The 72,089-nt window shown below is 35.1% G+C and overlaps 1 pseudogene; it reads left to right on the top strand.

Moving 5' to 3' along the window:
- The first annotated feature begins 39,291 nt into the window (after positions 1–39,291).
- On the top strand, positions 39,292–44,652 carry LOC100017801 (SH3 domain-binding protein 2-like; annotated as a pseudogene).
- Positions 44,653–72,089: the final 27,437 nt, after the last annotated feature.

Below are 72,089 nucleotides of genomic sequence, written 5' to 3'. Positions count from 1 at the left end.
GGAAGATAGTGAAGGGCTGATTTTTTTTCACACATCGTCATCACATGAATTTTCCTCCTTGTAACATCCCGGTGAATTAGGCAAGCATTCCTGTGAATATTATTCCAATTTTCATAAAGGAGAACATGAAGTTCAGAGAAGTTATGACCTATTCCATGTCATATAGTTGGAAAATTAGTGAGGAATTGAAACCACATCTTCTAAACACAAGTATAATATTTTATCCAGCACATCAATCTGTGTAACTATATGTAATTATCTAGATTATTAGTAAATATCACATATGTAGATTTCAGAAGGATTTATTTTCCAGATTGTTAAGAGAGGGGTGGATATCAGCAAAATTGAAGAAAAATTCTGCAGATAGTATTAAAAAATATTATCACTGGAAACTGATTGATAATCCTCCTTTTTTTGTTACTATTTCTCTTTTTTTGTCTCCATAAAATATTTATGAGAATGGTCAATTCTTGATGAAATTATGAGAAAGGAATAGACAGGATTTGGGGGAAGATTTTCAATAGTAGATTTCCTTTACAGGCTTATAATTGACTGAAAGAATTTGAGAATACAAGATCATGCTGTGTTGTTTCATGATTACAAATATATATGTATACATATACAAATGCATATATATATATATATATATATAAAGAGAGAGAATAAAATGATGTATCTTAAAATGTTTTTTTTTTCCTAAAAGGTGCCTCATATATATGTTAGGTGAATGAATGATTCTTTCATAGTTGCAACTACTAAGATAATTTGGTTCACTAATCCTCTAAATTTTGTCTCCAATAAAGCAAAAAAATGTATAAATATATACATATGTATATACACATAAGTTCTTCAAAAGCATTTACAATTGTTATTCAAGATGTTCAGAATAAAATAAAAATTGAAGATGAAAGCCCTGTAGGTATTAGGACCCTTAGGAAGCACTTTTTAAAAATAGATATTGAACTGATTATATCATACACCAGATGAAATCCAAAGCCACTCAGAAGAATAAAAGCAATCCTAATCACTAATTCAGAAAACAGTCAAATGGATATCAAATTCCTACTATCCAAATGACACATTATTGAATAAAGAGCCCCTTTAAATTAGTTAAGTAGTACAAAAATGATTGACAAGTGCTTCAGATAACAGTAAGTGAGAAACACAATAGACTAGGAAGAGGGAAGAGATATTGATTTAATTTAGTTAAATGTATTACACTTTTCAATATTCCCAAGCCATTCCTTGAACTTCTCAAACACACATAGACAAAAACAAAAACAAACAAAATGCAATATTCTTCCAATCAGGTTGAAAACCTCATAGAATACTACAAATTCTCAAGAATACATGTGTGTATATGTATATCAATATTTATATGTCTCTTTATGTGTATAATGTACATATGTACATATGTGTGTATATATAGATATGATATGGCAAAGAAAATGTATAATTGTAAAAACAATCGGCAAGTCAAACAGGGAAGAGTTAAAAAGAAAGAGCAGAAATATTGCACTTTAAAGAATGTTGAAATCTAGAGGGATTTCTCCAACTTCCAGCTAGAGCATCCCTGATGAACTAAATGAAGATCAAAGGAAAGAATTGTATCAATCAGAAAGATGCATATGGATTTTGAAATGAATGAGATATGACAGTTGTAGAGGATAGGATCAAAGATTTAAGTATAGAGGTATATTGTGTATTATTTTGTACAAAATGATGAGAATTGGATGAATTAAAAAATTTGACACACAATGGTCATTTCACAAGTTTGAAGCTATCTGGAATATAGGTTGGAGTGTGGGTTGTCTGTTAGTAGTTTAGGCTAGCTAGGAATCCATTCTCATCATCCAGGTAGTCATTGGTAATGTTGCGAACTTTAGTGGTAGTAGTATAAAGAAAGAGAAAGTACAATAGATATCCATTATAAAGGAATATAATCACCTCCTTCTGCTTTATTTCTGGCTTCTCTTTATTCTTTATACTCTCAGTCATCTCATCAGCTACCATCATTTCAGATATTATTCTTATAAAGATGATTGCAATATCTATTTATATTATCCTCATGTGTCTCCAATGGTATAGGCCTATCTCATAGTGTTCCTATTTGATATGTGTGTCTAGTAAGGATTTCAAATCCAATAAATATATCACAAACAGAATTCATTATTAATTTCTTTAATCTTGCCTTATTTAGAACTTTCCTATCACTTTAAATTGCACTACCATTCTCTATAACTTCACTATCATCCTTGACAATTCAGTCTGGGCCCTCAATGACAACTAGTGATATATTTTTAACTTATAAAGTATTTCTCAAACATTTTTCTTTCCTTTCAGTCATGTGGCTACCAATGCATTTAAGGACTCTTTCTTTCCTGAACTACTGTAATAGCCTTATAATTGTTCCCATGACTCAAGTCCCTCATCATTCCAATAGTTTGTGGCCCAAATTATCTGATAATGTGACCTCTTCACTCTATTCAATGATCTTCTAAGCCTCTCTTTTGCCTCCAAGATCAAAAATAAAGTTCTGTCATTTAAATCTCTTAATAAGTTGGTCCCTTCCTATATTTCTAATCAGTTTACATTATTCTCATCTTCATGCACATTAGCATCTGGGAATACTGACTTACTTGCTGTTCATCATGCACTGAATTCCTTTATGCCTTTGCACTGGTCCCCACTTATCACACATTAAGTACTCACTATTCTCACACAGCATCTTAATTTTTCTGGCTACTTTCAATTAATGGTTCAAATCCAAGACTTCTGAAAGAGGATTTGTTATTCAAGTATACTTTTCAAATACTTGGTGTATATCATGTATATCCAGTTATTTGGATTTTATCTCCTCTGCTAGAAATTGAACTTAAGAACAGAATCTTGTTTGCATCATTTTTGAAACTTATTCTTACCTTTTTTTGATTAGGGTTTTTATAAGTAAGCCTAATTAAGTTTACGCTTACAAAAAAATGTTACCTGCATTTTGTATTATTTTGTTTGCAACATTAAGCCATATTGCATTTTCCTTTTTTGCATTTTCTTTCAATGAATGGACAAAAGATAAAGTTATTATTAGGATCCATAGCCAAATAAGATATACTCTACTCCAAAGCAAGACCATTTGACCTTATGTGGGCTGCGACTGTCACCAGCTGCATTGGAGCTCTTTTTTTATGATGGGCAACAATTCCAATGCATATGAAACTTTGCCACATCTTATACTTCATGAGGGTCATATGTTGACAAATAAGCCATTTGCTCAATTCCTGCGAGCCCTGTCTTCCTTAGAGTGTTTTCAGAAAGCAAATTTTGACTGATCATTGCAATGGGGAATTTAACATATCTCTTTAATAAATGAAAAAGTGGTCTGTCCAGAGATATAATCATTTATTAATAAAATGGAAGAGAGAAATAGAGAAGAAAAAAGAGAGACAGATTACCTCTAAGGTATCAGCTTAAATATAACTGATTTTTTTTTTATTTGGCTGCTAAGGTCCTGTCCCTGACACCAGCAACAGGTGACCATTGACAAAGAATCAAGATAAGCTGGCCCCTGGACAGCTTTGAGAACCAGTCAGCCCACATTTGGAAGCCTGAGAATGAGAGAGATATTGATAGAGGTAGAGGGCGCTCTCAGTTTTTCTAACTTAAGGTGAGATTATGTCCCAGATTTCAGCCCAGAGTGGTCACCTCCATGCTGTGCTCCATTCCTTGCCAAGTGCCTGCCCTGGTAGTTCATCTCTTTAAAAGTAGAAGTGAAGAGAGCCCCAGCACACCTTTTGCCTGGGTTTTAAAGCCTCTCCCAGTCCATTGGCTTTCACACCTCATGCTGTGTGGAGACATTGTGCTGGCTTTTCCCTCTTCAATAGGCATGCCCACAGTGACATTGACTCATCCACCCTAATTGCTGTCTGTCACACTATTGCCAAGGGAAGCCAGAGCTTATACTCTGTACTCAAAATCCCCCAAATAATTACCTTCACACATTTTAGCATATCACTTACATGGTGGTTTGTTCCTTCTAAGTGGGCAAAGGAGTGAATCATGGTTAAAGCCATACTGACCACAATGAATCATGGATAAAGTGCATCAGTTTCTTTGAAACCACAGGGCAGAAACTGTCCTAACAAGTGAACACTTCCTCAGTAACTAATCAGGATAAAAATAATTCCTGAAATCTTTACCTTACCTTACCTCCCTTCTTTCTTTGCTTGCTTGCTTTCTTCTTTTACTAGCTACCCTTACTTAGATGATTATCTACAACTGCTCTCTTACTATACTATTTTATAATAAATCTTGTTCCTTAGTCATGGTGTCAGTCTGAGCTGTCAATTCTTTTTATGAGATGCTCATTTTGCTAGTGCCTACAACAAATGCATCGATCAATGATTTTTAGTTCATTAGAAAACACTCAAATGTAATTAAACCCTCCAAGAAATGTATAATGTCTTTGAACTTTTATGAAACCTGGTCAGAGAATCCTAAAATCTATAGATATTTTATATGGAATGATTCTTTGGGGAGACTAATTTGTCTCCCAACAAATTAGAGGGGAAATTGTGAGAATTTAAAACCAATCTGTGCCCTCTCTCCTTTTTTAAAAATGAATTTTTCATATTGAAATTGAAAACCTTTAGTTAACTGGTTTTCTGTTTAGTCCCACCTTTTGATTGGATTAAGAACAAGGCTTGAGGCTTATCTGTATGAGTGGGGTACATCCATATTTGGAAAGATGACAGAAACCTAGAGATTCCCCAACACCATAAAGGATGTTTGCCTTTTTTCCCATGTGACTCCTGATGTCTGGAGGACTAGTCTCTGATTTGGAATGAAATCATTTGGCTAATCAGAGCTACCCAAAAAAGTGATGCCATGATGGGTCTAAGTCCATGATGGCAAACCTAAAGAACATATGCCAAAGTTGGCATGCAGAGATCCCTCTGTAGGGATGAGTGATATCTCTGCAGGACTCTATTAGAGCTGCTCACTTTCCACTCATCTGGTCTTACTCCCTCCCCTAAGCAGAATGCTCAGGCCACTCTGCTCCCTTTCTTTCTCCTCTGTCTGGGACTAGGGGCTTCAGTGGGGCAGGATGGGGAGGTCTCCTCTCCAGCCACTAGGCTCAGCCCCATCCCCTAAAAGAACTCCATTTTCATTCCTTCCTTCTTTCCCCTGCCAGCCACCAGTCTAGGGGGTGACCCCACACCCAAGGCTATCTGCTCTCCCTCTGTACCCCCCCACATGGGTCAAAGATCAATAGGCAGTCCTGCTCCCAGCATAAGTGGTGGAGTCATGGGTTCACCATAACCATTGTTATGCAAATATAAGCAGCTGAAAAAGCACTGAGTTGCATCTCTGAGATAGAGTTGAGCAGAAGTCACCTTGGGCTGCATTTGAATCAGACTTGACAAAGCCTAGCTCCCTATATTATAATAAGAAGTTGACTTCCAACCCAATTCTTCCTCTACCTTCCTGATCTTACTAGTCTTCCTTGGCAAACAAAGCCCAGTAGGGCTAGATGCAGTAGCAGGAGGCCACTTACCTCGGTGAGAGGAAAATTCTCTATCCCTATATATAAGAATTAGATTTTAGTGTTGGCAGTGTTTAGTGTTAAATATAAATTGTAATTCTTAGATAATTAATTAATGTTAGCATAAGTGATGATGATCTTAGTAGGCCTTTTGTGATTATTTTAGTATAAGTTTTAAAGTAAAATAACTGATTGAATGTAGTTGCTAGCATAAACCTCAGTTTTAAGCCTTAACCTTCAAAATTGATATGTCATGAATCCTCAGCAATCATGGTCTTGAACTCCTTATTGGGTCTTCATTAGCATAGAGGATTTTGCCTTTGTTAGAAGTCTGGTGACACCCTTTCACCTTTGTATAAATCCCTTATACATCATCAAGCTTTTGCCCCACTCTAAGGTCTGACACCTGCTCCTTGCCCAAGTTATCTTAGTATACATCATCCTTGACATCATCAGGCTTAGCAAGTAGGTTTCAGGTTCCCCCAAATCCCTTTTGTCTATCAAGTGATTTCTTCTACAAATGAGAAGAGTTTCCTGATTACTTCAACCAATTTACATCTCTGTATTTTTATCACTGTCTTGTGTTATTTCTAACTTGTTATATAAATTGTGATGTTCTTTGGGGTATATATGAATGTCTCTCATAGTGCTTGGGGTCTTTTGGTCTTGATCAGAAGCCCGACTTTATTAGGAGACCAGCTCTCTTCAAATAAACTTATTTCTTTATGGCTAGAAGACTTTGATTTGCATTCTTGGGGTTAGAAATTATGCAATATGCTCTGGGCAGGAGCTGGTTGGAAGCCCAGCCCTGTCAGGGAATGTGATGGGGGTGTAGGGGGTGGTTTGGAGGAAGGACTCAGTCTCTGGGGAGGGTCACTGAATACAGTTTGGGGGGGGGGCTGGGCATGGCACAGTATCTCTAAATGTTTGCAATCTTTACTCTATGTTTTAGTTTGAGGAAGGTCTCAGTCACTTCCTGGATGAGGAACTACAAGGAGGGGAGGTATAGTTATAGGATGATCTCACACTGAATTCAGGGAAGACCTTGCTAGGTAAGAAGGTTTGGGAAGGGAATGGCTAGCCATATTGTAGCTAATTATTTTTCTTCCTCTGACCTGCTGTTTTAATTTATTTAAAAATAATTATAAATTAAAATATAGTTTCTAGAGAATTTTAATCCCTCAGTGAGTAAGGCTTACAATTTTCAGGACATCTAATAATTCTTAAATTTTATTTCCTATATCTATTTTCCAGGTCATTGTTTTTCTTGTAAAGTATTTCCCATTTTTTTCATTCTTTTGTCTTTGCTATATTTATTCATTTTTAAAAAGTTTTATGGAGACACTAGCTTCTAATCTTTCAGTTCTAATTATTACAAAATTGTTATCCTTAGTGAAATTTTGTTCCTCTTTTATTCTATGTAGCCATTTCTGATTTTTAAGTGGTCCTATTTAATCAATTTTAGTGCCTTCTTTTCAATTTTTTTCTGCTTTTTAAAAAAAGTTATTTTCTTTAGTGAATTTTTACGCCTCTTTTTATGTTTGGACAATTTTGGTTTTATGTATATTTTCTTCATTGGGAGGATATTGAAATCTCTCATAAAAATCTGTTAATTCTATTGTCATTATTTTATTACAACAATCTCATTTCTTTTCCATTTTTTTAAATCTACAACTCATCTCTTTCTTGAAATCTTCCCAGAATTCTTGTTGAGTTTGTTTCCAATTAGCATTATTTTTCCTTTGAGACTTTGCTTATAATTTTCACAATGTTTTCTTCTGAGGTCTTGTCTTTGACTCTTAAGTGTTGCTATAGATTTTTTAAGGTCAATTTCTGTGTATGTTTAATCATTTTGTTGACTTTCAGCCTTATATTAAAGTTGAATTCTGCTCATTTGTAGATAGCAAGGTATTTTGCTAACCTTCAGGGTATCTTTCCCTGCTGTTTCTAGAACTAGTTGTTGGAGTCTAAAGGTTACTTATTAATGCAGAGTTTATTCTGTAAGCATTTGAGAAAATTTTAATTATTTACAACAATTTATTTAGTTAACAACAAAATTACAATAAAATGTCTTCAGTCTTATGATGTACTTAAATTGAAAATAGGCCATTATAATTGTTATTAATGATAAGAACTATAATGACCTATTTTCAAATTAAGTACATCATCAGAATAAAGACTTTTAGTTGTAATTTGGCATCAATGAGTTCATTTGAGCTTATTTATTACACATGTTAATGATATTTTTAACTTAAAAATTATTCCTCTTTAAACATTAAGAACACATAGAAAAGGAAACACTGAACTCTACCATAAGCATAACCAACTCCTTACTTTTTAAAAGTTAATAATTGAGGCCCATAGAAGGAAGGTGCTTCTTGAAGGTCATGCACCTCTAAAGTGAGAGAAATGGGAATCAAATAAGGGATTTCTGATTCTTAATCATTTATATATTCTACTATAATTTACTTCCTTCTCTTGTGTTAAAATAAGAACACAGAGTTCTGTCCTTTCTCTAGCTCAGTCTCTTATAAGCATGGCTCCCATCAGATGCTATTTCCTGTTTATGGCATTTCCTAATCCTTTCAACTATTAGGCTCTCTTTATCTACTTTACAAAATAACATAATACTTTTGTAGCTCCAGGGTACTTTATAAAATTTCCTCTCTAATATTTTACTGTAAAGACAAACTTGTTGAGTGAGGGGTAGCTGTAGCTACTCAGCAACCTTTTTTAAAGTTTGCAAAAATTTTAATAAATATTTTCTGAATTAAATGGAATTAAGACTGCATAGAGTGAAGATAATCATATTCTATAGGTTTTAGTTTACTATTTCCAGCATTTAGCATTGTGCATAGTAGTAGTAGATACTTACATAATATTAATGCACAATATTTTTAACAATATAAGTAAATTCAAGATAGCTTTAAAATATTTTTATATTGTCCTACAATGAATAAATTGGGCTCATGTTGGATTTTCCATGTGAGGTGCTTCAAAGACATTAAATAGAAATTAAAACAATAGCAAAACAAACACCATCACTTTTTAAAAATAATATTTAGAATATTATTCCATAGTTACATGTTCAAAAATTATTTTCATGTTATTTATATTTGTAATAGAGTAATCCTTTAATATCAAAACCATAATCATATCCCCATCAAATCACAAGATCAATTATATGTTTATGAAGAAACATAATGTTATTATGAGAACTTGCCCCCCAGCTCATACCCTAAGAACTAAAACTGACATGTCCTTATTTATGTGCTGCCATAAGGATATGTTATCTCAAGACCATATGTTCACTGACCTGACCTAGGTCACTGGCCAGACCATATGTTAAAAGGAAGTATCTGGGATTAAGATTGATATGTCTTCACTTTTGGTGACCCCCACCCCTAGTTCTTCTATATAAACCAGGCCCATACAATGCTCATGGTCTTCCGCCTCTTGTGGAGGCCCAAGCTATAGATTGAAAAAAGTACCTCTTGTGTATTGTATTACCGTGTGTATCTCCTTCTTGGAATCTGAACCACAACCAAACAGAACATTTATCTTTTACATTTCTGTTCCTATAGTTCTTTCTCTGGGTGTGGATAGCGTTCTTTTTTGTAAGTTCCTCTGGATTGTTCTGGATCATTGGATAGCTGCTAGTAGAAAAGTCTGTTACATTTGATTTTGTCACAATGTATCAGTTTCTGTGTCCAATGTTCTCCTGGTTCTGCTCATTTCACTCTGCATCAATTCCTGGAGGTTGTTCCAGTTCAAATGGAATTCCACCAGATCATTATTACTTTGAGCACAATAGTATCACATCACCATCAGATATCACCATTTTTCAGCCATTTACCAATCTATGGACACCCCCTCATTTTTTTATTTTTTGCCACCACAAAGAGCACAGTTATACATATTTTTTGCACAAATATTTTTCTAATTATCTTTTTGGGGTACAAACCCAGCAGTGGTATAGCTGGATCAAAGGGCAAGCATTCTTGTAAAGTCCTTTGCACATAATTCCAAATTGCCCTCCAGATTGGTTAGACCAATTCACACCTCCACCAGCAGTGCATTAGTGTCCCCATTTTGCCATATCACCTCTAACATTTATCACTTTCCTTTGTTGCCATGTTGGTCAATCTGCTAGTGTAAGATAGTACCTCAGTGTTGTTTTAATTTGCCTTTCTCTAATCAGGAAGGATTTATAACACTTTTTCATGTGCTTATTGATAGCTTTGATTTATTCATGTGAAAACTGCCTATTCATGTCCCTTGGCCACTTGTCAATTGGGGAATGACCTGATTTTATATAAATTTGACTTAGTTCCTTATATGTTTTGGAAATTAAACCTTTGCCAATGAGTTCTTATCCCAAAAACTAGGATCTTTGGGTTTATTAAACACTAGCTTGCTAAGGTCATTTACCCCTAGTCTATTTCATTGACCCACCATTCTGTCTCTGAGCTAGTACCATAGTGTTTTAATGATCACTTCTTTAGAGTGCAGTTTAAGAGCTTGTACTGCTAGGCCATCCTCCATATTTTTTTTTTCATCATTTCCCTTGATATTCTTGATCTTTTGTTCTTCCAGATGAACTTTGTTATAATTTTTCCTAATTATATTTTAAAAGTTTTTTTGGTAGTTTGATATGTATGGCACTGAATAAGTAGATTAATTTGAGTAGATTTATCATTTTTATTATATTAGCTCATCCTACCCAGGAGCAATTGATGTTTTTTTTTCCAGTTATTTAGATCTAGTTTTAATCGTATGAAGTATTTTGTAGTTGTGTTCATATAATTCCTGTGTTTGTCTTGGCAGCTAGATACTTTAATGTTTTATATTGTCTAGAGTGATTTTAAATGGAGTTTCTCTTTCTAACTACTATTGCTGAATTTTGTTGGAAATATGCAGAAATGCTGATAATTTATTTGGATTTATTTTGTATCCTACAACTTTGCGAAAGTTGTTAATTATTCCCACTAGCTTTTTAGTTGATTTTCTAGGATTCTTTAAGTAGACCATCATACCATCTGCAAAAAAAGGGTAGTTTTGTTTCTGCATTGCCTACTTCAATCCCTTCACATTCTTTTTCTTCTCTAATTGCTACTGCTTGTATTTCTAGTACAATATTAAATAATAAAGAAAATCATCACTTTGGAAAGGCAAAGAAAGGAAGACATTTAAATGAACTCTTTAGACATTTTTCCACCACTTTGATAGCCAATGGCATATACCTACATTTGTGTGAAAGTAAAAAAGTCCCCCCACCTAATCTAAGGTAGCTACAGAAAGTTATCTTAGATAAAAGAAATTTATCTTGGACTTCCAGGTAATCATGGCTGCAATCTAGACTCCACATGCTTCCTCTCCCCAGCACCAAACGAAATAGACTACATCAAAGGAGCATAAAATCACCTTTGGAGGAACAGAAGGACTCCCCAGTACCCCACAGAGGCGAAGGTACGTGGGGCTTGAACATTTCCACACTAAAATAAGAAGGAAAAGCTTGCACAGAAAAGTGAACTGAGCCACCCTTCCCCCACCCCACCTCCCTCACTAAACCAGAGTGAGCTACCTGAGCGCTCACCGGGACAGCGAGTGAGTGGGGAGCGTCTCTGTCTGGGGGGGGGGGCACTCCAGGGTCCTTGGGATCTGGGGACTGCCAGGAAAAAACGTCTCAGGGCGCTTTCACTGGAGAATCCAGCGGAGCTGTACTTGGGGCGGGCTGCGCTGAACACCAGGGCGGACCAGGCGCTGATTATCTGGGCGGAGCTGAACACCTGGGCAGTGTGCTGTGATCAGGGACCCAGCGCTCTAACAAACCTTGGAGGCTGGGAAGAACTAGTCTGAAGCAACCTAAATTCACAGAAAAACCACACATATAACCCAGATCCCAGACCAAAAAGGAAAGGGGAATAAAACCACCAAAGGGATGGCTCACATGGCCCAAAATCAAACCTCCAGGAAGAAAGGGAAAAAAGTGACTATTGAAAACTTTTATGGTGGAAGTACCCAAGGAAAAGAGGAGAATGAGGAAGAAATCCAAAAAAATTCAGAACACGCCTCCCAAAATGGAAACTATCAACAAGCTCTGGAAGATCTCAAACTGGAACTTATCCAAAAGATGGAAACCTGGAAAGAAAAATGGGAGAAGGAGATCAGCTGTCTGACAGATAAGAATGCTCAATTGGAAAAAGAACTCGAAGCATCCAATAGAAGGGCAGACAAGGCTGAAAAGCAAAACCAGTCCCTAATGACCAGAATTAAGCACCTTGAAGAAAGTGAGATGATAAAACAGCAAGAATCAATAAAGCAAACCCAAAAAATTAATGAATTAGAAGAAAACATAAAATATCTCACTGAGAAGGTCACGGACCTGGAAAACAGGGGGAGACGAGAAAATCTCCGAATTATCGGTCTCCCAGAAAAACCAGAGGTAAACAACAAATTGGATATTATTCTACAGGAGATTATAAAAGAAAATTGCCCTCACGTTCTGGAGCAAGGGGGCAAAATAGAAATAGAAAGGATTCATAGAACACCTTCTATACTAAATCCCCAAAAGACAACGCCTAGGAATGTAATTGCCAAATTCAAGAGCTTCCAAGTAAAGGAGAAAATCCTGCAAGAAGCCAAGAAGAAGAGTTTCAGATATAAGGGGGCTCCCATAAGGATCACACACGACTTAGCGGCTAACACACTAAGAGACCGCAAAGCATGGAACATGATATTTAGAAAGGCAAGAGAGCTGGGTCTCCAACCAAGAATCAACTACCCAGCAAAACTGACTATATACTTCCAGGGGAAAGTATGGGCATTCAACAAAATAGAAGATTTCCAAGCATTTGCTAAGAAAAGACCAGAGCTCTGTGGAAAGTTCGATATCCAAGCAAAGAAAGCAAGAGAAACATGAAAAGGTAAATATGAAAGAAAGGGAAAAGGAGATAAATCTTATCTTTTTCTTTAAGTCAAACTCTCTTCTATAAGGACTATATTTACATCAAATTATATATATCAATATGTGGGGAAAATGTTTTGTGTAACTCTCATAAATTGTATCATCATAAGAGTAGTTAGAAGAAACATGCATAGGGAAAGATTGGGGCATTAAGAAGATTTGGGGAAAGTTGGGGCAAAGAAAAGAAAAGGGAGGGGGGAACCGCGATAATACTAAGATTTACTTCAAGAAATAGGGGGGGGAATCAATAGAATAAACTTTCCCATATAAAGATACACATGGGAAGGGGAGGGGAAGAACTCTCATATGAGGAGAGGAAGAGAGTGTGAAGTGGAATTACTTAAAACTTACTCTCAGTGAAATCAAATCTGAGAGGGAAGAACATCTAGATCCAGTGGGATCCTGAATTCTATCTTATCTATTAGGGCAAGAAAGAAAGGAAACCCAAGGAGGGGGATGGGGGAAGGGGTACAAAAAGGGAGGGAAGGAGAGGGGGGAGGGGAAGAGAGCATAAAAAGGGAGGGGATAGAAAGGGAAGCATCTCAAGGGAGGGGACTAGGGGGACTGACCTAAAGTAAATCACTGGTTCAAAAGGAGAAAGCTAAAGAAGAAAGGTCAGAACTAGGGTAAGATATCAAAATGCCAGCAAATCCACAAATAACAATCATAACTTTGAACGTGAATGGGATGAACTCACCCATAAAACGTAGACAAATAGCAGATTGGATTAGAACCCAAAACCCCACAATGTGTTGTCTTCAAGAAACACATATGAGACGGGTTGACACTCACAAGGTTATAATTAAAGGTTAGAGTAAGACCTTTTGGGCCTCAACCGATAGAAAGAAGGCAGGAGTTGCAATCATGATATCTGACAAAGCCAAAGTACAAATAGACCTGATAAAAAGGGATAGGGAAGGTAAATATATTCTGCTAAAAGGAAGTATAGACAATGAGGAAATATCACTAATCAACATGTATGCACCAAATGGTATAGCATCCAAATTTTTAATAGAGAAACTAGGAGAATTGAAGGAGGAAATAGACAGTAAAACCATATTAGTGGGAGACTTGAACCAACCACTATCAAATTTAGATAAATCAAACCAAAAAATAAACAAGAAAGAGGTAAAAGAGGTGAATGAAATCTTAGAAAAATTAGAGTTAATAGACATATGGAGAAAAATAAATAGGGACAAAAAGGAATACACCTTCTTTTCAGCACCACATGGCACATTAACAAAAATAGGTCATACACTAGGTCATAGAAACATGGCACTCAAATGCAGAAAAGCAGAAATATTAACTGCAGCCTTTTCAGACCACAAGGCAATTAAAATATTGATCGGCAAGGGTACATGGAGACCCAAATCAAAAATTAATTGGAAATTAAATAACATGATACTCCAAAATTGGATAGTTAGAGAAGAAATCATAGAAACAATTAACAATTTTGTTGAAGAAAATGACAACGGCGAAACATCCTTTCAAACCTTATGGGATGCAGCCAAGGCAGTACTTAGAAGAAAATTCATATCCCTGAGTGCATATATTAACAAATTAGGGAGGACAGAGACCAAGGAATTGGAAATGCAAATCAAAAAACTTGAGAATGAACAAATTAAAAACCCCCAGAAGAAAACCATACTAGAGATCCTAAAAATTAAGGGAGAAATTAACAAAATAGAAAGTGACAGAACTATTGAGCTAATAAACAAGACTAGAAGTTGGTACTTTGAAAAAACAGACAAAATAGACAAAGTACTGGTTAATTTAATTAAAAAAAGGAAAGAAGAAAGGCAAATTAACAGCATCAAGGATGAGAAGGGGGATCACACCTCCAATGAAGAGGAAATTAAGGCAATCATTAAAAACTACTTTGCCCAACTATATGGCAATAAATATACCAACCTAGGTGATATGGATGAATATTTACAAAAATATAAATTGCCTAGACTAACAGAAGAAGAAATAGATTTCTTAAATAATCCCATATCAGAAAAAGAAATCCAACAGGCCATCAAAGAACTTCCTAAGAAAAAATCCTTAGGGCCTGACGGATTCACCAGCGAATTCTATCAAACATTCAGAGAACAGTTAATCCCAATACTATACAAACTATTTGACATAATAAGCAAAGAGGGAGTTCTACCAAACTCCTTTTATGACACAAGCATGGTACTGATTCCAAAACCAGGCAGGCCAAAAACAGAGAAAGAAAATTATAGACCAATCTCCCTAATGAATATAGATGCAAAAATCATAAATAGGATACTAGCAAAAAGACTCCAGCAAGTGATTAGAAGGGTCATCCACCATGATCAAGTAGGATTTATACCAGGGATGCAGGGCTGGTTCAACATTAGGAAAACTATCCACATAATTGACCACATCAACAAGCAAACCAACAAGAACCACATGATTATCTCAATAGATGCAGAAAAAGCCTTTGATAAAATACAACACCCATTCCTATTAAAAACACTAGAAAGCATAGGAATAGAAGGGTCATTCCTAAAAATAATAAACAGTATATATCTAAAACCATCAGCTAATATCATCTGCAATGGGGATAAACTAAATCCATCCCCATTAAGATCAGGAGTGAAACAAGGATGCCCATTATCACCTCTATTATTTGACATTGTATTAGAAACACTAGCAGTAGCAATTAGAGAAGAAAAAGAAATTGAAAGCATCAAAATAGGCAAGGAGGAGACCAAATTATCGCTCTTTGCAGATGACATGATGGTCTACTTAAAGAATCCTAGAGATTCAACCAAAAAGCTAATCGAAATAATCAACAACTTTAGTAAAGTTGCAGGATACAAAATAAACCCACATAAGTCATCAGCTTTTCTATATAATTCCGACACAGCTCAGCAGCAAGAACTAGAAAGAGAAATCCCATTCAAAATTACCCTAGATAAAATAAAATACTTAGGAATCTATCTCCCGAGACAAACACAGGATCTATATGAACACAACTACAAAACACTTTCCACCCAACTAAAACTAGACTTGAACAATTGGAAGAACATTAACTGCTCATGGGTAGGACGAGCCAATATAATAAAAATGACCATCCTACCCAAACTCATCTATCTATTTAGTGCCATACCAATGGAACTTCCAAAAAATGTTTTTTACTGATTTAGAAAAAACCATAACAAAGTTCATTTGGAAGAACAAAAGATCAAGGATATCCAGGGAAATAATGAAAAAAATACAAAGGAAGGGGGTCTTGCAGTCCCAGATCTCAGACTAGATTACAAAGCAGCGGTCATCAAAACAATTTGGTACTGGCTATCAGACAGAAAGGAGGATCAGTGGAATAGACTGGGGGCAAGCAACCTCAGCAAGACAGTATATGACAAACCCAAAGATCCCAGCTTTTGGGACAAAAATCCACTATTTCATTAAAACTGCTGGGAAAATTGGAGGACAGTGTGGGAAAGATTAGGCTTAGATCAACACCTCACACCCTACACCAAGATAAATTCAAAATGGGTGAATGACTTGAACATAAAGAAGGAAACTATAAGAAAATTAGGTGAACACAGAATAGTATACATGTCAGACCTTTGGGAAGGGAAATACTTCAAAATTAAGCAAGAATTAGAAAGAATTACAAAATGCAAAATAAATAATCTGGATTACATCAAATTGAAAAGTTTTTGTACAAACAAAACCAATGTAACTAAAATTAGAAGGGTAGCAACAAATTGGGAAACAATCTTCATAAAAACCTCTGACAAAGGTTTAATTACTCAAATTACAAAGAACTAAATCAATTGTACAAAAAATCAAGCCATTCTCCAATTGACAAATGGGCAAGGGACATGAACAGGCAGTTCTCAGCCAAAGAAATCAAAACTATTAATAAGCACATGAAAAAGTGCTCTACATCTCTTATAATCAGAGAGATGCAAATCAAAACAACTCTGAGGTATCACCTCACACCTAGCAGATTGGCTAACATGAGAGCTATGCAAAGTAATGAATGCTGGAGGGGATGTGGCAAAGTGGGGACATTAATTCATTGCTGTTGGAGTTGTGAATTGATCCAACCATTCTGGAGGGCAATTTGGAACTATGTCCAAAGGGCGATAAAAGATTGTTTGCCCTTTGATCCAGCCATAGCACTGCTGGGCTTGTACCCCAAAGAGATAATGGACAAAAAGACTTGTACAAGAATATTCATAGCTGCGCTCTTTGTGGTGTCCAAAAATTGGAAAATGAGGGGATGCCCATCAATTGGGGAATGGCTGAACAAATTGTGGTATATGTTGGTGATGGAATACTATTGTGCTCAAAGGAATAATAAAGTGGAGCAATTCCATGGAGACTGGAACAACCTCCACGAAGTGATGCAGAGCGAAAGGAGCAGAACCAGGAAAACATTGTACACAGAGACTGATACATTGTGGTACAATCGAAGGTGATAGACTTCTCCATTAGTATCAATGCAATTTCCCTGAACAATCTGCAGGGATCTAAAAAAAAATACTACCCACAAGCAGAGAATAAACTGTGGGAGTAAAAACACCGATGAAAAACAACTGCTTGACTACAGGGTTGGAGGAGATAAGACTGAGGAGAGACTCTAAATGAACACTATAATGCAAATTCCAACAACAGGGAAATGGGTTTGAGTCAAGAACACATGTGATAACCAGTGGAATCATGCGTCGGCTATGGGAGAGGGAAAGGCGGGGGGGTGGGGGGGGCAGGGGGGAGGGGAGGAAAAGAAAACAATCTTTGTTTCCAATGAACAATGTATGAAAATGACCAAATAAATAATCTTTAAATAAAAAAAAAAGAAATTTATCTTTATTAACTAGCTTGGCTCCAGAGTTCCATGTCCTCCCTAGGTCTAGGAAGACTAACAATTATATTTCAAAATCCACTTCCAAAAATCAAATTTCAAAAAATGGAGTTACTCTCTCCTTCTGATCAGCCACTTACTCTTTGATACATCCAGATACTTCTGCTCAGAGAACACTAATTACAAATGTATTTTTATTAAGACTTCTGATAAGCTTCCTCAGTTACTTATAGGTCTTCCACTAGTTCTAGGCTTCTTATGGGCTTCTTTCTCACCTGGGAAAGATTATCACATTCCAACCCCAGGTGGCTCCCATCAAGCTTTTAGCCTTAAAGAGCAACTCACTTCAGAGTAGACTGAGTGCTTTTAAGTGATTATCAAGTAAATTACAGGAAGAAAAAAAGGTCTAAGAAGAGTACACATTTGTGGTGAGGGATAGGCTACTGATCAGAGATACCATAGAGAAAAGAAAATTCCATCTCTAGTTCACCTTTTCTTCCCCATGTTTAGAAGAACAAAAACTGTTTATTGATAACTGTGTCCTTCCCCTCACACACATATGAAACTAAATAATTCCACAAAGTAGTATGTGAATGAATTCATTTTTTTAATTCCAATTTCATCACCTGAAGCAATGAATATAAATAATTTAGAGAAATATGAAATCATTTTCCTAAATTTATACAGGCTATAGCAGAACTAGGAAAACAATGTACAAAAAAGGGGAAAAAAACTATCATCTTATAAATGGAAAATAAGTCTCCACAAAGAAACCAATTGCTATAATTACATATATCAAATTAGTCCCTTAAGAAGACAGTAGAAAATATGTCTCCTTTTTTCTTTTAAAACCCTTATAGAATCACTACTATGTATTGGCTCCAAGGCAGAAGAGTGTGAAGGCTAGGCAATGGGGCTTAAGAGACTTGCCCAGAGTCACACAGCTAGGAAGTGTCTGAGGTCATATTGGAACCTAGAACTTCCCGTCTCTAGTCCTGGCTCTCAATTCACTGAGCCACGCAGCTGTCCCCAAAATGTATCTCCTCTTTAAAGGATCAGGAGAAGTCTGTGAAAGAATAAGATATCATATCCTGACAGATTTGAATGTTAGGATGCTTAAATTTGGTAAAATATTTTTTTTTCCTTTTTTATCTATTATTCTTTACTGAAATTGAGGGCTCACTGAATGATAGAGCAAGGGACAGATATGTAAAATTATTTCTCATGGAAAATTAAATAGTTATCTGTCTATCTATTTTTCTATCTATCTATCTATCTATCTATCTAAGACCCTTTCTTTCCATCTTAAAATCAATATTATACATTGGATCAAAGGCAAAAGAAGGATACTACATGAATTTAGTATAAATTTGTACTTCTATTTCCTTTTAGAAAGGAATGCTTTGAAATGTTTTTTTTTTTTGGTCTTAGCCCTACCCTTTGGTTGAGCATGAATTCATACTATGGGAGGATCTTAGAGGCCCCTGGATCCCTGAAGTTTAGGAAGATGCTTACTTCTTTGTCCCAAGTAACTCCTGTTGTCCAGAAGACTGGCCTTTGACCCAGACTGAGGTCAAATTTGACCAACCAGGGAGTCTCATAGGAGTGATGTGGCTGAAGTTATCAATTAGGGATCAAGGAAGCAGCAAACATCTTAATCTGAGGACTAAATCTGGGACAGCTCAAGTATGGTCTCTTGGCTAAGGACCAGGAGAAGTGAATATGATGAGTAGCATCTATATGATGATATGATGATATGATAATATGATGAATGAGATGAGTAGCAAACTTAAACAGTAAGGACTACACATTAGGGGTTAAGTGTCTTGCTCAGGGTTACACAGCAACCAAGTCTAAAACCAAGTCTAGGACCTCTCATCTCCAGGGTTGGCTTTCATTTCACTGAGCAACCTAGCACCCTCACAGCAATATAAATTTGTTAAATATAGCATTGGTACTTATGAAAAGAATGGTTTGAGAAGGAATTAAATATAAGTGAGAGGAGGATGTATAGAGGCAAATTATGAAGATTTTTTTCTCTGAGTCTAGTTATGAATAGTGGAAATTTTGATTGCATAAAGGAATCTTTAATGTCAAGTTAATGTTTTTCCTTGTTTCTTGAAATCTTTATGTGTATGGGAAAATGCATAGGAATGTTAATAGGTGGGAATAAGTAAATATAAAGAGAAAGTCTCAAAATGAGTGGTAAGGGTTGATTCTGGGAACATATTAGTATACTGGGGAAATGAAATAAGATTAAAAAGTTGAATAGTTGGCTATTTGAGAGTAGGAGGAATATATGTCTATTCTTAGAGGGTAAGAGAAAGAAAGATAAGATGGGAAATATGTTAAAGGAATTTTGAGGTAAAGCATGATGAATAAGTGAGAAATCATAGACCTTATTCCAAGCAAAGTATGAGAGAATTCTCTGATAAGATTTAGTGATGAGGGATAGACTAATTTGGGGGGCTTGTTGTAAGAAGAAAATATTTCTATCAGCAATTGTTCAGTGTTCAATGAAGTCAAAAAGGGATGAGTAAAATATTTTACTGCTTTGAATATACAGACAACTTAGATTGAAAAAAGTACATATAGATATCTTAAAATTATAGTGGGCATAGTCAGTATGATTATGTGATTAAGTTACAATGTCCTATATTTTAAGATACTTTCCAACTCCAGCTTCATTATAAATAAGGGGAAAGTTTGATCAAGCACCAACCCTGATATCAGATTTGACAAAGAACAGTGTATATATTCTTTTTTGAGTTATCTTATGGATATGCTAGTTTCTTGTCATCTTTTATTATAGCTGCAGAACTGGTGCCACTATATATTTAAACAATTTTCTTATTACTTCATCTTTGATTGTCTATAGAACCCCCATAATATTTGAAGTGATAACATCATGTTAGTAATACCATTCATGATCAGAGGTCTATGGGAAATAGAGGTTTCAAAGAAAACATGACTATTCACAGGTATAATATACTTGATGTTCTAAATCAAATTATTCCATTATCTCCTTAATAATGTAAGGTGCTTCTATGATATACTTCATACAGTTCAAATCTACTATTATCAAAATTACTCTTCCTCTTTCTTCCTTCTCCATCATGCATATCTAATCAATCATTGACAAACTTCTTTTCCCATAGATCATTTGATTCACTACTTTTGACCAAAAGGACCTTTCTTCTAGATGATAAGGTATCCCAGACTACTGTTTTCAAGGAATTTTCTTTTATGTTCCATAAAATGCTGAACAATAAGAAAGAACAGACTAATTGATTTTTGGAGTCAAGAAGACCATCCTTCAAATGTCACTTCAAACACACAGAAGCTAAATGATCTTGGGCTAATTTTATAAAGAAATTTATCATCTGTAAAATTAAAGCTTTGAATGTAATAGTATATAAGAGTCTCCAGCTATGAGTCAACCCTCTTTCAATCCTTGCTCCCCTCTCATAACTACCACATTCTGTCTGCTAGCATGAATTCTTTGCAATATCACCTTTTATCCTTTTCATGCTATTTACATGGAATAAGACATGAAGTTGTGTTTTCTTTTGTTTTTTTGTTAAGATGTCCTGGCCTCCAAATCGCTCCCTCTACTTTGCTTTTTATATTTCAAAATGTACTTTATTCATTTCATTAAATGTTTCCAAATTACATTATAATTACATGCATAATATTATCACATTTAAAACAAGTTGCATTCAAAATTCGATCCCTTGCAACCTCCTTGTTGAGAAGGCAAGTGATTTGATATCAAGTCCCCATTTGGCACCATGTAAAAATAATATTAGCCATGGTGCAAAAGAAAAGAAGCAAAAAGAAAAAAGAAAAAGAAAAAAAAAGAGTTTAAAAAGATGCTTCAAATCAACCTTAAGAGGAGTTCTTCTGTTCTCTCTTTGGAAGTGAATAGCATTTTCATCATAGGTCCTTTGGAATAGTCTTAGATCACTATCTTGATCAGACTTGGTAAGTACTTTGCTGTTGACAATGCAATACATTATTTGATACATACAATAATATAGTTACTGTGTACAATATTCTCCTGGTTTTACTCACTTCTCTTTGCATGAATTCATGAGTTCCCCCAGTATTTTCTGAAATCATCTTACTCATCATTTCTCATACCACAACATTATTCCATTACAATCATACCCTAAAATTTGTTCAGTCATTCCACAACTGATGGACAGTTCTTTGATTTTTTGAGTACCAGTTCTTTGTCACCAAAAAAGAACTACTATAAATATTTTTGTATTAATAAGTCTGTCTTTTCCCTTCTTTTATACAATTGAAAATCTGTTACCCTAAAATAAAAGAACTATATTTCCGGGAAGTCCACTGATTTTCTGTCATTACTCACTTCCTGTAGACAGAGGATATAATGCGAGGATGGGGAAAGTCCTGCTCTTCTTGGGCTTGCTGCCAGCTGTGATGGTGGTGTGTGAGGATTTTAAAAATGGCTAACCAGCCATGTGCACATGGTTTTTAATTTGTATCCTCTTTATTCCTTGATTTCTAATGATCTTTAAATAAACCTCTGTAAAATATAATATTTTTATATTAGAGATTAAATTTTGGAGAGACTAGTCTTCCATGAATCTCAAGGGGGGGGGGGGAATATGTAATTAAAAATCTGCTACCCTAAAAAAAAATACTGCATTTCCCAGAAGCCCACTGACTTCCTGTCATTACGTACTTCCTGTAGATAGGGGATATCAGGCAGGGATGTGGAAGATCCCAGCTTTTTACTTCCTTACCCAAACTTGGTGGTGGTAAGGTGGGTGTCTGAACTGGCTGATCAGCCATGGGCATGTGGTCTTTATTTTGTTTCTTCTTTATTCCTTAATTTCTAATGATCATTAATAAATCTCTTAAAATATAATATTTTTATTAGAGATTTCAACTTTTACATTGATGGAAACCACTAGTCAGAGAAGAACCTCTCAATGTTTTTAAAGATAGCCTATATAATTTTTTTTAAACCAAGTCTCTCCTGCCAAGGCTTTTTGCCCACCCCACTCACCCTCATAAACTCCAACTCTCTTTGGAGCTGCTACATTTTTCTTTTCCTACTTTTTGCCCGGTTGCTTGCTGTCCCTACTGGCTTGGCTATTTTTACCCGTGGGACTCTTGGCAAAGAGGAAATAAACCACTTCTCTCACCCAACTTCTTGAATCCTTTGTTTCTCATTCCTCCTTTGTTCCTCATTCCTCGCTGCTGACTCTGCCATTGCTGATACTGCCTGATATCTCCTGACCTTCTAGACCCAGATTGCTCACCAGGCCCCAGGCCCCAGCTTCCAAAAATTCTCCTCCTGATCTCCAGTTCCAATCCTAAATCAGCCTCCTCCAACCCAACCTGACCCTGACCACTGGTGCTGCCCCTGTGGGGCTGATTGCTGCATTAGAGAAGCTAAGAGTCCCTGTAGCCACTCCTCAGGGCAGATGGTAAGAAAATAAAAATAAAAATAAAAATAAAAAACACAGAAAAAAACCAACCCTGCATTTTAAGGAGAAGGAAGAGACTCTTTTAAACAGGAAACTGATTATAAGCATGGTATATTCTATGAAAGAGCAATGCATTACCTATTTCAAAAAGCTTCCAGCTTTAGGATATTTTTTTTTCTTTCTACCACTGATCCTTTCACTTATCTTGCCTACAATTCAGGGTATAAATTCATCCCCCTACAACCCTTTACCACTTGTGCCTGCCCAGTATTGAAGATTCATCCAGCTTGCAATTCCTCAAACCCATGTTCTCCCTCTATATGATAAATCCCACAGTTCTGACAAAAGGAATCTCAATGGGTTAAAAAAAAAAAAGGAACTTTAAAGAGACTGGAGGTGAAATTTTTGAACCTTTTCAGACTCCAGTGTTTTATAAAAGCCTCTGTATTTTATTGTATTTTGCTGATTTTTTTTGTTTAATACTTAATTATGTTGTTTTAAGTTCATATATTAATGTATTCGATACTGTTCTGTTACACTGAATCAGTTTAATATAATGTGTTTTAACTATTAGATATATTCTGTTATCTTTCCCCTTTGGCTACTGAATAAAATATTGTAAAATATTATAAAAGTCCATAAACAGTTTTTTTTTTCATTTTTCATTTGTTAGAGAATTTAATAAGCTAAGAATTTAATGGTGATTCTAAGGGGTCTTCAAAAATAATTTTGATAACTAGTAGTTAAACAAAGAAATGTTCCTACCAACATGTTTCTATGAATCAGGAAACTGGAAAAAGAGCTCCTAAAAAATCTCTTCAAGTTAATTTACTTCCACCAAAACAATTTAGATTTCTTGGTGATATTCTAGACCCAAATAAGTTTTACTTTGTTTAAAAGTATATTTGCCAAGGTTGAAAGATTTGCTATGTCTGTAAAACTTGTGACTAATATCCATCAGTTCATACTTGTTTTTTTTCATATAAGAACTTATATAAAATATGATAGTGGCTTTGTTTGCTATTATAATTAAATGATCTATTATAATTCTGGGGATATTGATATTTTTAAAAAGTCCATTACATGTGGTACTATTGTTCTTTATAAAAAACTGTTACTTTGTGAAAATCATTTGCATTGCACTCACAGTGGATAATGTCCAGGTATGAAGAGGAAATGGATGTCATTTTTGGTGAGAAAACTTGTATTCTATTTCTTAGCTGAGACAGTGTGTCAATGTTTATGTTATATGTTTTTATTTTTAACACATTTTATTATTGTTTTTATTTGCATGTGTAATATACTATTTCAGTTTTCTATTTTTTCTCTCCTTTTTGTATTTGAAGCACATGTCACCAGTATTGAGACGGTTTTTTTTAACTTTTTTAATTTTGCAGTAATATGTTTAAAATATATTTGCTATAATGTCAGTGCATATCCCAAAAGCCTCAGACTATAAAAATTATGCCATTGATTGTTTAAAAAATATTCATGGCATGTTGCTTAATGATTCTGTCTGATTCCAGGAGAAGGGAATACAAAAAAGAGCCATTGCACAGTGCCAAGACAGATAGTCTTGGCTACTGATTGGGTAAGTGCATAATTATATATATCACTTTAATTGGGCCCTGATTCAAGGACCTGTTATGTATTTATTTTTCCTTTACTTAGAATTTTTACACATAAGCCTTTGATAGTCTATATTTCATCCAGAACATACTTTTTTATTTGGATTTTTTGTGATTTTTTTTTAATTTCTCTTGTCAACTGATTCATATACCTCATAACTCAGCCATACATCCCTAAGTGATCTCTGTATTTTTCAACACCCTTTTCTGGGGGAATGTATAATTATTTGAAATTGCAAAGTTTTAATTCTTTTTGAGAGTAATTTTAGGTGAAGAAACTTGCTCCCTCTCAGAATCCAAAAAGTGAACTGTTTGGAGAAGGCACCATGAAGATGCCCCCACAGACCATACGCTGCACCAGAAGATCCAGAGTGAAATTTGGAATGTGACAATTTAAACTGTGTGGGGTTGAATGAATTTGTTTTGTATGTATACACTTATGATGAAGGGAACTGCCAGTAACTGGCTTTTTGTCAATGCACCTAGAAATCATTGGTTTTGTTCTCTTTTCCTCTTATCCTCAATTTATTGTAATTTCAAAGTTGGCCTAAGTTAAAAGACCCACTGGAGAGACTAGTGTTCCTTGGCTCTAAGGGGGGATGTATAATTGAAAATCTGTTACCCTAAAAAAAAAGAACTACATTTCCTGGGAGCCCACTGACTTCCTGTAATTACTTACTTCCTGTAGACAGAGGATATAATGCAAGGATGGGGAGAGTCTCACCTCTTCTTGGACTTGCTGCCAGTAGTAATGGTGGTGAATGGGGATTTAAAAAAGGACTAACCAGCCATGGACATGTGGTTTTTAATTTGTATCCTCTTTATTCTTTGATTTCTAATGATCTTTAATTAACCTCTGTAAAATATAATATTTTTATTATTAGAGATGCAAATAGATTCCTAAATATTTTGTATCTTCTAGAGTTATTTTAAATGGAATTTCTCTTTCTAACTCTTGCTGCTAAATTGTGTTAGAAATATATAGAAATGCTGATGACTTATGTTGATTTATTTTGTATGCTGAAACTTTAGTAAAGTTGTTAATTATTTCCACTAGCTTTTCAATTAATTCTTTAGAATTCTTCAAGTAGACCATCACATAATCTGCAAAAAGTAATAATTTAGTCTCCTGATTGGCTACTTTAATCCCTTCAATTTCTTTTTCTTCTCTAATTGCTACCACCAGTATTTCTAATACAATGTTATAGAATAGAGGTGATAATGGTGGTCCTGGCTTTATACCTGATCTTATTGGGAAGGCTCCTAATTTATCATCATTGTAAATGATACTTGCTAATGGTAAATGTATACTTTTTATTGTTTTTAGGAAAGGCCAATCTATTCCTTTACTTTCTAATATTTTTAATAGGAATGAGTGTTGTATTCTACATTCATTGAGATAATCATGTAATTTCTGTTGGTTTGGTGGTTGATATGGTCAATTATATGGATGATTTTCCTAATATTAAATTATTATTGCATTTTTCATGTAAATCCCACCTGATCATAGTGAATTATCCTCATGATAACTTGCTGTAGTCTTTTTACTAGCATTTTATATAAGATTTGTTAATTAAGGAGATTGGTCTATAGTTTCTCTCTATGTTTTTGTTCCATGTGGCTTTAGAATCAGTACCATATTTATGTCATAAGAGGAATTTGGTAAAACTCCTTTTTTACTTATTTTGTCAAATAGTTTGAATAGTATTGGGATTAATTTTTCTTTAAATGTGTGATAGAATTCACTTATAAATTCATCTGGACCTAATGATTTTTTCTTAGGGGATTCCTTGATAGCTTATTCAATTTCTTTTTCTGACATTGGATTGTTCTTTTGTTAATATAGGAAATTTATATTTTTGTAAATATTTACCCATTTCACCTAGGTTGTCATATTTATTACCATATAATTGGGCAAAATAGTTCTTAACAATAACCTTAATTTTCTCTTCATTAGAGAAGTATCCCTTTTCATCTTTGATACTGTTAATTTGATTTTCTTCTTTCTTTTTTTTAATATTAACCAGTACTTTATTTTAATTGTTTTTTTTAAGTACCACCACTTAGGCTTATTTATTGTTTCAATAGTTCTTTTACTTTCAATTTTATTAATTTCTTCTTTGATTTTTATGATTTCCATTTTAGTTTTTATTTGGTGATTTTTAATTTGTTCTCTTTTTAGTTTTTTAAGTTGCATTTCCAATGTCTTTGATTTGTTGATATAGGCACTCAGGGATATAAATTTTCACCTGAGTACTGCTTTGGCTGTGTCCCATAGATTTTGATGTTTTTTTTTTCCCTCATTGACATTTTCTTCAATGAAATCAGTAATAGTTTCTTTGATTTGTTATTTGACCCACTAGTTATGAAGAATTAGATTATTTAATTTCCAATTAATTTTAAATCTGCCTTTCCACAAGCCCTTATTGATTTTGATTTTTACTCCTTTATGGTCTGAAAAAATTGCATCTACTTTTCTACTTTCCTACACTTGCTTGTAATGTTTCTATGCCCTAGTACATGGTCAATTGTTGTATATGTGTCATATGCTGCTGAAATTAGGTATTTTGATTTTTGTCCCTATTTATTCTTATACAGATATTAGCTCTAAATTTCCTATTATTTCATTCACTTTCCTTACTTCTTTCTTATTTTTTGGTTTGATTCATGTAGTTCTGATAGAGGAAAGCATAAGATGCTTTCCACCATTATGTTTTTACTAGTATGGTTTTACTATCTATTTCCTTTTTAAGCTCCTTTAGTTTTTCCTTTATAATTCTGAATGCTGTCCTATTTGGTGTGTGTGTATATCTAGTCTAGTAGTTGTCTATCGGTAACCAAGGATGACTATTGTCTTTGTGCGTTTTTGTGCACAAAGACACTTGTGCATGAAGATTTAAGTGGAAAAGTCGATGCACAGAGACAGTCCCACTCTCTTGGCTTTGGAAGCCTGGTTCCAGTGACATGAAAAGTCATTACATCTGGAGACTTCCTCAGCTGCATTGGATGACCGTGTTGTCTTTTGTGCTCCAACACGCCCTAAGCACTCCAGAGTGCCTTGCTGTGTCGCTATCTCAGCCATTGAAACTTCTTGTTGGTTTCTTCCATCTGTCCAGCCGAAGCAGTCTTCACATGCTGGGTGAGCAAAGCCCTAGTTCACCAGGGGTCCACGACGACCCGATGGCTACCCTCACAAGATTTAGCCGGCCTGTCGAAGCCGTTGCCCAAGGTGGGGGCACTGCCGCATGCTAGCAGCTACTAGGAGCCACAAGTGAGAGCTGGGTGTCAAGTGAGAGCTGGGTGTCAGGTGAGGGTCAGAGGCTGGAGAGCTGCCCTAGAAGGGTATCTCTGGTGTATATATATATATATATATATATATATATATATATATATATATATATATATATATATATATATATATATATATATATATATGTGTGTGTGTGTGTGTGTGTGTGTATATGTATATGTGTATGTATATGTATATATAAAACTGATATTTCTTCATTATTTATATTGCCTTTCATCAAGATGTAATTACATTCCTTATCTCTTTTAATGAGAGGATGAGAGCTATTTTTGCTTTAGTTTTGTCTTAGACCATAATTACTACTCCTGCCTTCTTTGTTTCAGTTGTAGCCCAGTAAATTCTCCTACACTCTCTTACCTTTAACCTGTGTCTGTTTAACTGCATCAAGTGTGTTTTTTATAGACAACATATAGTAGGATCCTGGTTTTTGATTGATTCTGCAATCTGCTTCCTTTTTATTGGGGAGTTCATCCCATTCACATTCATTGTTATGATTACTATCTGGGTATTCCTCTCCATTTTGACCTCTCCTGCAACTTTTTGCTTTTGTTTTGCTTTTAGTCAGTCTCCCTCCTTTTTCCATATGTTATTCCCCTCCTCACTGCCTCTCCACTTATTTATTTTCCTCTTACTATAGTGCCTTTTAAATAACTCCCCAACTTCTCCCTCCATTATATTGCTCCCTACCCCACCAGCCTGTTTATTAACTTTTACTTCTCTACAGGGCACGATAAAATTCTCTGCTCCAATGGATCTGATTATTCTTCCTTCTCTGAGTCAATTTCAATTCACATAAATTTATGTATTACCTGTTGCCAATATCTTCCACCCTTCCATAATAATGGTCTTTCCCCTCCCCCTTCATCCATGTGCTTCTTTGTCGCTGTTCCCTCTAAGTATGTTTCTTTTAACTACTGTGATGATAATAATTTTAAGAGTTACCAATATCATCTTTTCTCATAGTAACATAAATCCTTTGAACTTATTGGGTCACTTAAAAAGTTATTTTTTTCTCTTTCTTAATTCCTTTTTGCTGATTCTTTTGAGTTCTGTGTTTGGATATCAAATTTTCTGTTTAAGTCAGGTCTTTTCTTTAGGAATGCTTGGAAGTCTTCTATTTTATTATATGACCATTCTTTCCCCTGCAAGAATATAGTCAATTTTGCTGGGTAATTGATTCTGGATTATAGACCCAGTTTCCTTGCTTTCCAGAATATCATATTCCATTCGTTCCTGTCATTCAGAGTGGATGCCGTCAGGTCCTGGTTATACTCACTGTAACTCAATGATATCTGAATGTTTTCTTTTTAGCAGCTTGTAGTATCTTTTCCTTGGTCTAGAATTTCTTTAATTTGTCTAAAACATTCCAAGACATTGTTGACTGGGAATTTAATGTAGTAGTTGATTTGTGGATTCTTTCAATCTCTACTTTATCTAAGTCAAAAATGTTGAGGATATTTTTTGGGTAATTTCCTGTAAAATGATGTCCAGGTTTTTTCTTTTGTCATGATTTTCTGGTAGTCCAATACTTCTTAAATTGTGTCTCCTGTACCTATTTTCCAGGTCTGTTGTTTTATCAATGAGGTGCTTTAATATTTTCCTTAGTTTTTTTCATTCTTTTGATTTCATTTTATAGACTCTTGCTGCTTTGTGAAGTCATTTGCTTCTAATTGTTTCAAATCTAATTTAGAGACTGAATTTCATCCTTGGATTTTTTATCATCCTTTTCCTTTTGGTCTGTTTTTCTTTGTTGGTCATCTTTCACTTTCTTTGCCTTATTTTCAAGCTGTCAATTCTGCTTTTAGAATACTATTTTCTTCTTTTAATTCCTCTGATTCCAGGTGACCTATTTTACTTTTAAATTTCTTTTCCCAGTTGTCTTTTGCCTCTTTTAATTGTTTTTTTTTTATTTGTGTATTGAATTCTTCCAAAATCTGTGTCCAATTAGCTGGAGTTCCTGAGATTTTGCTTCATGTTCCATAGTACTTCCCTCTTCTACTTGTTCTTTGTTCATTATCTAGAAAGAAACTGTTAATTGTAATTTCTTTTTTCTTCTTCTCTTGTTTACTCATGTTTTTTTTTTCTCTTTCCCCCTACTCCCATTATTTGCTATATTCTTGTTTTTCTCTTTATTATTCTCTCCTGAAGGGGCTCTTTTCTGCTCTGATGATTAACTGGACTAGGCTGCTAGAGCTAATCTGTTGAATTGAGACAAGATCTTTCCTAGCTTCCAGCAGAAGCAAAAGATGAAGATGAAGGTGTGGATGCTAAAGATAAATATCCTTGTCCTCCTCTGTACTCCTTTGTGACAGACTCCTCCCTGTCAGCTGCCAGGTCAGATCCCTGAGCTTCCCATGGTGGTACCAAGTTACTCGTTTGAGGTTGTAGTCTTCACCTTGGGATCCAAGTCAGCCAGATTCTTACTGTGGTTCTTAGTGCAGTAGGTGAGGGTGTAGTGTTAGATATTGAGCTTCCTTGACCTTTGAAGGCTTCTTATCTGTATTATTGATAGAGGGATTAAGCCAGCCTAGCTGATGTGCCCTGAGGAGAGGTTTAAGAAGGAGGAATGCTGACTGAAGGCTGCAATAAGGGTGCCCTCCTCTCTTTCCCTTCTCCTCCAGCTGGCTCCCTGCCAATTGTGGTCAGAGCCCTGAGCTTTGCATGGCTGTATTAGCAAGCACTCCTTACAGACTAGAGATCTTACCCCAAGATCAGGGCAACCATCTTAATCTCAGCACAGAATATGGAGGAAGGGTCTTGGGACCTTTCTTTTTTCTTTTCCTTAAAACTGAGGATTGAAACTTCTCTGCATACCTTTTAGATTGAATCGAGCAAGAGGGTCACCCAGCTCTGTCCTACTATTTGATTTCATTTTGTGTCCCCCTTTTTCACAGAGGACTCAACTTTCACTGTTTCACTGCCATCTTGACTCTGACTCCTTAAGTATTGAGTCTTTACTAGGGTTCTTTAAGCGGAATCTAGGTCATCTAAATCTTAGGAGCTGGGGGACCAGATGTGAGGAAAAGAAGCTGAGTGAAAGGTTTTCTTTAATCTGTTTAGTCCAGTCCAATTAGTATTTGTGAAGTGTTTGCTGTGTTCCAGGCACTGTACTGGGTCCTGGGATACAGAGATGAAAAGGCTCCTTTTTTTTTCCTAGATTTTTTGGGGGATTCAATCTAAAGATGATATTTCTGGATAAAAGGATATTCATGTTTAGAAGCCATCAGGTATAGTTCTAAATTATTTTCCAAAATGATTTTATCAATTTACAGTGCTACCAATAGTGCTTTACTGTCCTAATTCCTGGGTTTGTCCTGGCAGGTATACAAGTATTTCATGTTATCTATAGTTCATTTAAATGGAATTTCTATTTTCTATGTCTTGTTATTAAGGTATGTTGCTGACAAAGGAGAAATGCTTTTATGTATTATGAAGGGTTTTTTTATTATGTTGGTTTATTTTAGATGTAACTTTGCTGAAGTTGTTAATTATTTCAACTAGTTTTCTTTTTTTTTTTTCTCTAGGATCCTCTAAGTATACCAATCATAATATCTACAGAATGATACTTTTTTTCTTCATTGTCTATTCTAATTACTTTAATTTATTTTTCCTCTCTTTATTAAAATTAGAATTTCTAGTACAATATCCATTAAAATAGCAAAGATAATGGGCATCCTTGCTTCACCCTTGATATTATTGGGAAGGCTTCAAGTTTATTTCCATCATAGATCATGCTTGCTGATGGTTTAACATAGATACTATGTATCATTTTAAGAAAAGTTCAATTTGTTCCTACAATCTCCATGATTTTAATAATGGTTATTGCATTTGTTGAATGTTTTTTTCTCCATCCCTTTGATAATAATATTTCTTCTGATGGTTTTATTGTTTATATTGTCAATTACAATGATAGCTTTCTGGATATTGAACCATCCCTTCATTCCTGGGATAAATCAAACCTGGTCATAGTTTATGATCACTCTGATGTATTTCTATAAAATCTTTACTAGTATTTCATTTAATATTTTTGCATGAATATGCACTGGGGAAATTGGCCTATAGTTTTCTTTCTCTTTTTGCTATATCTGATTTAGGTATCAGTACCATTTTTGAATACAGAAACTTGATAGGAGTCTGCACTGCCCAGCATCAGGGGTGGGGCCTGTATAGTTAAGGCACTCATTAGTACCTTGAACTAATGGAAGGCCTCACTACTGACCAGCACCAGGTGTTAGTGTTTCACTGGTGGCTTGTACTAGGTAAAGGGCTTTAATGGTTCCCTATACTGTGTGTGGACCCTTGCTATTGGCTTATGATGGTTTGAGGCTACAGTGGTAAGGCTTACCACTATCTTCCTTGGTCTACCTGCTGCCAGCTGATCCTCCCTCTGTTGGAAACATTCTTCATTGCTCCAAAATTCATTCAGAGGAGTTGTTTGAAAGTTGTATGGTGAGGAATTTGGAGAGATTAGATTAATTCCTGCCTAACTGTATTGTCTTGGTTCTGGCAGTCCTTAATTTACTTATAACTCAATTTTTGAGCTTTGGTCTCCCTTCAATTAACTAATCCACCATCACCTAAAGGTCATGTAATGATAGATGCAATCAATAGCTAAATTAATAGTCAAATAACATTGGTTTAAATTCAGATTTCACCATTACTTCCTTCATTATTTTGACATTTCTTAAATTTTCTGTATCTCAATTTCTGTATAAAATGAAGGATTTGGACTAATTGATTTTTAGGATATCTTTAAAACTAAATGTTATAGCTATATGTTCCTTCCTTCTAAGTCTTAACCATATATTTCCCCAGCTAACACATATGCAGTTCTCAATCTCACCCTTCCCTATCTTATTACTTTCATTTCCTAATAAATCAAAAACCTGAATCACAGCTACATTATCCACTTCTATAGTACCAAATGCCAATGTTAAAGCACCAATTTCACAAAACAAAGGTATTTATCATTGCATGTCTGGGTTTAATACATTCTCATATTACTATCAATTGATATACCCCTATTTCATGGGGAAAACAACAGAAACTTCAACAAAACCTTTTATCCTTCTCCAAATGACTTTGAATTTCTTCTCACCTTTCACAAATCCACTAACCCAGGTCATGCCTCAATTAACCTTTGCCTACACCACAATAATAGCTTCCAATTAGTTTCTCTGCTTCTTTCCTGTCCCATTTCCAATGTTTCCTCCACATAGCTGCCAAACTATCTTAGTTATACTCAGGTCTGTCTGTTCATTTCAAAAATTTCTTTTCAGAAGTTTCCTGGTGCTCTTTTCTGCCTATTGAAGGAAATATGAAATCCTTAACCTGCCTTTTAACTCCATTATCAAATATTCCGCCTCTAGTTAAACCTGTTCTTCCCCACTTTTAAACAATTATTTCACTTTTGTTCCTGAGTCAAGAAGCTGGTATGGTTAATAAAGCAATGGATTTGGAATAAACCAGACATGTATTCAAATTCCAACTCATCACCTTACTATTTTGGTCATCCTGAAATATTGACTATCATAGCCTCAGTACTTCATGTGTAGAGTGTTGATGATCATAGCAACATTCACCTCTCAGAGTAGTCATGAGGATCATTGAAAAAACTTATGGTTATGCAAAACTTAAGGGATTATAGGAATTTTATTACTAATACATTATTATTGTTATTAATGAACTCCACAGGGTAGGCAAACAGGATTTCTAAATACTATATGAGTTTGTTCCTGCATCTGCTACTGTGCATGGAGAATCCATCTTTATAGTAGGCTCTACTTCTTCCTTAATAGTGACTTTCAGAATCCCTTTTCTCCCTTATCTAAGACACTACTTTTTCTGTGAAGTTCTACATTTACATCTCACGTGTAATTCCTTGCTCTATCCTTACTTTTCATCAGAATATAGTCATCTATGTTCATATGCTTTATTTCCAGTACCCTCCTGGGGAGCAAAGACTTTATTTTTTATTTTTGCCTTCTCAAACCTAAGTCCTAATCATTGTGTTGTTCAAAGAAATGATTAATAGAGCTTTTGTTGTTTTGTACTGAATTAAGCATTTTAATAATTTAAGCCTTTCCTGTTATTTTGGCTCTCCATTAAGCTTGGGTTCACCAGTGACAGCATGTTTGTATGTATGTGTGTGTGCATGCACATATGTTTGTGTTTCCAAAGCATGGGCAACCTGTGGGATGGATTTAGTTAGCAATGACTACAAAATGGGATAATTTAGTCCAATGCCTCATCCTTATAACTCAATAACAAATTCTTGACCTTTTTTAACCACAAAAATGAAACAAAACTTGTAGCCTTGGAGTTAACAATTCACATCAATGAATTTTAGTGAGAACCTCTGATGATATCCATCATAGAATACTTGATAGCATCAGGAGGTCTGAATTCTAATCCTAATTCTGCCCATGGATATTTGTGTGAATTGGAGTCAGTCACAGACCCTCTTAACATGTCATGTTCTTCCTATATAAAATGAAGTGTTTAGACAAGATGATTTCTAGAGCTGATCCCAGTTTTAATGTTTTAAAGAATGCAAGGACCAGTGAAGAGAAATATAATTCTGGTCCTAGTCGCACTAACAAAAGAAAATTAGTTGATGAATTGAAACTGTGAAAATCACTGGGGAGAAAGGATCACTTCATCCTCAAGTTTGTGACAGAGCAGAGTAATTCTGGGGATAGGCTGACATGCACTCAAAATTTGGAGAAAACACAGATTTCAAAGATTTTAGAAGAAAGATACATATATACCATTGGCTCCTAGGGATTATAATATTCCAATGTAAATCAACCAAGGATGGATGAGTAATACTCAAAGGTGAAAGTTTGAAGAGATAAAGAGATAAAAAGATAAAGAGATAAAAACATTTTTATTGAAGATATAATAATGAAATTTATCTATTAATATCAATTAATACCTACAAGGGATACATTATCCTCAGGTAGAGGTGAGGGGAGAGAGAGAGAGAGAGAGAAAGAGAGAGAGAGAGAAAGAGAGAGAGAGAGAGAGAGAGAGAGAGAGAGAGAGAGAGAGAGAGAGAGAGAGAGAGAGAGAGAGAGAGAGAGAGAGAGAATGAGAGAGAATAAGAAGAAACATAGGACAGGGAGAGACAGAGGAAGAGGCAAAGAGACAAATCCAGAGACAAATAATGAGACAGAGAGAGACAAAAATGAGAAACAAAGAGAGAAATAGAAGCAATATCAGTTAACAAAAACAAATCATATTCCTATTTATAGTGAAAGGGATGTCAAAATTCAAATGATGCTTGTAAGGGAATCAAAGGGGAATAAAGCATTTTTCTTTGCTATTTTAGCTATATTAGGGGAAAAGAAGCATCAAAGGAGGAATAGAACTTTCCTTGGTGTGTATCAGATGATAATAACTAGTAAGAGATGTGTAGAAGAACTAGTAATTTCTTATTCCGTTTCTATTTTCTCTGCAAAGTAAAATGACTTATGTCATAAAAATATTTATTATATGCAATGACCAACAGGGAGTTTGTTTTCTAGAAAAATTAGGAAAATATAAGAGCAAACTAGCAACTCTTGGTGAATTCATGCCATCTGATGAGTTAAGTTTTCCCTCAGGCCCTCAAAAGCAAGCCTAAAATATGAGATTGTGGAATGAATTGATGTATACAAAAGTAAAAGGGTCATTTAAAATGGGAGATATACCATGAGATTGTTGAAAACCAATTTTCTTGATTTTCAAACTAATAAGAAGTTTGAGTTTCCAAATTGCAAGCTGGTAAGCCTGACTTTGATTCCTGGGAAAATTCTAGGACAATCATTTAAGGAATGATTATCAAACATCTAGGATATTGAAAGGATCAATATGACTTCAAGTACTAAATTACATTCATTCCAAACAAAACTACTTGTGGTGGTAAGAGAATATATTCATTTATAAACACAAATAGGCAATGTATCATGCTCACATAGTTTCAAGCTTGTACAAAAATAATATGAAAAAATGTTAAAACGTCTTAAATGAGATGTTCTGCTCACCAATCTCCAAAAAAAAAAAGAACAACCTCTCCATTAATCTCCTAGCTATTGTGTCCAATGAAATCAAATCAACATTCTTTGTCATGATTGACAAAAATTTTCAAAGTTTAAGAAGTAGAAGATTTAGAGGATATATTTTAGCTTTATGAAAACAGTTTAATGGTTACTGTGTGGAAAAATAATATTTGATCCCTAATAGTGGGATTAGGAGCACTGTGTGATAAGTTTGAGAATTTTATTTTCAGCTTCTTAACAATTGTAACTATCAAAAAATGGACTAGTACTTTTAGTAGATCATAGTTAAAATACTAGAAGCTTTTCAATACTAGGCTGGTTTGCTGACTGTGAAGAATTCCCTAGTCAGAAAAGTATTTAATTTGATGATCTCTGAGGTTCTTTCAATTTTGGACATCTCTGATTCTACTTATTGACTTCCATTGACTTTACTACAAGAAATATTTATTGGGTTTTCAACAAATTGTTGTGTTTTATAGAATATTGTCATCTTTGCCTTTGTTCCTAGGAAGAAGTATGATATAGAACATTTGAACTTGAAGAAGTGGTCTAAATGGACCTTTCTCTGATCCTCTTTTCTCATGTTGGTAAACCATTAGTATGTGTGCCAGAGGGAGCTGCTCCCTTTCCCCTCTCCACGTGAGCTTGAGAACATTTCTCACATCACCCATCCCTCTGTCTAGCAGCCCAATGGGTGTGCTTCCTCCACTCCCTGGCTTAGATAACGCAGGGGGCTCACATGGGGGTGAGTGTTGGTCTCTAAAGGGTTCACTTTTCTCCAGTTCTCTCATTTGGCATATAAAGAAACCAAATAAATTGTGTATTTAGAAATGTACATGAAGTAGATGATAGATCCATAGAAGAAACACAGGGATTCTGAGTTCAAGAAATATTCTCATTGGGGAAAATGATATGATCCTTGAAAGTCTTTATAACTTAAATTATTTTCCCATTGGGAAATCATCTAATTGTCCCTATTTTATAAATATCTTTGCAATGGGTTTATACATCTTTTATACATTTATGTTCCCTTTTCTATCATAATTATGTATTTGTGTATCTTATATATTTTTAGTTGGATATCTCCTTAAGGATATGAACCATGTGTTATTTACTGGCATTGGAGGAATTTCAAAGATCACTTATTTCAAAATCCCATCTAACATATAAGTCAAGTGATTTAGAAAGGTTAAGTAACCTGCCCAATGTTTTATTGCTAATTATTGACAAATATAAGATACAAACATTATTATTCAATCTCTTATATTCCTTCCATTATATTCAATGGTTTTGGTTTATGAATTTGAATTATAAATGCAATTTGCCAGAGATTTATCCAATACAGTAATCACACACACGTGTGTGTGTGTGTGTATATATATATACACAAATGGAGAGATTTATATAAAGCAAGTGAACTGACCAAGGCCAATAGTTTAATCCAAGATAAGGGAAGAGAACAAGGTGTGGAAAATTATTTATTTAATGAATAATTGGTTTCAAGGTAATTTTTTTGTGCTTATATATTTGTTCCCTTTAAATAATGAGAATTATTTGACTCAGGAATTTCACAGCCTTCTCTTTGAATCTACCAATGGTGGTAGTTATTTTATTTTGTATCTGAAGATGTTGGCATGTAGGTATTCAGCTACTCAGGTGACTGACTCAAGCTCATCTCTATTATCACTTTGCAATGGTTCATAATGAGGTGATAATAGAGATACAGTGTTCTAAGACAGCTCACAGAACAATTAAAATCAATTTGCACAAATAAGAGGATGTTAATGTTAGAAGAGATTTTGAATTTCTTTCATCATTTCAAAAATAATAATAATAGTAGTAATAAAAATAATCAGCATTTATAAATTTTAAAGTAATTTGCATATATTAATTGAAACAAAAACAATTGTATAAGGTAAAAAATCAATTATATCTAATTTATACCTCAACAAATTAAGGCTGATAGTGGCTTCAAAGGGCAGCTAAGTGACACAGTATAGAATAAGAGACTAGAATTCAGAAAGAATCATCTTTCTGAGTTCAAATATATCATCAGACAATGACTAGCTATGTGACCCTGGGCAATTCATTTAACCTTATTTGCCTCAGTTCCTGAATTGTAAAATAAACTGGTGAGATAATCCAGCCAGAAAAGACACTAGTTGTGATTTAGCACAGGTAGCAGTGGAACAATAAGATCCAGTTTCACTAGGACTGGGCAGAAGCCAACTCCAAACAGTTGAATTGAATGTCTACAAAACTCCAATAAACTGTCCAATAAAGTCTGCATCTACTGGGCATTCAATATGAGACTGAGACAATTGAGCTGATCCTAGGCACAATACAAATGTAGAACAGTACTCTCCCCACCCTCCACACCCAAAGGAATAGAGGTAAACTTCAGCATTTTGATAAAAAGAAAGGGGGGGATGACTCAAAATGAACAAAAATAATGACAAAATCAACAACAACAAAAAGAAAGTCTGATGTTATAAAAAATATTTGAACAAGAGGGGTGACCAAAATACAAACTTGGAAATGGACAGAAAAAAAAATTAAAAAAAATAAGTCAACAGAAAATGTGAATGGATGTAAAGCCAGAAATGAACCCTTATAAGAACTCCAAGAAAATACAGAAAAATAAATAATTTTGAAAAAAAATTGAAGAAAAATTGGAAAAGAAAATTATAGAAAAATTAGCAATGTAGAACAAAAAATTTCTGAAGAAAACTGTTTCCTCAAAAACAAAAATGACACCTCAAATTGGAAAATAACTCTCTATGAAAGGAAGTATTAAACTCCAAAAAAGAAAAGGCTCCCTAAAAATTAGAATTTAACAAATGAAAGCTAACCATTTCATGAGATAGCAGGAAACAAACAAATAAAATATTCAAAAGAAAGAAAAAAAGGAAATAAAATTTGAAATTTCTCACTAGAAAAACAACTGATTTTGAAAAAACATTTAGGTTAAATAATCTAAGAATCATTGAATAGTCTGAAAACTATGATAAAATAATATGGATACCATATTGTAAGAAATGATTAGGCAAATTTGTTTTGATGTTATTGAAAAGGAGAAAATTAAAATTAAAAATTCACTGATTATCTACTGAAAGAAATCTCAAATTTAAAATTCCAGTTTTATAATAGCCAAATTCTGGAAATACTAGAGGTCACAGATCCCCATCCAGAGCTAGAGCCAGAGTTGGGGTAGAGGTAGCTTAGATACTTGGAGTCTGAGCCTCCCTGCTTACCCAGGCAAATTAGCTGCCTCGTGCAGTAGAGCACCACAAGGCTTAGGCCGCATGCTCACACCCATGTTCTACTCAAGAGGAACCGGCATCTCTGGGGCTTTGAGAACTCTCTTCTGACTGAACCACATTCCTACCACTGAGATGGAGATCAGATGGTATTATCCTTCCATCCAGGAGCCCCCAGCCTCACCCCTCAGGCAATATTACTGATTAATGCTTCACCTTATTTCATGTTGCCAACATTTATTTCCTAGCTCAATGGCTTTGGTGAAGCAGCATTGGCCTGTGTCAGTGAAGACCACTGGAGTGCAGAACCTCTGGAGGATGCCTGGGGGAGTGGTCAAGTCAGGATATCTTCATAAAAAAGGTGGCACCCAGGTGCAGTTGCTCAAACAGTCACTAGGGTTTGTGATTATGCATGAGATGTATTTATTACTTTAAGAGTAGCACTTCAGTTTCTCCCCAGGAGGCTTTCTCCCTGAGAGGCTACAATTGAGTAATGCGAGTAGCTGAAGGAAGAAACAACTTCAAAGAATGCCTTTGCCTTCAAAATTGTTCATGTTAGCAAGAAGCACCAAACCTGGTTCTTTTCAGCCTCTTCTGAAGATGAAAGAAAGAGTTGGATGACTCTGCTAAGGAAATACAACATTACCATGAGAAGAAAGAACCGTCATTAGATTTCAGTGACACAAGTTCTGACACAAATAGTTTCTATGGTTCTGTGGAATGTCCCATTGTATAATTGAAAATCTGTTACCCTAATATATAATTGAAAATCTGTTACCCTAAAAAAGAACTACATATCCTGAGAGCCCACTGACTTCTTGTCATTACATACTTCCTGTAGACAGAGGATAAAGGGAGTGGATGTTGAGTTTCCAGTGGTGATGGTGGTAAGGTGGAGATTTTGAAATGGCTAATCAGCCATGGGCACGTGGTTTTTATTTTGTATCCTCTTTATTCCTTGATTTTTAATGATCATTTAATAAACCTCCTTAAAATATATATATATATATATGTATATATATATATATATACATATATATATATATATTATTTGAGCTTTAATTTTAATTTTTACAGTTGGTGACCAGCAGGGATGAGAAAAACTCAATTTTTTTTTAAGATGGCCTAGATAATTGTTTTAAGCCACATTTCTCCTGTGAAGACTTTTTGCCCACCCCACCCACCTACCCACCCTCTCTTTGGAGCTCCTGCCTTTTTATTTCCCTGCTTTTTGCCCAGTTTCCCTCCCTACAGGCCTGGCTATTTTCAGTTTGAGAACTCTTGCCTATCTGCTTGAGTCCATGTTTATCAGTTCCTTGCTGCTGGCTCTGGCATTGCTAATACTGCTTCCTCCAGCCCCTGAACCCAATTGCTCATCTGGCCTGGCCCCAGCCTTGGCCCCCAGCCCCCAGAAATCCTCCTACTGATCTCTAACTCTGCTCCTAAAATCGGCCTCCAACTAGACCCCGACTCCTACCACTGTTGCTGATTGCTACCACTGAGAAGCTAGGAGTCAGGGTAGATGGTAAAAAATGGGGTGTTCTTTCCTTAGGCAACAATTCACCTCCACATGGCAGGAGACCTCAGGGAGGGAACAGGGAGAAGGAAGAGACTCTTCCAAACAGGAAGTTGAATACAAGCATGGCATATTCTATGAAAGAGCAGTGAATTACCTACTTCAAACAGCTTCCAACTTTAGGATATTTTTTTTCTTGAGTGCTCTGACCCTTTTAATTATCTTTCCTGAGATTCAAGGGAGAAATTCATCTCCCTACTGCAACCCTTTGCCAGTTTGGCCTGCCCAGTTTGAGATTCCTCAAACCCATGTTCTCCTTCACTATGGGAGATCCCAGGGAAGGAAATCTACAGACAGGAGGTTAAAATTTTAAGCCTATTCAGACTCCATTTTTTTTTTTCTGAAAGCCTCTATATCTTATGGTATTTTGCTGATTGTTCTGTTCTTAATTTTACTAGAATTGATAGAATCAGATCTTAATGTTATTGTTTTAACTTAATATATTAATGTATTCAATACTATTCTGTTACACTGAATCAGTTTAAATCTACTGTGTTCTAACTACTGTTATATTCTATTAGTGGTAGTCTCTCGGTGATCGAGAATGACTATAGTACCTTTCCCCAATAACTATACTGAACAAATATTATTGAATAAGCCCATTTAAAAACATCTTTTTTTTTTTCTCTTTTGGCTTTGTAAAATTGTCACATAGAGGATGGATGGACTTCATCAAAACTGGTTACAATTGTATAACAACCTTTGAAAATTTTAATGAGCTAAGAATTTAAATGATAATTCTAAGGGGTCTTCAGAAATAATATTAATTAACTAGTGGTTCATGAATGGATGAGGTTTTTTATATTTATATTTTAAGGAATGCTCTATTAAAGATATAGAAAGAAAGAAGTGTTCCTACCAAGGTGTGTTTATATGAATCAGGAAGCCAAGAAAAGAGCTCTTAAAAAACTTCTTAAAGTTAATTTACTTTCACTAGAACAATCTAGATTTCTTGGTGATGTTCTAGACTCAAATAAGTTTTACTTTGTTTAAAAATGTATTTGCCAAGGTTGAAAGATTTTCTATGTATGTAAAAATTGAGACAAATATCCATCAGTTCATAGGGTTTTTTATGTCATAAAACAACTTATGTGAAATGTGATAGTGGGTTTTTTGTTATAGTAATTAACTGGGCTATTGTGAATTTGGGGGACTTTGGTATTTCTTTGAATGTGTGTTATCTACTGTATTACTGTTTTATTCTCAAAATTGTTTGTACTCACACAGTGGTTAAGTTAAAAAGAAAATGAATCTCATTTTTTAGTGAGAAACCTTTATATTCTACCTTTCCTTAGCTGACAAAGTGGGTCAATGATTATAAGCTATATATATATATATACATATATATTTTTTTTATTTTTAAACTCTTTTATTATTGTTTTTGCTTGCATATGCAATATACTATTTCAGTTTTTTTTAATTTTTCTCTCTTTTTTGTGTTTGAAACACACATCACCAGTATTGAGAAGATTTTCTTTAACTTCTTTGATTTTGCACTAATAGAAGTTTAAAATACCTTTGCCCTAATATCAATGCATATCAAAAAGTTTTAGGCTATAAAAACAATGACATTGATTATTTTAAAAATTATGGAACTTTGCTTAGTGTCTGTCTGATTCCAGAACAAGAGAATACAAAAAGAGCCATTGCATGGTGTCAAAGAAGCACAAAGCTAAACTGCATAGTGTCAATCGAGCACAAGATCAAAGAGACCAACCAATCCCTATGGGATTGATGAAAATTTTGAGCCAAGACAAGAGGACTTGAAGTTGTTTGGGTTTCAAGGTTGTTGCTATTTAACATATGTTAAAGGCAGATCTTCCTTCTCCCACATTCTGCCAAGTATCTCAAATTTGGCTCTTCCCTGGCTCCTATAATCTAGTCCTCTTTCTGTTTTTTATGGTGTGGCAAACTTTCTATAGTCCTGGCTACTGATTGGGTAAATGCATAATTGCTTATATCATTTTAATTGGGTCCTGATTTAAGGAACTGTTATAGATTTATTTTTCCTTTACTTAGAATTTTTACACATATGACTTTGATAGTCTATATTTCATCCAGAAATTTTTTATTTGGATTTTTAAAATATTTTTTATTTCTCTTGCAAATTGATTTATAACTCAGCCATGCATCCCTAAGTGATCCCTGTGTTTTTTAATCACCCTCTTCAGGAGGGTATTTATTATTATTATTATTATTATTATTATTATTTTAAATTGCAAAGTATACATTCTTTTTTGAGTAATTTTAGGTTAAGAAACACACTACCTATCCAAATCCAGAAAATAAACTGTTTGGAGAAGGCACCATGAAGATGCCTACACAGACAACATGCTGCACCAGAAGATACAGAATGAATTTTGGGATGTGGTGATTTGAACTGTCAGGTTGAATGCATTTGTTTTCTACATATATGCTTATGCCAAAGGGGATGGCCCCCAACTGGCTTTTTGTCAATGCATCTAGCAACCATTGCTTTTTTTCTCTTTTCCCCCTATCCTCAAATTATTGTAATTTCAAAGTTTGTATGTCTATAAGACCCCCATGGAAAGATTAGTCTTCCATGGGTCTCAGGAGGGAAATGTATAATTGAAAATTTGTTACCCTAAAAAAGAACTACATATCCTGAGAGCCCACTGACTTCCTGTCATTACATACTTCCTGAAGACAGAGTATAAAAGGAGTGGGTGTTGAGGCTCTTCTTCCTCTTTGGCTTGCAGCCAGTGGTGATGGTGGTAAGGTGAGGATTTTGACATGGCTAATCAGCCATAGCCACACAGTTTTAATTTTGTATCCTCTTTAATCCTTGATTTCTAATGATCATTTAATGAACCTCCTTAAAATAGAATTTTTTTTGTGATTTGAGATTAAATTTTAATTTTTACACCAACGATATCAGTTTATTCCCATATCCCACCATAATGAAGACTATGAAAACAATGATGACAATGACTTCTACATGAAGCCAGACACCCCTGACTCAGTGAAAGTTGAAGATATCATTATTCGCCCACCAGTTTATTCCCCACCTCTGATCCCCACTCCAAGAAAAAACTGCCTAATTAGAAACCCAACAGTCACACTCCTTTTCCACCATTCCACCAAGTGCCCTGGACCTCTCCATCCTCCCTCACCTCTGAAAAGAAGCTTGCCAGATATCAATCCTGATGACCCAAAAATAGAAATTGTCTCTTCTTGGAGGCCAGAACCTAATTTGAAAGTGAACTCTCCTAGTCGGAGACAAAGTAATCTACCCCTAGGAAGTCTACCTGCTGTGCAGAACTTCAGAAAACCAAATTCTCCAGTGGTCATGTCTCTCAATCACATTCTGAATACCTCCAAAATCTGTGATAAATTGAAATCCATCCACCAGTCTTCTCAAGGAGTACTTCAAGGTTCCCCTCTTGCTGAGCCCCCTCCAATCCCAGCCAGTAAACTCAAACTCATAAATATAGGAGAGTTACAGCCTACAAGAGAAACTATCAAACCTGGACTTTTTGTGGCACCTGTGACACCAAACCACCAGCCCTCAAGTTTAAACTCCCCATGCCTAAATTGAAACCCAGAATTGAAAAATCTCTATGTCCCCAATTATAGAGATCCCCACTCATGGGCAGAGTTTCAGAAGTTTTTCCTTTGAGAAACCTTCACTCTCAACTAAGATCAACAGTAGCTATAAGGAGTCTGATGAAGACTACAAAAAGGTACTGCTGCCTAACTCCATCATTGTCAACATCACCGAATCTTGTGAAGTGGAAAACTTGTTTGAAGCTATTGATCCTAGTGGACAGCCACAAGAAGGACTCTCTTGTATCAGGAAGTTTTTAAAGACATGAAAGGTTTTAGCTTTGTGGGAAGAAGAATTTAACAAAGTGAGAAATTATTGCATCTTTTAAAAGGACTCCAGATTTTATCTTGAGGGAGAGCTCTTATTTGTGAGCATTGGAAGTCTGGTTGAGCATTACCACATTAATATCCTTCCCAGGAAAAAAAGCTTTCTTCTTCAGCATCCCGATAGCTATTTGGGGCCCAAGTGACGCCTGGCTAACTTAGTGATTTGGTGAAGTAATTGAACTTAGACACAGAAAAAGGAAACAATTTTCAAGAGATGCCAAGTTAAACAGAAGCAGCCAGAAACAAACAAACAAAAAAAGGCAATTCAAATATTGTGGAATCAAAATGAGGATTAAAGAGAACATTAAAGGGTTAAAAGGTATGATATATGATATGCCACATGGCAAAATTTCTAGTACTGCAATCATAAATCACCTACCTAGTCAAACTGCACATAACCCATTGGGGGGAAAATGGACATTTAATGAAATAGAAGAATGATGAACATTCTTGATGAAAAGTTCAGAGCTAAAATAAAAATTTAATAATCAAATTCAAAAGAATCATAATAAAAACGATCTCAGAGGAATCAGTTGAGTTAAAGGAATCACATATGTGAATGGGAAAATAACTAAGACTCATAGGATTTGTGTAGTGCAACAGATATTTAAAGAACTTAATGTATACTTAAAGCAAAATTGAGGGGAACAATGGAGTTAAAGATTATATTACTAACAAATTTATAACTAAGATGCTTAAGATATGTGAGATACTTGAAGTATGTAAGATGCTTAAAGTACTTAGGATGCTTAAGGTCCTGAAGATACTTGAGAAAGTTATCATTATTATGGAAATGAATAGGAACATATCTAGACAAAAAACAGAAAAAAAGTTTTACGCAATGGAATAATATTTTTTTTCACAATTATGGCTAAATTCTTTTTTTTTTTTAAATTTTAAACATTATTTTATTTGGTCATTTCCAAACATTATTCACTGGAAACAAAGATCATTTTCTTTTCCCCCCTACCCCCCTCCCACCACCTTTCCCTCTCCCATAGCCGACACACGATTCCACTGGTTATCACATGTGTTCTTGACTCAAACTCATTTCCCTATTGTTGGTATTTGCATTAGAGTGTTCATTTGAGTCTCTCCTCAGTCATATCCCCTCAACCCCTGTAGTCAAGCAGTTGCTTTTCATTGGTGTTTTTACTCCCACAGTTTATCCTCTGCTTGTGGATAGTATATTTTAGATCCCTGCAGATTGTTCAGGGACATTGCATTGCCACTAATGGAGAAGTCCATCACCTTCGATTGTACCACAATGTATCAGTCTCTGTATACAATGTTTTCCTGGTTCTGCTCCTTTTGCTCTGCATCATTTCCTAGAGGTTGTTCCAGTCTCCATGGAATTCCTCTACTTTATTATTCATTTTATCACAATAGTATTCCATCACCAAAATATACCACAACTTGTTCAGCCATTCCCCAATTGATGGGCATCCCCTTATTTTCCAATTTTGGGCCACCACAAAGAGAGCAGCTATGAATATTCTTGTACAAGTCTTTTTCCTTATTATCTCTTTGGGGTACAAACCCAGCAGTGCTATGGCTGGATCAAAGGGCAGAAAGTCTTTAATCACCCTTTGGGCATAGTTCCAAATTGCCCTCCAGAATGACTGGATCAATTCACAACTCCACAAGCGATGAATTACTGTCCCCACTTTGCCACATCCCCTCCAGCATTCATTACTTTCCATAGCTGTCATGGTAGCCAATCTGCTAGGTGTGAGGTGATACTCAGAGTTGTTTTGATTTGCATCTCTCTGATTATAAGAGATGTAGAGCACTTTTTCATATGCTTATTAATAGTTTTGATTTCTTTGGCTGAGAACTGCCTGTTCATGTCCCTTGACCATTTGTCAATTGGAGAATAGCTTGATTTTTTGTACAATTGATTTAGTTCTTTATAAATTTGAGTAATTAAACCTTTGTCAGAGGTTTTTATGAAGATTGTTTCCCAATTTGTTGCTACCATACTGATTTTGGTTACATTGGTTTTGTTTGTACAAATTTTTTTTTAATTTGATGTATTCCAGATTATTCATTTTGCATTTTGTAACTCTTTCTAATTCTTGCTTGGTTTTGTAGTCTTTCCCTTCCCAAAGGTCTGACATGTATACTATTCTGTGTTCATCTAATTTTCTTATAGTTTCCTTCTTTATGTTCAAGTCATACACTAATTTTGAATTTATCTTGGTGAGGGTGTGAGGTGTTGATCTAAACCTAATCTTTCCCACACTGTCCTCCAATTTTCCCAGGAGTTTTTAAGAAATAGTGGATTTTTGTCCCAAAAGCTGGGATCTTTGGATTTGTCATATACTGTCTTGCTGAGGTTGCTTGCCCCAAGTCTATTCGACTGATCCTCATTTCTGTCTCTTAGCCAGTACCAAATTGTTTTTATGACCACTGCTTTACAATAAAGTCTGAGATCTGGGACTGCAAGACCCCCTTCCTTTGTATTTTTTTCTCATTATTTCCCTGGATATCCTAGATCTTTTGTTCTTCCAAATGAACTTTGTTATGTTTTTTTTTCTAAATCAGTAAAAAAAATTTTTGGAAGTTCCATGGGTATGGCAATAAATAGATAGATGAGTTTAGGAAGGATGGTCATTTTTATTATATTGGCTCGTCCTACCGATGAGCAATTAATGTTCTTCCAATTGTTCAAGTCTAGTTTTAGTTGGGTGGAAAGTGTTTTGTAGTTGTGTTCATATAGATCCTGTGTTTGTCTCGGAGATAGATTCCTAAGTATTTTATTTTGTCTCAGGTAATTTTGAATGGGATTTCTCTTTCTAGTTCTTGCTGCTGAGATGTGTTGTAATTATAGAGAAATGCTGATGACTTATGTAGCTTTATTTTGCATACTGCAACTTTGCTAAAGTTGTTGATTATTTCGATTAGCTTTTTGGTTGAATCTCTAGGATTCTTTAAGTAGACCATCATGTCATCTGCAAAGAGCGATAATTTGGTCTCCTCCTTGCCTTTTTTAATGTCTTCAATTTCTTTTTCTCCTCTAATTGCTACTGCTAGTGTTTCTAATACAATGTCAAATAATAGAGGTGATAATGGGCATCCTTGTTTCACTCCTGATCTTAATGGGAATGGATTTAGTTTATCCCCATTGCAGATGATATTAGTTGATGGTTTTAGATATATACTGTTTATTATTTTTAGGAATGACCCTTCTATTCCTATGCTTTCTAGTGTTTTTAGTAGGAATGGGTGTTGTATTTTATCAAAGGCTTTTTCTGCATCTATTGAGATAATGATGTGGTTCTTGTTGGTTTGATTGTTGATGTGGTCAATTATGTGGATAGTTTTCCTAATATTTAACAAGCCCTGCATCCCTGGTATAAATCCTACTTGATCATGGTGGATGACCCTTCTGATCACTTGCTGGAGTCTTTTTGCTACTATCCTATTTAAGATTTTTGCATCTATATTCATTAGGGAGATTGGTCTATAGGTTTCTTTCTCTGTTTTTGACCTGCTGGTTTTGGAATCATTACCATGTTTGTGTCATAAAAGGAGTTTGGTTGAACTCCCTCTTTGCTTATTATGTCAAATAGTTTGTATAGTATTGGAGTTAGCTATTCTTTGAATGTTTGATAGAATTCACTGGTGAATCTGTCAGACCCTGGGGATTTTTTCTTAGGAAGTTCTTTGATGGCCTTTTGGATTTCTTTTTCTGATCTGGGATTATTTAAGAAATCTATTTCTTCTTCTGTTAGTCTAGGCAATTTATATTTTTGTAAATATTCATCCATATCACCTAGGTTGGTATATTTATTGCCATATAGTTGGTCAAAGTAGTTTTTAATGATTTCCTTAATTTCCTCTTCATTGGAGGTGAGATCCCCCTTTTCATCCTTGATGCTGTTAATTTGCCTTTCTTCTTTCCTTTTTTTAATTAGATTGACCAGTACTTTGTCTATTTTGTCTGTTTTTTCAAAGTACCAGCTTCTAATCTTGTTTATTAGCTCAATAGTTCTTTTACTTTTGATTTTATTAATTTCTCCCTTAATTTTTAGGATCTCTAGTATGGTTTTCTTCTGGGGGTTTTTAATTTGTTTGTTCTCAAGTATATTGATTTGCATTTCCAATTCCTTCATCTCTGTCCTCCCTAATTTGTTAATATATGCACTCAGGGATATGAATTATCCTCTAAGTACTGCCTTGGCTGCATCCCATAAGGTTTGAAAGGATGTCTAGCCTTTGTCATTTTCTTCAATGAAATGATTAATTGTTTCTATGATTTCTTCTCTATCAGATTTTGGAGTATCATATTATTTAATTTCCAATTAATTTTTGATTTGGCTCTCCATGTACCCTTACTGATCAATATTTTTATTGCCTTGTGATCTGAAAAGGCTGCATTTATTATTTCTGCTTTTCTGCATTTAAGTGCCATGTTTCTGTGACCTAGTGTATGACCTATTTTTGTTAATGTGCCATGTGGTGCTGAAAAGAAGGTGTATTCCTTTTTGTCCCTATTTATTTTTCTCCATATGTCTATTAACTCTAATTTTTCTAAGATTTCATTCACCTCTTTTACCTCTTTCTTGTTTATTTCTTGGTTTGATTTATCTAAATTTGATAGTGGTTGGTTCAAGTCTCCCACTAATATGGTTTTACTGTCTATTTCTGCCTTCAATTCTCCTAGTTTCTCTATTAAAAATTTGGATGCTATACCATTTGGTGCATACATGTTGATTAGTGATATTTCCTCATTGTCTATACTTCCTTTTAGCAGAATATATTTACCTTCCCTATCCCTTTTTATCAGGTCTATTTTTGCTTTGGCTTTGTCAGATATCATGATTGCAACTCCTGCCTTCTTTCTATCAGTTGAGACCCAAAAGGTCTTACTCCAACCTTTAATTCTAACCTTGTGAGTGTCAACCTACCTCATATGTGTTTCTTGAACACAACAAATGGTAGGGTTTGGGGTTCTAATCCAATCTACTATTTGTCTATATTTTATGGGTGAGTTCATCCCATTCACGTTCAAAGTTATGATTGCCATTTGTTGATTCCCTGGCATTTTGATATCTTCCCTTAGTTCTGACCTTTTCTTCTTTAGCTATCTCCTTTTGAACCAGTGATTTACTTTAGGTCAGTCCCCCTAGTCCCCTCCCTTGAGATGCTTCCCTTTCTAGCCCCTCCCTTTTTATGCTCCCTTCCCCTCCCCCCTCTCCTTCCCACCCTTTTTGTACTTCCTCCCCCTCCCCCTCCTTAATTTTCATTTCTTTCTTGCCCTAATGGATAAGATAGAATTCAGGATCCCACTGGATCTAGATGTTCTTCCTTCTCAGATTTGATTTCACTGAGAGTAAGGTTTAAGTAATTCCACTTCATGCTCTCTTCCTCTCCTTCTCATATGAGAGTTCTTCCCCTCCCCTTCCCATGTGTATCTTTATATGGGAAAGATTATTCTATTAATTCCCCCCCCCTATTTCTTGAAGTAAATCTTAGTATTGTCAATGGTTCCCCCTCCCTTTTCCTTTCGTTGTCCCCACTTTCCCCAAATCTTCTTAATGCCCCAATCTTTCCCTATGCATGTTTCTTCTAACTACTTTTATGATGCATACAATTTTTGAGAGTTACACAAAACATTTTCCCCACATATTAATGTATTTAATTTGATGTAAATGTAGTCCTTATAGAAGAGAGTTTTACTTAAAGAAAAAGATAAGATTTATCTCCTTTTCTTTCTCTTTCATATTTACCTTTTCATATTTCTCTTGCTTTCTGTGCTTGGATATAAAATTTTCCACTAAGTTCTGGTCTTTTCTTAGCAAATGCTTGGAAATCTTCTATTTTGTTGAATGCCCATACTTTCCCCTGGAAGTATATAGTCAGTTTTGCTGGGTAGTTGATTCTTGGTTGGAGACCCAGCTTTCTTGCCTTTCTAAATATCGTGTTCCATGCTTTACAGTCTCTTAGTGTGTTAGACTCTAAGTTGTGTGTGATCCTTATGGGAGCCCCCTTATATCTGAAGCTCCTCTTCTTGGCTTCTTGTAGGATTTTCTCCTTTTCTTGGAAGCTCTTGAATTTGGCAATTACATTCCTAGGGGTTGTCTTTTGGGGATTTAGTATAGAGGGTGTTCTATGAACCCTTTCTATTTCTATTTTTCCCCCTTGCTCCAGAAAGTGGGGGCAATTTTCTTTTATAATCTCCTGTAGAATAATATTGAGTTTATTGTTTATCTCTGGTTTTTCTGGGAGACCGATAATTCAGAGGTTTTCTCTTCTCCCTCCGTTTTCCAGATCTGTGACCTTCTCAGTGAGATATTTTATGTTTTCTTCCAATTCATTATTTTTTTCTGTTTGCTTTATTGATTCTTTGCTGTTTTATGATCTCACTTTCTTTGAGTTGCTTAATTCTGGTTGTTATGGACTGGTTTTGCTTTTCAGCTTTGTCTGCCCTTCTATTGGATGCTTCGAGCTCTTTTTTCCAATTGAATAGTTTTATCTGTCAGACTGCTGATCTCTTTCTTCCATTTTTCTTTCCACGTTTTCATCTTTTGGATAAGTTCCAGTTTGAGATCTTCCTGAGCTTATTGATAGTTTCCATTTTGGGAGGCATGTTCTGATTTTTTTTGGATTTCCTCCTCATTTTCCTCTTTTCCTTGGTACTTCCACCATAAAAGTTTTCAATAGTCACCTTTTTCCCTTTCTTCCTGGAGGCTTGATTTTGGGCCATGTGAGCCATCCCTTTGGTGGTTTTATTCCCCTTTCCTTTTTGATCTGGGGTCTGGGTGATATGGGCAGGTTTTCTGTGAATTTAGGTTGCCTCAGACTAGTTCTTCCCAGCCTCCGAGGTTTCTTAGAGAGCTAGGGCCCTGAGCACAGCCAAACTGCCCAGGTGTTCAGCTGTGCCCAGATAATCAGTGCATGGTCCACCCCTAGTGTTTAGCTCTGCCCAGATGTTCAGCTCAACCACCCCAAATACAGCTCTGGGGATCCCTGTAATCAGCTCCTGGTTCTCCCATGAAATCGCCCTGAGACATTTTTTTTCCTGGAAGTCCCCAGATCCCTAGGACCCTGGAGTGCCCCCCCCTAGACAGAGATGTTCCCCACTCACTCGCTGTCCCAGTGAGAGCTTAGGTAGCTCACTCTGGTTTGGTGGGGGAGGTGGGGGGGAAGGGTGGCTCAGTTCACATTTCTGTGCAAGCTTTTCCTCCTTCTAATTATTGTGTGGAAATGTTCAAACCCCACATACCTTTGCCTCTGTGGGGTACTGGGGAGTCCTGTTCCGCCAAAGGTGATTTTTATGCTCCTTTGATGTAGTCTATTTCATTCGGTGCCGGGGAGAGGAAGCATGTGGCGTCTAGATTGCAGCCATGATTACCCTGAAGTCATGGAATAATATTTTTAATAAAAAGAAAAAGAATAATAAGTTGTAAAAAGAAAAGAGGGGAAAGGATCTGAGATCTTACATGAGAAGGCATGAAAGAATCAACAGAGAGCAAGGGAAGATGAGGGGGTGGAACCTCATCAGAATTGGCACAAAGTGGAAATAACATCAATATTAATTTAAGTATAGTATCTTACTCAATAGGGAAGTTAAAAGGGGAGGAGGGAAGGGGACAAAATAAATAAAAGGGAAGAGGAACTCAAGGAGGTGGGTAAACAGAAGCAAAACATTTGTGAACAAGGAAAGGCTAAAAGGAGAGAAAGAGAAGGATAAACAGGAGAAAATAAGATGGAGAGATTAGAGATAGGGAAGAATCACATACTTCTACAAAAATATTTTCAGAAACTCTTTATATAGTGGCAAAGAATTGGAAATTGAGGCATGATCCATCAGTTGTGGAATGATTGAACTATTTGCAGTATATGGTTGTACAGGAATACTATTGTGCTATAAGAAATGATGAACAAGATGAGTTCAGAAAAAGCTGAAAAGACTTATATGAACTGTTGTAAAGTGAAGTGACCAAAATCATGAGCACAATGTATAGAGTAACAAAATTATTGTACATTGATCAACTGGGAAGGATTAAACTATTTTCAGCAAAACAAGATTCCAAGGTAACTCCAGGGAACTCATGATAAACATATCCTGTACACAACCAGAGAAGGAACAATTAGAATTTCATTGCAGGTCAAAGCATCCAAACTTTCACTTAATTTCATTCATGAGGTTTTTTTAATGATATATGTTATTTATATCTCTTGTCAAAATATGGAGAAAATTGAAATATGTATTGCACAAAAGCACCACTAAAACGTATTTTAGATGACTTAATTGGTGGGGGGTAGGGGGGAAGTGAAGGAGGAAGAAAGAAACAGAATTGTGAATTGCAAAATGTCAGAAAACAATTGTCCAAAATTGATTCTACACATAATTTAAAAATAAATCCAACTAAAATGATCTATAAAGGAAAATAGCAAACAATCCCAGTACCTTTGCAAGAAAACTACAAAAGATGTCAAAAAAGTTGGACATAACTGAAATGATTGAACATAAAATCATATAACCAGTGATTCTCAGGCAAGACATGAATTCAGGTTTTACTATCTCCAAGTCAAACAAGACTCTTGTTATATGGTCTATAATTTATATTTGATAAGCTCTTTAAATTTTCATAGATAATTTAAAGATATAACTGTCTTCTAAAGTTATTACTCAAATTTACACAGTTAGCTAATAGGAGAGTTGGGATCCCACTTTAAATCATCTTACTACTAATACAAAGTTGTAGGGTTTTTTTTTCACCTTCATCAGTATGCTCATGATATTAAGTGTAATTATCCTTTATGTCTTCTGTTAACATCTCACTCCAGTTTTCCATTTTCATATTGAAATGGCCCTTTGTTCAAAGGCTCCAAACCAGCAAACTGCAAGCTTTAGTAGTTGTTTTTCAGCTAGATGGGCTTTGATAATGGCTTTGTGATATGATATATTTCAGTCAACCAAGTGTTAGATGAAACAAATTTGGAGGCCAATTTACCTAGATGGTCAAATTGCAATACCTATTCCAAGCATAGATACTTGTGAAGTTCATACTAACTTGTGGTGGTTTCGAAGTGCCACACTAATGCAAACCATGCTGTTAGAACTGTAATCTGATATTTTATGTATCCATCTTATTTTACCATTTACAAAGTGCTACACAATCAATATTTATATTTGTCATTGGAAAAGAACAGGATGCACACATATGTGTGCAAAATATGCCTCTGTATAAACACGTGTATCTTGTGTTTATCTCCTACCTTCTACAGGAAACCTTTTCTAAAACTTCTTAATTTTAGTGCTTTTCCTATTTTATTTCCTTTTCTTCTAGCTGATTACTCATTTGTACATATTTATCTGCTTGTTGCCTTTTTAGGTACATGTTTCCTCATGGTTCCCTAGCGTACTCAATAGAAGTGAGCATTGCTTGGACTACTTTCTTGTTTTCTACTCAACTATTTTTTTCTTGCTACTTTAACATTTGTTGTTTTTTTTATTTCTTTAATTGCCAGAAAGACTTAAAATTACAGAAGTAACAGCAAAGTTTGCTCCATTGTGAGGTATAGAATCTGATATCCAAAACAGCAAAATTAATTCCATATTTTAGAGAAGTGATAAAGTAAGGATGTTCACCGAATCCCTTTTATTTCTGTCCAGTCTCTTTTCCATTCTTTTTCACTTTGACTCCCATTATAAGGAAGAAAGGGTAGAACAAGTTTGCAGAGGCATGAAACTAACAGGGAGAGAATTCTAGAATGGGAAAGTAAGGGAGAGACAGTTAACTGAGGTTTAGGGGTCTTTCTCTGATGTGACTTATAGAGACAGGTTGCTTTTCTTTAGTGGCTGATACTACTCTATACTACCCTGAATTCCCTATCCTGTCTTGTTGTCTGGCTGCCATGCTGCTCTGTTACTCTGCTGTCCTGCTACTTTTTATCTACTGATCTTTTTTAGCTACTGCTATTCCTAGAGATCCTGAACCATCTGGCATCTGAGTGTGGGACCAGGCCTGGGTTCCTTTTGGATCTAGGACCTTCCCTGGGCCCTATCAAGCTTACACAGACCATTTCCTTAAAACCAGCAAAGGGGAGTTTAGTTTAGCTTAGCCAAAATAGGGACTGGGATTTTAGGCAGTGAGGAAAGGATTAGAGTAGGGAAAATCACTCCGAAGAAATCTGTGAAGAGACTTTTAGATCTGGGGGTGGGATTTAGGTCATTCACATTGGTTTAGGGTTATCCCAAATTCCTATTTCACCTTTCCTTGTTTAATAAATCCAGCATCCAACCCTGCTGTTGAGTGACCTGTGTGTGTCATCTTAGTCAGGTTCTGCCTGCACTGGGCTCTGTTGGCCTTCCCAAACCTGCTAATCTTCTGACACTGGTCCAAACTTATCTATCAGGTCCCATCCCCTACATCACCCTCCTAACACTCCTTTGTCAAAATTTAAGAATTGATCTTAACTATTGTGAATATTTCACTTGTGTATTGTGTATATTTCAATTCTTACTGTATGCTGTGAAATACACTATGTTTTATTTGGATGCTCCTATTTTGTTACATTTTCTATCACAGTATATTTCTTTAAAAATTCAAATCAATCATTTTCACAGACATACTGGAAATTTGTTTAATTTTAATTTCTTTTCTCCATAGATTTAATAAATATTCTATTACATTTTCTTCTCATTATATTTTTATAGGCATTTTATATTTAACCCATTTGACTCATGGAATTTTTGTAGCATGTGGGGTGATATACAGACTCAATTAATTCTTTTACATATTAATATAATATTGGTCCAAGGCTTCATATATGATATTTTCTTTTCTCCCCCATTTTGAGATAACTGGTCTTTCAATTATTACATTTTTCTAGGTCTTTCAACTTAGATTTCAAGTCGGTGTTCCATTTAAAAGAATATTTTCTGATATCAAACTGGCACCACATAGTATTGATGATCTTGTGATTTTTATCAGGCAATATTGCACATTTCAACATTCAGAGTTTCTGCCTTACTCTTTTTGATTAGTCTTTAACCTCCCTATGGTCTATCTAAGTGGTACCTTAATAATTTTTTTAAATCTTCTTCAGTGTCTAGCAGAGTTTTCTATCAATAGTAAGTATTTAATAAAAGCTTGCTCAATTGAATTTTAAAGGTTATTTTTTGCTTTATTATGTTCATCCCTTTTAAAAATTATTTTTCTTCATATCATGATGCCTAGCACAGTAGCTGGCACATTGCACTTTATAAAACCTGTCAATTTATTGACCCTATGAAGTTAGAATAGTTATTTCTTTGTTAAAATATTTCCACACTCTCATTCTATATTTTAAACTCCATTCTAGCTCTTACAATATTCCTTGAAAATCTAAATAATGACATTTAATTTCTCTGTGACCATAATTTCTCTTAGCATGAATTTTCTTATCATTAAAATGAAACTAATCACACATTTGAGGTTTTTAATTCACAAGGCTACAGTGGGAACCATGTGAGCTAATTTATATGATCTGGTTTACAAAACTTGAAAAGCACATTATAATGGCTATTACTGTTGAGGTTGTCATTACTGATGTTATTAGAGGGGCAATCAGTGTGGCAACAAGATTATTATTATGAGCAGCAGTAGGAGCAGCACATATGTGCCCATGACAACCACACACACAAAGTAAAAGAAAGCAATCTCTGTTTGCATTCTGGTTAGGGAAAGCAGACAAAACATTGTCAGAAAATGTACTTATATAAATGAAAGAATTGTGTTGTTGCTTTTGCCTGCTTTTTAAAAATGGTATGACTGCTTCACACATAAATACATGTTTGTGTGACCAATATATAATTGCCAGATACATTTCACCCTCAATTCTACAAGCTCTATTCAGAGAGATTTGAATAGATTTTGAAATTGACTGTAGAAAATTTTATCACATGGAATACTGAAGGGTGCCTGATTTGAGGTCAGAGACGCTGGCTCTGAGAACTGATTCCATTAACTCTATTTAGAAAATATACTTCAAATGAGTTGTTCATTTTGATCACACAGAAATGCATACACAAACACCTATATACATATAAGTCAATGTATTTACATCTATAATAGGTATATGCAAAATTATTATTCTTATGATCATTTTTTAATATTTGCTTACTATGTGTCAAGCACTGTGTGGTGACAAGAATAGAAATAAAGGGAATAAATTATCTCCACTCTAAAAGAGATTGTAATAATATGGGGAATAGAATATATAAATAAAATGTACATATATTAAAAATAATATTATCATAGAATGTCACACAGTAGAAACTGCTGGACTACTAGTCAGGAAGATGTGGACTCAAGTATTAACTCTGATGTTTACAGTGTAGTCCTATTTATTCAGAAATAAGAAATTATGAATCTCATTTTATCTGGATTGAAGAGAGTTCACAAAATAATGAAAATAATATTCCTTAACCTTATAGTATTCCTTCATCTGTTACTATTTGAATATTATATAAATATTATAATTCATACAAGTTTATGATCTGCATTGGGAGAAAGATCTTCCTCAAGCAAAAATCCCTATACAAATGAAATCATAGCAAGGATTAAAAATTAATAATAATAATTATATAATATTGCCTTCTTAGGACTTTGGGTAATTCTGGCTCTGGCTCTTCTTCACTCTCCTATTCGCCTTGTCATTTTCTTTAAATAAATCATGTGGGTCAAGGTTAAGCTAATACAAAAATATTTTACAGGTTTTGTTGTAAATAGAATCCTTAGCCATGTGTTGGAGCATGATTGATTTTTGTGGATTTATCTCCTTCCCTGCCACTTTGCTGAATTCATTTATTACCTGTAGTAATTTCCTGGTTGATTTTTCTGGATTTTCTAGTTATATGATCATGTCATATTCAAAAGTGATATTTTTATCTTATCTTTTCCTATAAATACAATTCTTAAGAATGATTTTATTTTGTGAGACAGATAATAAAATACAGGGACACTACTTTAAAAATATGGATAGAATCATTCTTTACTTTTTCTATCTCTCATGTTTTTTGAGGGAAATTATTTTGCTAGATCAATCAGGATCATGATGGTTGCTAGTTGATAAACATGATTCATTATTAAATGTTACTAATTAGTCATTTTCAACAACTCTTTATGGAGACCTTCCTATGATACCTTAATTTGATATATCTTGTGTTTTGAAAATCATATCAGGATAGCATGATCTCTGAAGATTGTAATAAGCAGGAAATTTTTTGAGCAATGGGCATACCATGGGCATCCTATATGAAACATATTCTCTTTGGATCAGCTTAGTTAACTGGTAAAATTCTAATCTCCTGAAAAATGGCCACCAAGGGACAATTTTGGTTATATTTACTTTTTAAAGGCCTCCTTTCCACCTTATAGCTTTGAAGATGATTGATCCATTCATGGATGGGTGGTGGGATTGCGATCCTCTATTCATAGAAGGCAGTGCACTAATGAAATTCACAGATCTTGGAAGGATTAGAATAAAATTGAAGGATAACTTATCACTTCTTATCTACATTGTCTATACTTACTCTATTTTTGCCCTTCTGGGTGAAGTAGAGAAGAGATAAACTTTCACATTTAATATAAGAAGGGATTTAACATAGGATAAAAGTTGAAGAAAGACTTCCTACATGTAGATGGCAACATACCTAGATACTTCTGCAGGTAGATAACATCATGTTGGTAGTTTCAATAGTTTGCCCGTTCTAGAAGAGATTTGTGATCATTCAAAAGCATGTTACTTAACTATCCACATATTGATTCCTGAATATGATAAAAAATAAATAATGAGTATAAGGAAAATAAAGAAGCACAGGAAGCATGATATTTACTCAAAGAGAAGTGAAAAGAATCAGGAAAACAGAAGTAAATAAAAAAGTCCAAAAGTAAATAAAAATATACATTCCTTAGGTTTATGACAGGATACATAAAACTAGATGGCCAAATTATAGTATCTTTCCAGCACTCATTTAGATGTTGTCTTTCTTATGTAAGTTTCCTGAGGTCAGAGGCTACTTTATTTGCAGCTTCTTTGTATCTTAAAAATTTATCAATTCATCATTTCTTTCCATCTCAACCCTATACTTAGTGTCTTTAGGTCTCCATCATTATTTACACTATCAAATGCTTACTATGCATTTTTATTGTTCTTAAAAAATTTAAGGCCTCTTATATGAGAATAGTTTTAATCAAAAATAGAATATGAGCATTTTAAATACTTTTATGAAATCTGAAATAATCATGCAGTTCTCCTGGATTTCCTCTTATGAGCAGTATTGCTCATTTTTTATCACATAACATAAAGGGTTCCTTTTTGGGTATAATCTTTACTTGCTTGCAGAGAATAATTGTTTTCTTATGATAGATTCTACTTTAGTATAGCATTTAATTTTGAGGGCTTTGTTCTTGTTGGGGGATAAAGCTAAATAAGAGGAAAGGTATTGAATATGGAGTGAAGGGACTTGAGTTACAGATATACCTCTGGTACTTTTCAGTTAGGGTTCCTAGACAAAAGTTCATTCAACTCTATGAGTCTCATTTGCCTCTTCCACAGAATAGGGATAACTAAATAAGCAGTTTCTCCCACATATGAATATTTTGAAGAAAACAATATGTGAAATGCATTTTATTATTACTAATATCTTTAAAATAAATTAAGGATCGCTAATGCTGGTCACTTTATTTTGGATTTTTATTAGAGTTTTTGATTCTATTTTATTTTATTTTATAATTTTTTCCTGGTGAACTTTTTTTTAAACATTATTTTTATTTGGTCAATTTCAAACATTATTCCTTGGATACAAAAACCTTTTCTTTTCCTCCCTCCACTCCCACCACCAATCCAATAGCCGACGTGCAGTTTCATTGGGTATTACATTTGTCCTTGATCCGAACCTATTTCCATGGTTTTGGTATTTGCACTAGGATTTCATATAGAGTCTACATCCCCAACCATATCCCCTCGACCCCTTTAGTCAAGCAGTTGCTTTCTTCAGTGTTTTTATTCCCAGTTTATCCTCTGCTTGTGTATAGTGTTTTTTTCATAGATTCCTCCAAATTGTTCAGGGACATTGAATTGTTGCTAATGGAGAAGTCCATTAAATTTGATTGTAACACAGTGTATCAGTCTCTGTACAATATTCTCCTGGATCTGCTCCTTTCGAACTGCATTACTTCATGGAGGTTGTTCCAGTTCCCATGGAGTTCCTCCACTTTATTATACCCTTGAGCACAATAGTATTCCATCACCAACATATACCACAATTTTTTCAGCCATGACCCAATTGAAGGACATCCCTTCAATTTCCAATTTTTTTTTTTTGCCATCACAAAGAGTGCAGCTATGAATATTCTTGTACATGTCTTTTTCCTTATTATCTCTTTGGGGTACAAACCCAGCAGTTCTATGGTTAGATCAAAGGGCAGACAGTCTTTTATTGCCCTTTGGGCATAGTTCCAAATTGCCCTCCAGAATGGTTGGATCAATTCACAACTCCACTAGCAATGCATTAATATCCCAACTTTGCTATACCCCCTCCAGCATTCATTACTTTCCTTTGCTGTCATGTTAGCCAATCTGCTGAGTGTGAGGTGATACCTCAGAGTTATTTTGATTAGCATTTCTCTGATTATTAGAGATTTAGAGCATTTTTCAAGGGTTTATTAATACTTTTGATTTCATTAACTGAAATTTGCTTATTCATATCCCTTGCCGCTTTATCAATTGGAGAATGACTTGATTTTTTGTATAATTGCTTTAGTTCTTTATAAATTTGAGTAATTAGAACTTTGCCAGAGGTTTTTTTAATGAATATTGTTTCCCAATTTGTTTATTCCCTTCTAATTTTGGATGCATTAGTTTTGTTTATACAAAAATTTTTAATTTAATGTATCCAAAATTATTGATTTCACATTTTGTGATTTTTTTCTGGTTGATGGTTTTAGATAGACACTATTTATTATTTTTAGGAAAGACCTTTCTATTCCTATGCTTTCTAGTGTTTTCAATAGGAATGAATGTTGTATTTTGTCAAAGGCTTTTTTGTGTCTATTGAGATAATCATGTGATTTTTGTTGGTTTGCTTGCTGACATGGTCAGTTATGTGGATGGCTTTCCTAGTATTGAACTATCCTTGCATTCCTGGTATAAATCCCACCTAATCATAGTGAATAACCCTCATGATGACTTCTTGGAGTCTTTTTGCTAGTATTCTATTTAATATTTTTTGTATCTGTGTTCATTAAGGTGATTGGTCTATAGGTTTCTTTCTCTGTTTTTGGCCTTCCTGGCTTTGGAATCAGTACCATATTTGTGTTATAGAAGGAATTTGGTAGCACCCCCTCTTTGCTTATTATGTCAAATAGTTTGTATAGTATTGGGATTAGCTATTCTTTGAATGTTTGATAGAATTCACTTGTGAATCCATCAGGCCCTGGTAGTTTTTTCTTTGGTAATTCTTTGATGCCCTGTTTAATTTATTTTTCTGATATGGGATTATTTAAGAATTCTATTTCTTATTTTGTTAATCTAGGCAATTTATATTTTTCTAGGCAATTTATATTTTTGTAAATATTCATCCATATCACCTAGATTGCCATATTTATTGCCATATAATTGGGCAAAATCATTTTTAATTATGACCTTAATTTCTTCTTCTTTGGAGCTAAGTTCTCCCTTTCCATCCATGATACTGTTAATTGGGTTTTCTTCTTTCCTCTTTTTTATTAGATTGACCAATACTTTTTCTACTTTGTTTATTTTGTCAAAATACCAGCTTCTAGTCTTATTTATTAGTTCAATAGTTCTGTCACTTTCAATTTCATTAATTTCTCCCTTAATTTTTAGCATCTCTAATTTGGTTTTCTTCTGGGGGGTTTTAATTTGTTCTTTTTCAAATTTTTTGATTTGTACATCCAATTCATTGACCTCTGCCCTCCCTAATTTGTTAACATATGAACTCAAGCATATAAGTTTTCCCCTGAGTACTTCTATGTCTGCATCCCATAGGGTTTGAAATGATGTCTCATCATTGTCATTTCCTTCAATGAAATTTTAATTGTTTCTATGATTTGTCCTCTTACTAATGTAACAAGGGAATCACTTTAAAAGACTGATATATATTAATTTAAGGTCGCCAAGGAATCAGCTATGTAATTCCTAAATGAAAAACTCAAGTCAGCCGTCAGCCTTTTTTGGAGTTTAATTACAATAGGAGTAAGAAAGGAATTAGAGATAGAGAGGGAGAGAGAAAGGGGAGAGAAGGGAATAGGGCTTAAATACCCCTTCTGTTTAGGCTGGGCCAAAAGGCCCAAGCCCTTAGATAGCTGGGGCAAAGAAAAGAGATCAGTCCCTATTACTCACGTGTCCAAAATGGAGAAACAGTCTCAGAGGCCCCCACCTTCAGCTTCCTTCAGAGCAAGCCTTCTCAGAGCCCAGGAACCACCCCGACCAAAACCTCAACCTCCTCCAGTCTCCAGACCCTCCTATCTTTAAGGACACCATCCAAGTTGCCTCCCCTCAGTCCTCACATCTACCAATCACTCTTCATCAATTTCCCTGTCAATGGAGGCTCTCGCTTAACCCAGGACCGCCCAGAGGTTTCTGGCTTTTGCACATGTCTGTTGAAGGTCATATTTTTCAAATGATTAAATCTTTACTCCTTTGCTACAGCCCTTTCTAAATCCTGTTAACTTGAGTATGGTAGAGATTGGAATAATTAAATTTTGATCTAGGCTGCAGCCCTTACTCAATCCTATTAGGACTGAATAGGGTGGAGTATCTCCATTGTATCAATTCTAAAATCAATCAAGACTCAAAGAAATTCCTGTTCTATGCTTAAGCATAGGTCAAAGTCCTTTCCATTGTTCAGCAAAAGGTTTCTGTCCTAAAGTAATCTTAAGAAGGGAAGAGAAGGAACCTCCCATGCCAATGGGATTCCCGTTCCAATAGACTATCAGTAAGAAATTTTCCAAGTATGAAATATCCCAATGGTGAAATTTCCAACATTTATAAGTCTAAGGAATTTTGAGGTTTACACTAACCTATTTTGGAGAATCATTATTTAATTTCCAATTTATTTTTGATTTGATTCATCCTTAACCCTTACTGATCATTATTTTTATTGCCTTATGGTCTGAAAAGGTTGCATTTATTATTTCTGCTTTTCTGCATTTGTATGCCATGGTTTTTTTTTATGACCTAGTATATGATCAGTCTTTGTGAATGTTCTATGTGCTGCTGAAAAGGTGAATTCCTTTTTGTCCCTATTTATTTTTCTCCATATATCTATTAACTCTAATTTTTCTAAGATTTCATTCACCTCTTTTAACTCTTTCTTATTTATTTTTTTATTTGATTTATCTAAATTTGATAGTGGCAGGTTCAGGTCTCCCACTAGTATAATTTTACCATCTATTTCCTCCTTCAATTCTACTAGTTTCTCCATTAGGAATTTGGGTGCTATACCATTTGGTGTGTATATGTTGATTAGTGATATTTCTTCATTATCTATACTCCCTTTTATCAGGATGTATTTACCTTCCCTATCCCTTTTAATCAGATCTATTTTTATTTTGGCTTTGTCAGATGTCATAACTGCAACTCCTGCTTTCTTTCTGTCAGTTGAAGCCCAATAGGTCTTGCTACAGACTTTAATTCTGACTTTGTGAGTATCTATCCACCTCAGGTGTGTTTCTTGTAGAAAACATATGGTAGGATTATGGATTCTAATCAACTCTCCTATTCTTCTACTTTTTATGGGTGAGTTCATCCCATTCATGTTCAAAGTTATGATTGACACTTGTGAATTCCCTAGCATTTTGATATCCTCTCCTAGTTCTGTCCTTTCTTCTTTTGCTATATGTTTTAACCCAGTGGTTTATTTTACTCAATCCTCCTATTCCCCTCCCATAATATGTTTCCCTTTCTGGCCCCTCCCTTTTTGTTCCCAGATTGTTTTTTTAGGGTCTGTTAAGTTCCCTCCCCCCTCTCCTTCCCTCCCTTTTTGTACGCTCTCCCCTCTACCCCCCCTTAATTTTCCCTTCTTCCTTACCCTTTAGGATAAGATAGACTTCAAGATCCCAATGGATGTAGATGCTCTTCCCTCTCAGAATTGATTTCACTGAGAGTAATGTTCAAGTATTACCTATTAGCACTCTCTTCCTCTCCCTCTCATAAGAGTACTCTTCCCCTCCCCTTCCCATGTGTCTCTATGTGTGACAAAAATGACTCAATTTTATTTCTTCAAGTATCTCTTGGTAACATCATCGATTCCCCCCACCCTTTTCCTTTTTTTTTTAGCATATCATTTTATAGCCTTAATGTCCCATTCTTTTCCTATGAATGATTCTTCTAATTACTATAATAATGAAAACAGTTTTTGAGAGTTACAAATGACATTTTCCCCATATATATATATATATATATATATGTATATATATATATATATATATATATATATATAATTTGATCTAATTTTAGCCCTTAAAGAAGAGAGTTTGAATAAAAAAAAACATTTTTCTCCTTTTCCCTCTCTTTCATGTTAATCTTTTCATGTTTCTCTTGCTCCTTGTGTTTGGATATCAAACTTTCCACTTTGTTCTGGTCTTTTCTTTACAAATACTTGGAAATCTTCTATTTTCTTGAATGCCCATACTTTTCCCTGAAAGTATATAGTCAGCTTTGATGGATAGGTGATTCTTGGTTGAAGACCCAGTTCTCTTGCTTTTCTTAATATTGTGTTCCAGGCCTTGCGGTCCTTTAGTGTGGAAGCTGCCAGGTCTTGTGTGATCCCGATTGGTGCTCCTTGGTATCTGAATTGTTTCTTTTTGGCTTCTTGCGGAATTTTCTCCTTAGCTTGAATGTTCTGGAATTTGGCAATTGCATTCCTGGGAGTTGTTTTTTTGGGTGATTTAGTGTAGAGGGTGTACTGTGAACTCTTTAAATATCTATTTTGCCTCCTTGTTCATGAAATTCAGGGCAGTTTTCTTAGATGATTTCTTGTAGTATTTTGTCATGATTTCTGTGTATTTCTGATTTTTCAGGTAGACCAATGATTTTTATATTGTCTCTTCTTCCTCTGTTTTCCTGATCTGTCACCTTGTCAGTGAGATATTTTATGTTTTCTTCTATTTTGTCGAACTTTTGACTTTGGTTTATTAATTCTTTCTGTTTTACAAGATCATTGTTTTCCAGTTGCTCAGTTCTGGTCCTTAAGGCCTGGTTTTCTTCTTTATCCTTTTGATTTTCTGCTATAATTTTTTGATTTTGTGCTATAATTTTTTTAAATTTTCTTTTTGAACCATTTCCCACTTATCTTGCCAGAAGGCTTTCATCTTTTTGATAACCTCCAATTGAAATTCTTCCAGGGCTTGTGGACAATATCCATTTTTTCAGAAGGTTTTGCCTTTGTTTGATTTTCATCCTGTATTTCCTCTGTAGCCTGGGTTTTTCCTATGTAAAAATTCTTGAGGGTCACCATCTTTTTGTTTGTTTGTTTGTTTGTTTTAAGGATTTTGAGGCTTCTGTGCACAATTATCCATCTCCATGGGTGTTTTTCCTTCCCTTTTTAGTCAGAAATCTGAGTGAGCCAGACAGGTTATCTGTGTATGTAGTTAAGGAGCAAGGATTTTACCTGAGGAAAGCTCTCGAATCTCTGCAGTCCTTTGCAGCTCTTCTCTGTGCTAACTTCCCAGTGGCACCCAAGGTCTTCACTCCCCTTCCCACCTGGGTTTCTAATCTAGCTGTTTTCAGGGCTAGGTCCCCAGTGGTCCTAGTCAGCTCCCAAGACCTAGAAGTACCCCTTGCTCAATTTAGAGGTGCTCCTTGCTTACTCACTGGTTTTTGCATGCTTACTGGCTCTGAGCACCTACGGTTTGTGATCCCTCATGAGCTGGGGTTTCCTGTCAAGCTGCTTTCAGGGTAGGTCCCAGGTGGTCCCAGTCAGCTCCCAAGGACCTAGAGGTGCCCCTTTCTCACTCTAGAGGTTCCCTTCACTTGCTCTCTGGTTCTGGTGTGCTCTGGCTCTGGCTCTGGCTCCATAGGTGGGGTGGAGGAAGGTGGATTGGCTCATGCCTGGGTGGAAGATTTTTCACCCTCCTATTGTGTGGTAATACCCAAATCCCACATACCTTCAATGCTGTCCTCTATTGTACAGTTCCCCCATTCTTCTGAAAGTGATTTTTATGATCTTTTGAAGTAGTCTTTGACAGTGTGTGCTGGGGATAGGAAGTGTCACCCATTTAGACTGCCACCATGCCTACCCTGAAGTTCTGGTCACTTTAATATATCAGTGACATCCATAAAATAAATACTACTTTCAAAAGTGGCTATCATAACTCATGCACACATTTTCTTCTCATGTAATTATTGTCTATGCCCTCCTGTAATTTCTTTACACTGAATTTAGCCCACATGCTTTGTAATTAACTCTAAATTCTTTGACATTTCATGCATGATAATTGAAAAATCAGAGTACCATCCCTTATCCTTTACTTTCCTACATGGTGAATCTCTTATTTTTCCAGTTATAAATCTCTCTGATGATTTTATTTATGTTCCATTTCCTATGAAATTTATCCCTGAGAATATTTTTTTCCTAATTGATCTTAAAACCAACTTAAAACTTCAAGATTCCTCTAAGAGATATATCAGTTTGACTGAATAAGAGTATTGCATGCAGAATTATATTTTAAAACTCTTTCCCCCATGGCAACCCTTTTAAGGGAATTGATATAAGCACATTTATTCCCCTATTCCTCCCATTTTGTAAGCAGTAAGGTAGCACAATAGATAGATTTCTGGGCCTAGAGTCAGAACGATCTAAATTTAAATATGGTTTCATATACTTTCTAGCTTTGTGACTATATGAATCTTATATATTCTCTGTATGCCTCAATTTTTTTCAATTGTGAAATAGGGATAATAGTAGGATCTAACTGAGGGTTGTTTTCTGAATCAAATTTGTAAAACACTTCACAAAATATCTTGAACTTAGTGCTGATGACTGGAGGAAAAGTGAAAGTCATTAACAGAGTCATTTATAGGAAAGGTGAACTCTAAGATGCAGTGAGGGAAGAAGCATAATATTAGTTGTGATTTTTGAAGGCTTAAAGATTCAGCATTAAAAAGTGAAAGTCGATTTTAGACTTTTTATTTTTGCTTTCACCCAAATGAAAGTATTTTCTCTTTGACCTAGGGCCTCTAGAATATGATGACAATATTCTTGGGAATTTTCTTTTTGAGATCTCTCTCAGTAAGTGATTGATGAATTCTTTCAATTTCTACTTTACTATCTGCATTTATAATACCAGGGCAGTTTTCCTTTATAATTTCTGGAAATATTGTTTCCAAAGTTTCTTTGATCATAACTTTCAGATAGTTCTATAATTTTCAATCAATCTCTTCTCAATTTACATGCCAGGATAATTTTTCTGAAAGTTATTTCACATGTTCTCTTTTTTTATTCTTTTCACTTTGTTCACTGACTCTTGATGTTTCAAGAAGTCCACTTTCCAATTCTAAATTTTAAGTAATTATTTTCTTCAGCAAACTTTTGTACCTTTTTTTCCCATTTGGCCAATTATGTTTTTTAAGAAGTTATTTTCATGGGGACAGCTGGGTAGCTCAGTAGATTGAGATCCAGGCCTAAATATGGAAAATCCTAGGCTCATTAAAACTTCCTAGCTGTGTGACCCTGGGCAAGTCACTTAACCCCCATTGCCTAGTCCTTACTGGTCTTCTGCCTTGGAACTAATCCACAGTGTTGATTCTAAGATGTAAGATGAGGGTTTTTTTTTTAATATATTTTATTTGATCATTTCCAAGCATTATTCGTTAAAGACATAGATCATTTTCTTTTCCTCCCCCCCCCACCCCCCATAGCCGACGCGTAAGTCCACTGGGCATTAGATGTTTTCTTGATTTGAACCCATTGATTTGTTGATAGTATTTGCATTAGAGTGTTCATTTAGAGTCTATCCTCTGTCATGTCCCCTCAACCTCTGTATTCAGGCAGTTGCTTTTTCTCGGTGTTTCCACTCCCATAGTTTATTTTATCCTTTGCTTAGGAATGGTGTTTTTTTCTCCTGGGTCCCTGCAAGTTGTTCAGGGACATTACACCACCACTAATGGAGAAGTCCATTGCGTTCGATGATACCACAGTGTGTTTGTCCTTGTGTACAATGTTCTCCTGGCTCTGCTCCTCTCGCTCTGCATCACTTCCTGGAGGTTGTTCCAGTCTCCATGGAACTTCTCCACTTTATTATTCCTTTTAGCACAATAGTACTCCATCACCAACATATACCACAGTTTGTTCAGCCATTCCCCAATTGATGGGCATCCCCTCATTTTCCAGTTTTGGGCCACCACAAAGAGCGCAGCTATGAATATTTTTGTACAAGTCTTTGTGTCCATTATCTCTTTGGGGTACAGACCCAGCAGTGCTATGGCTGGGTCAAAGGGTAGATATTCTTTTAGCACCCTTTGGGCATAGTTCCAAATTGCCCTCCAGAATGGTTGGATCAATTCACAACTCCACCAGCAATGAATTAATGTCCCTATTTTGCCACATCCCCTCCAGCATTCATTACTTTCCTTTGCTGTTATGTTAGCCAATCTGCTAGGTGTGAGGTGATACCTCAGAGTTGTTTTGATTTGCATCTCTCTGATTATAAGAGATGTAGAACACTTCTTCATGTGCTTGTTAATAGTTTTGATTTCTTTATCTGAGAACTGCCTATCCATTTCCCTTGCCCATTTATCAATTGGAGAATGGCTTGAATTTGTGTACAATTGATTTAGCTCTTTATAAATATGAGTAATTAAACCTTTGTCAGAGGTTTCTATGAAGATTTTTTCCCAATTTGTTGTTTCCCTTCTGATTTTAGTTATATTGGTTTTGTTTGTACAAAAGCTTTTTAGTTTGATGTAGTCAAAATTATTTATTTTACATTTTGTGATTCTTTCTATATCTTGCTTGGTTTTAAAGCCTTTCCGCTCCCAAAGGTCTGACATGTATACTATTCTGTGTTTACCCAATTTACTTATGGTTTCCTTCTTTATGTTTAAGTCACTCACCCATTTTGAATTTATCTTGGTGTAGGGTGTGAGGTGTTGATCTATTCCTAGTCTCTCCCACACTGTCTTCCAATTTTCCCAGCAGTTTTTATCGAATAGTGGATTTTTGTCCCAAAAGCTGGGATCTTTGGGTTTATCGTATACTGTCTTGCTGAGGTCGCTTTCCCCCAGTCTATTCCACTGATCTTCCTTTCTGTTTCTTAGCCAGTACCAAATTGTTTTGATGACTGCTGCTTTGTAATATAGTTTTAGGTCAGGGACTGCAAGGCCCCCATCATATGTGTTTTTTTTTTCATTATTTCCCTGGATATCCTTGATCTATTGTTCTTCCAAATGAACTTTGTTATGTTTTTTTCTAAATCAGTGAAGAAGTATTTTGGTAGTTCAATGGGTATGGCACTAAATAGATAAATAAGTTTGGGTAGGATGGTCATTTTTATTATATTGGCTCGTCCTATCCATGAGCAGTTAATGTTTTTCCATTTGTTCAAGTCTAGTTTTAGTTGTGTGGCGAGTGTTTTGTAGTTGTGTTCATATAGTTCCTGTGTTTGTCTTGGGAGGTAGATTCCTAGGTATTTTATTTTGTCTAAGGTGATTTTGAATGGGATTTCTCTTTCTAGTTCTTGCTGCTGAACTGTGTTGGAGATATATAGAAAAGCTGATGATTTATGTGGGTTTATTTTGTATCCTGCAACTTTGCTAAAGTTGTTGATTATTTCAATTAGCTTTTTGGTTGAATCTCTAGGATTCTTTAAGTAGACCATCATGTCATCCGCAAAGAGTGATAACTTGGTCTCCTCCTTGCCTATTTTGATGCCTTCAATTCCTTTATCTTCTCTAATTGCTACTGCTAGTGTTTCTAGTACAATGTCAAATAGTAGAGGTGATAATGGGCATCCTTGTTTCACTCCTGATCTTATTGGGAATGCATCTAGTTTATCCCCATTGCAGATGATATTAGCTGTTGGTTTTAGATATATACTGTTTATTATTTTTAGGAATGACCCTATTAAATATTAATTGTTTCTATGATTTCTTCTTTAACTAAATGGTTTTGGAGTATCATATTGTTTAATTTCCAATTGGTTTTAGATTTGGTTTTCCATGTACCATTACTAATCATTATTTTTATTGCCTTGTGATCTGAGAAGGCTGCATTCATTATTTCTGCTTTTCTGCATTTGTGTGCTATGTTTCTGTGGCCTAATGTATGGTCAATTTTTGTGAATGTGCCATGTGCCATGTGGTGTGTAACAAGGGAATCACTTTAAAAGACTGATATATATTAATTTAAGGTCGCCAAGGAATCAGCTATGTAATTCCTAAATGAAAAACTCAAGTCAGCCGTCAGCCTTTTTTTGGAGTTTAATTACAATAGGAGCAAGAAAGGAATTAGAGATATATAGAGAGAGAGAAAGGGGAGAGAAGGGAATAGGGCTTAAATACCCCTTCTGTTTAGGCTGGGCCAAAAGGCCCAAGCCCTTAGATAGCTGGGGCAAAGAAAAGAGATCAGTCCCTTTCACTCACGTGTCCAAAATGGAGAAACAGTCTCAGAGGCCCCCACCTTCAGCTTCCTTCAGAGCAAGCTTCCTCCGAGCCCAGGAACCACACCGACCAAAAACTCAATCCTCTCTCCTCTAGTCTCCAGACCCTCCTATCTTTAAGGACACCATCCAAGTTGCCTCCCCTCAGTCCTCACATCTACCAATCACTCTTCATCAATTTCCCTGTCAATGGAGGCTCTCGCTTAACCCAGGACCGCCCAGAGGTTTCTGGCTTTTGCACATGTCTGTTGAAGGTCATATTTTTCAAATGATTAAATCTATACTCCTTTGCTACAGCCCTTTCTAAATCCTGTTAACTTGAGTATGGTAGAGATTGGAATAATTAAATTTTGATCTAGGCTGCAGCCCTTACTCAATCCTATTAGGACTGAATAGGGTGGAGTATCTCCATTGTATCAATTCTAAAATCAATCAAGACTCAAAGAAATTCCTGTTCTATGCTCAAGCATAGGTCAAAGTCCTTTCCATTGTTCAGCAAAGGGTTTCTGTTCTAAAGTAATCTTAAGAAGGGAAGAGAAGGAACCTCCCATGCCAATGGAGTTCCCATTCCAATAGACTATCAGAAAGAAATTTTCCAAGTATGAAATATCCCAATGGTGAAATTTTCAACAATTATAAGTCTAAGGAATTTTGAGGTTTACAATCCCCCCTGATGATCATTGGGAGACTAGTCTCCCCATTGATCATTTAACATAATCATTTTGTAGTTCTAAATTCACTTCTAACTAAAGATATACACAATATTCAATTTTCTAAGAGAAATTAGAATAGTGAGAGAGGAAATAGAAAAGAAAAGAAAGCAAAACCAATGTTTGCTAGGCGCATTGACAGAAAGCCAAATTAGGGGCAGTCCCTTTTGGCATAAATGTTACAATAAATGTTCAATCAAAAGTTCAGTCCAATCAATCACATCCAAAGTTCATTCTTGATCTTCTTGATGAAGTGTAGGTTTTTGGCATCTTTCTGCAACAGTTCATTCTCTGGATATAAAAGTTTCAAGCTTCTTTCTTGAAGATCTTTTCTTGAACAAAATCAAAATCTTTGAATTTTTTATAAAAGTAAAATCTTAAACAAAAGTCTTGGATTTTTATAAAAATAAAATCTCAAACAAAAAAAAATTCAAAAATTCTTAGATTTTAAATTAAAATACAATCCCCCCTGAAGTAAGTATTAAAAAAAAATATCAAGTTAAGCTCAGAATGCAATGTTCAGGTATGGGGTTGTATGTGTCAATTATCAAAAAAATAGAAAAATAATCAAAAACATAAGAAAAATTCAAAATAGGCCTTGTATAGGTCCAGTTTAAAGTAATTTCTATCCCACAAGTATGTAGGACAGAATGCAGTAATATTTCACTTAGCCATTTGTAGCCAAGACTACAGGAAGTTGCCATAATATAAGAAGAAAAGAATTAGAATTCTATTTTGATGGGGAAATGTCATTCCCTTGTCTGATTTTTTTCCTTCAGAGATATAGGGAGCCAGCATGATAGTCAAGCTTTGTACTTGTTTGAGTACTTCGAAAGGAGTGTAGATACAAGGAAGTCCTACAACTTAAACATAAGTTAAGCGTCGCAACCTTGAGTCTCACTTTAATATTTCATGTGTGCTCTATTGGCACTATTCAGGTTTAGTCTGTGCTCCTTGTTTTTATCCCTTTTCCTGGAATCAGACACAAACATTAATCACAGTCCTATAATATTTTATCAATAAATGGCAGGTTCCCATAGTTTAAAGCTTTTAGGCATATATTGATATTATAGCAAGAGTATATATATTAACTTGTATTACTGCAGGGAAAAAAATATTAATATTAATTATGTGTACCTTCAGTACAAAAAATGAGAAAAAAAATCAAATATTCTGATAAAAAAAAAGAAAAGAAAAGAAATAAGAAAAAATAAAGAAAAAAAATCAGTAATTCAATATATTCTTGAA

The sequence above is a fragment of the Monodelphis domestica genome, chromosome 1 (genome assembly GCF_027887165.1).
Source record: "Monodelphis domestica isolate mMonDom1 chromosome 1, mMonDom1.pri, whole genome shotgun sequence".
Taxonomy (NCBI): domain Eukaryota; kingdom Metazoa; phylum Chordata; class Mammalia; order Didelphimorphia; family Didelphidae; genus Monodelphis; species Monodelphis domestica.
This window is presented reverse-complemented; position numbering and strand designations above follow the sequence as displayed.